At 42.4% G+C, this 72,089-nt stretch overlaps 2 protein-coding genes and 1 long non-coding RNA gene across 3 annotated transcripts in view; 2 read left to right on the plus strand and 1 right to left on the minus strand.

Moving 5' to 3' along the window:
• Positions 1-13,199: 13,199 nt before the first annotated feature.
• On the plus strand, positions 13,200-25,638 carry LOC118563722 (interferon-induced protein 44-like). Its single transcript, XM_036139227.1, has 7 exons — positions 13,200-13,367; positions 19,044-19,073; positions 19,376-19,393; positions 19,817-19,850; positions 24,232-24,433; positions 25,128-25,280; positions 25,453-25,638. Exons 2-7 carry the CDS (start codon positions 19,046-19,048, stop codon positions 25,636-25,638), a joined length of 621 nt encoding a protein of 206 aa, XP_035995120.1. The 5' UTR covers positions 13,200-13,367; positions 19,044-19,045.
• A 20,961-nt stretch (positions 25,639-46,599) lies between these two features.
• Positions 46,600-46,837, plus strand: LOC118563594. The gene is made up of 2 exons (XR_004931288.1): positions 46,600-46,685; positions 46,757-46,837. It is a non-coding gene; the product is annotated as an uncharacterized LOC118563594 (long non-coding RNA).
• A 12,002-nt stretch (positions 46,838-58,839) lies between these two features.
• Positions 58,840-72,089, minus strand: part of htr2aa (5-hydroxytryptamine (serotonin) receptor 2A, genome duplicate a) — a 116,715-nt gene continuing 103,465 nt past the window's right edge. The window contains exon 3 of the mRNA XM_012853070.3: positions 58,840-59,844. Coding sequence (XP_012708524.2) covers positions 58,982-59,844 — 863 coding nt within the window. The 3' untranslated portion in view covers positions 58,840-58,981. The remainder of the gene's footprint in view (positions 59,845-72,089) is intronic.

Here is a 72,089-nt window from a genome sequence, read left to right on the forward strand (position 1 = left end):
TTGAATCAGAGAATTACTGTAACAGGGAATTGCTTTTGGTTCAATAAAAGCAACAACTTGTGGAATAGTAACTGTTTGTATTCATTCCAATTCACAGTTGCATGGTCTTTCAGAATTAGAGTTACCTCCTTTCGGGTTAACATCTGACATTAAAACAGAGACATTATCATTGGATTGGTGATAAAGGAGTAACGGTAAACCCTAATTGCAGTTATAATTTGAGTTATCGACGCTGCTGGATAGATCTCATCGGTCAGGAACCGATCAGATCAGGCCTCCAGTTTCAGCATAAATGAGTCCATAACAGCTAATTAATAAATGCATTAGTGTTATAAATTATTACAAGCTTACAGCTGGTATCACCACCATTTGAGCCATATTTTGTTATAGCTACTATTTGAGTTTGAATGACCTATTATTACAAATTATAATACCAAATTATAATTAATAATAATAATTATATTCAAACAGCTTCTGGATCACGATACTTGAATTATTGCGATGCATCGCGATGCATTGTGATATTTTCACTAAACACTGTAAGAAATAAATACAGCCGTTTATGATCTGGATAGTGTCTTCAATTGATACATAACTGAAATAAACTGAATTCATACATAGCTGTATTTATTGAAACGACTTTTGGAGGTATTGCCATGAAAACAAATATTACTGTTACTGGACACAAATATTACTATTACTGGAGTAGACACACTGACAAAAAGTGCTTAGGATTTATAAAACTTAAAATAACAAAATAAGGATAATCAGTGCCGTTTACATGGCCTCAGTGTTCCTTTAAACCAATGAAGTTGTATTCCACTTGTTTTTGGCTGATGTTCTCCAGCCATTCATGCAATTTTATTTATAGACCAGTTTATTGTTATTGTTTTGATTTTTCGCACATGCGCACTTGTCTGATAGGCAAAAGGCGAACACAATGGCAGACGCAAACAAAGAAACTGACGAGTGCTCGACACATTTTTGACACAGACAGCGTCTCAGCAAAGAGGAAGACCCGCCATCGGTAGGTTAAAAAAAACAACATTGTTCACAAGGGATTATTTTGGTGTTTTTGTTAATATTAATTATTTTCACAGACTCATGCCAGAGGGTTTGCATACATTGTACATGTGCATATATTATTACGACACAAACGTTAACGTCTTGACTTAAGTATAGATCCTAATTTTTTATTTATATAATTATTTAAGTAGAACAATGACTAGGGCAAAATTAAGTTGTATTTCCCGGAGATGAAGTGTAGACTGGAAATTCTGTCATGTTGTGATGGCTCCCACAGTCAATTGGGATTGTCTGCCTGCATCCTTTTCATTAAAATTATCCATTTTTTCTTCTGTCTTCGTCCTTCGGTAAACGAAAGAAACGTACATCCGAAGATTTTGAATGTCTCTGTGTGCAACCGGGAGCACAACAAGTCATAGGCATTGTTTACATTCCAAAAATAAACTAACTAAAAGCACACTCGAATTCACCCGTTTTGTCAAGCTGCTAGAGAAAAACAGTACTGTTTTTGCCTACCAGCGGGACCCGGATGTAGCGCGGATGTAGCTCATGACGTCACGTGTGAACTGGTCTATTAATTTTTTAAATGAATTGCTCCACTTGTGAAAGTAAAATCTGTTGAGCTCTATTTGGCATTAAGACATCAATTCTTATTGCCACATTGCTAGACAGGACACTGGCAAAAAATAAAAATAATTTTTTTTTTAAATAACTAAAATTAATAATGGATACTTGCCGTCAAGAATCGATGCAGTAGACTGCAAAAATTAGAATCGCGATGCATCGTCATGACAATTATTTTGTACACCCCTAATATATATATATATATATATATATATATATATATATATATATATATATATATATATATATATATATATATATATATATATATATATATATATATATGTATGTTTTGGAGTTTATTAACCCCACAAGGGGTTTGAATAAGATTGAAAGAAACACCTTTAGGATACAATAAACTTCGCAAAATACAAGATACACGAGAAGAAATAGGGGACACCGCTGTTGTTCCCCCTGTTGCTTCATCGTTCTGAGCTCCTGCAACAGCAGAACGCCAGCGTCTCTCCAGTCCTTAAGCCTTCTCCCGCTCCTGCATTCATCGTTCACCCGCTCCATCCCGGTAACATACTCTGGTCCTTATCCTCCACTAACCATCTAACCTTCAATAAACTATCTAAAACGAACCTCCGTGTGTGGTGTTAGTCCGGGTTCATCGTGACAAAACATGACAGCACGGACTGGCCAAAAGATGAACCCAAGACCCACACGGAGCGGTCGTGCAGGAACCGGCCAGTTTAGGGGACTGGAGATTATCGAGCGGTTTAATCAGCTCTGGAATCAGAGGGAGACCGTGCCGATCTGGCCTGACGCATCGCAAGCATCTCGCCAGGGTTAGCCACCAGCACGGACCAAGCATGGAGGACGGTGAAGAAGGGGAAGTGGCGCGTCGTTCCTGGTTGAGGCCCCACATTTCTCCCACGAGGGTCAGTTACCGTCAGCAACTCCGCTACTCTTCACTTCCGTCCAATGCAGCCCAACAACCTTCACGCCGGCTCCGAGGTATCCGACCGCACCACCTCCTCCTGTCAATTGGCAGCCTCTCATCCACCAGTCTGCGGGGAAAGCAGGGGCGCACCAAAGAAATCCCAAGATGGTGCCCAGGCCCCTTCAGAGAACCCCGACCAGCCCGGGTGAAATTGATGAATGGGATGACCTTCCTCCATTAATTCCTCACCTTATCAAGGAGCCATCTCTAGCCAGAGCACCACACATAAAGGACTCCCAGCTATGGGACTTTTTCTATGGGGATAGGGACGACTTATTCCCCAGCTAGTCTGTCCTTGCTGGTATTGGCACACCACACGGTGTGCGTAAGTCTGCGTAGGTGTGGTGCACATTGGAGAGCCTGTCTCTGGAGTTCCTGCTCCTGCTGCACACGCCACGGACAGAGTCTGTGTGGGTGTGCACGTCCCTTCCCCGGCAACTTCAAAGGTTCCTGCTACGCACGCCATGGCCAAAGCCTGCGTGGGTGCGCACATCCCGGCGCCGGCCTTCGCTGACGCTTCGCTGGCCAATGAGAGCTCAGTCCCACCGCCCTCCAAGGTCCTGCTCCATTGGTTGTCGCTGAGGTTTCGGCTGCACACGCCACGGCCCAAGCCTGCGTGGGTGTGCACGTTCCTGCACAGCTGGCCGTCTCCAAGCTCCCTGCACAGCCGGCCGTCTCCAATATCCCAGCTCAGCCCGCTGAAAAATAGCCCAGCTCCACCGGCTGAAGACAGCTCAGCTCCGCCGGCCATCCAAGGTCCTGCTCCGCCGGCTGTCGCTGAGGTTCTGGCTGCACACACCCAAGTCTGCGTGGGTGTGCATGATCCGCCGCTGCTGACCATTGCTGCTGCTGCTGTCTCCACTGCAGCCCCCGCTGCCTCACCATCAGCAGCGGGGGCTGCTGTGGTTTGAAATTTGTCACAAGTGGTGGAGTGTTTCGATGGCCCAGGCACTTGGAACCAGGTTGGACTGAGGAGACGACATTGTGTGCCCACAGGAATTACCTGTTTTTGGGTTTGCTGGGGTTGCCAAAAGGTTACAATGAAATTTGCTTTCTGCATTTAACCCATCCCCTTGGGGAGCACTGGGCTGCCATGTGCGGCGCCCGGGGAGCAATCGGACGTTAAAGGTCTTGCTCAGGGACCCAGAGTGCCGGCAATGGGGATCGAACCAGGTACTTGCAACCTTCTCTGGGTGCAAGCGCGCTGCTCTAACCACTCGGCCACGACCCCCCAATACTCTGCATTTAACCCATCCCCATTGGGGAGCAGTGGGCTGCCACTGTAGGGCACCCGGGGAGCCCTACAGTGGCTCCCCGGGTTGAGGGTCTTGCTCAGGGACCCAGAGTGCAGGCAGTTGGGATCAAACCGGGTACTTGCATCCTACTCAGAGCGCAAGCGCGCTGTTCTAACCAGTAGGCCACCACTCCCCCACTACGGACACAGAGATGTGTTCATACAAAGAATTCCATTAATCCACAGATTAAAATGCTGATACTAAGGCTCAACAAATAATTAAAAGAGGGGCAAAACATAATACTGATCATTTACCAACGGGTGGTCAATATTTAAGAGGGTTTGAAGGAGCTACACAATTTCTTCATAATAAAAAATAGACAGTGATTGATGAAACAATGAAGGCAAATTCTAGAATGGGAATTTTTACTCTGCTGGGACAAGACACGGTGCAAACATATAATAAAGATTCATAGATCACTGGGTGATATAATTTAACAAACACAGATCCTAAATTTGGAAGAATTGTAGGAAAAGTAGTAATAATAATAATGGACAAAGGAAAATTTAAGAAAATCACTCTGAGTAATGCATGCTTAAAGTTTTTCAAGGTTAAACTAAACACATGAGAACCGAGAACAAGATACTTATTAAAGGGTTGAATTACATGGGGTTATAATTGTGCTTGGGTGTATTAGCCGGACGGATGGTGTTAAAGGCACTAGAGAAATCAAAGAAGATGATTCTCACAGTGCTCGCCGGCTTGTCCAGATGAGTGTAGATTCTGTTCTGCAGGAAGAACATGCTGTCCTCAACTCTCAAGCGGGGCTGGCAGGCAAACTGTAGTGGATCAGTGAAGGGCCTGACCATGGGCCTTAGCTGCTCCAGGACTAGCCTCTCAAAGGTCTTCATGATGTGGGACGTCAGTGCTACCGCTCTGTAGTCCTGAGGGCCACTAGGATGCGGCGTCTTTGGCACAGGAACGAGGCACGACGTTTTCCACAGCACGGGGATTCTCTGGAGGTGCATGCTCAGGCTGAAGACAAGGCTAAGTACTCCACACAGCTGGTAGGCACAAGCTTTGTGCACCCTGGGGAATACACCATCAGGGCCTGCAGCTTTGCCGGAGTGCAGTCTGGTTAGCTGTCTTCTCACCATGTCAGGAGTGAAGGACACTGTAGTGGTAACAGTAGGGGGAGGGGTGAGGACCTCAGGTTGTGGAGGACGTGAGTAGGGGAGGGGGGGTGGAGTCGGTGGATGTGGATTGAGGTGGTGAGGAGCAGACATGGGGTCTGTAAGGAGGAGGAGTGGGGGGAGATGGAGTGGTCATAGGGGGTTTTCAGCTGACGTCACGCTCACGTGACTACTCAGCGCGTCCGCCATATTGGGTGGCAGTCGTTTCGCACCGTTGACCTGCATTGTATGACGCCTTAGGCAGTATTGGAAGTGAACAATGGGGAAAACGTGTTTAATGGTTGGTTGCACGGCCCGTGGAGGTGGAGATCAACGCTCTTTCTATCGCCTACCAGCCGTAATAGTGAATCAGTGTGAAAAAACAAAACAGCTATCTGAACAACACCGTCACCTATGGCTGACACGGATATCCAGGTCCGATTTGGACGGTGTTAAGCTGGAATACGCCAGAGTCTGCGGTGCTCACTTTGTCACAGGTAATTAACTGTTAAGTATTTAAAACATGTAAGAAGAATATATTAATAATAGGGCTTGGGCGTTATGACTTATTACTTTCCGCGGCTGCCATGTTGACTGCCTCCGCCGCCTCTACTGCCTATGACTACCGCGTACTGTACTCCCTCTCTAAGCCGTGTTTTAATTTGATTGATTTCACCTTAACTTGATTTCAACCATGGTAAACCGTTGCTGTATTGTGGGCTGTAACAGCGCAACACATGATCTCCATGGGAAAAACATAGAAACAAATTAATTTTCCACCGCTTTCCTGCCTGGAGGCACAACCACGGAGAACAACTGTCAGAGATAACAAAGAGTCGTCGGCTCGCTTGGATCGCGGCTGTAAGTCGACCGAACATAACTTTCCACAGTATCCCGATGTCAATGAGAGTGTGTTCTAAACCTTTGAAACACATAGCAGCTAGTTAAAAGTACATTACATGCGTGAGTGGTTGTTAGCACTGACGGTTAGCATGTGCCAGAGCCCGTCTGAGCGCAGCTTACCTTTGTACGAGTTACTGTGTTCCCACTGTTAGCTGGCTTTATGATCTGCAGCTCCTACCGGCGCCAATACGGTAAATACAACTTAATTTTGCACTGGTCATTGTTCTGCCTAAATAATTAAAGCCGCGAGCGGCGTCGATCAGCCCTGCAGCCAAGTGCCTTCGCGCACCGCCGGCCGTCAGCCACCGCAGAAGCATGCGACACATTTGCGTCGGATTGTTTACATTTTTACCATCTTATTAAAACTCACCCGTCCACGTATGATGGCGATTTCCTTCATGTACATAACTTCTACATGTAACCCGGATAGTAATAATATAAGAGATGGCAAGGATAAGTTTGTTTATTATATCCTTTTATTTCAATTAACATTTCAAAGGTCATACAAAGTTATCAAATATGTTTGCATTGTTTAATATAAGTTCTGTATTTTGTGGTGAATTGCCAGTGAAAATTGTATTTTCCTACAGGAGTACGGTCAGTGAAGGTAGCACAGGGGAGGAGAAAAGAACCAGAGGAGAGGGCGGAAAAAAAGACAGGTGAGAGCAGAGGGTGGAGGAGGAAGCAATTGAGGAAATAGCCAAGGAGAAGCAGTTAGTGGAGATAAAAAGTGAGTAAGCTCAGAACTTGTCGACAGGAGAAGTTTTAATAAACAGCATGCAAGGTAGCAGGACCCTGTAGAGTTTCAACAAGAAGCTGTGGTGGGGTGTGCCTGTTTTTTCTTGGTTGCTGTACTTACCTGAGAGTAAGAGCGAAGCTAACCTAGCTGTTCGCTAACTTGGACTGCTGTAAGCTGGTGTTTCGCTGCTAAAGTGGAACAAAAGGGCTGCAGAGGACTGTTACCGGCTTGGATAACACAAGACGGACTCCAGATAGTCACTCTGAGTGCCCACGTCGCTCAGAGTACCTCTGGCACCGTGGGAACTGAGAACCAGGAGATGTGGAGCCCGTAGAGAGCACCTGGAATCCCAACTGCATCATTCCTGAGCTGCTGTTTCATCTGATCGCTTTGGAGGTCCATTTGGGCACAGGACACAGGTACTGAGTTGCTTTAATATTTTTGCTCTTTGAGTGAAGAGGATCGGGACTGTGGAGTTGGTGGGACTCTTCCATTTTTTTTGAGTAGCTGATCAGGCCTGCAACGTAGAGGTAGTTTCTGCCGGCATTAGGTTTAGGTGTACCATACTGATTATATGATTGGTGTTTACACTGTATGTGCATTCATTGATTCATGGTACGGGTGACAATATTATGTTTTTACTGTTTTGTTTGCATTTCCAAAAACCTGCCATCTTTTTATATTATTAATTGTGTCTAATTAAAGGAGGGTTACTATGGTCTATTTACAGGGTGTGTAGTGTAATTTACTTTAGTAGTGTTCAATGCTGCTTAATCCAAAAGGTTTAGAGATATTAAAACTAAATAGTAAGAGGGTATATGGAGATTTAAGAACCCAAACCTCACTTATCTATTATATACCTTAAGTGAGGGCTACATACATCTCGTACCCAACCAGATGTGAACTGGTTGTGAGCCTCTAGACCCTTGTAAGCTCTCATTTCCTCAAGAGTGTGCAGAGGGTTTTCACCGAACACCAGGTAATGCACTATGTCGCCGTGCTCTACATTTGGCCAATCATCTGGATTACGGCTAAACAAGGCACCGTGGAGGGCATAGGGGTCCATATGGTCGATCACGGAACATTTCCTCAGATATACGTCCTTATCTGGTCGCTCTAGCGTGCTGGCGTACTTATCCATTCGCGATACGATAATACGTGTACGACAACTAGAGATAAGGAAGTCTACCACCCAATATGGCGGACCGGAAGTTGGCCAGTGACGTCAGTGAAAACCCCCTATTGTAGGGAAGTCAGCAGCAGAGAGTTGTGGGGGATGGGCCGCAGTATCAAACCTATTCAAAAATAAGTTCAGTTCATTGGCCCGGTCCACGCGACCTTCCAACCCCATGCCAGTGGACTTCTGGAACCCTGTGATGGCTCTCATCCCACTCCACACATCTCTCATGTTGTTGGTCTGGAGTTTATACTCCAGCTTCCTCCTGCATTTGTCCTTAGCCTCTTTGATTTTACACTTGAGTACCCCCTTGCACTCTCCTCACCTCTTCACGGTTGCCATCTCTGAACGCCCTCTTCTTCTCATTCAGAATGGCCTTTATGTCCTTGGTGATCCATGGTTTATTGTTGGCGTAACAGGTGACAGTCCGAGCTGGAACATTGCAGTCCACACAGAAGTTGATGTAGTCCATGATGCACTCTGTGAGCCCATCGATGTCCTCTCTCTGAGGCTCACATAGTGTGGGCCAGTTAGTCACCTCAAAGCGGGCCTGCAGTGCCTCATACTTTAATGCCTTAGCTTCACATTAATACCAAAAGTTTGTATTAACCCTTTAAAGCAGTGGAAATGTACTTTATTTATATCAGGTATGTATTTTCATGTGGAAATTACTCCTAAACCCCTATGGGGTTAAGATGTTAAGACACATGTATTGCTAATAAAATTTCAATACAAAATGACACACTCAAAGCAAATCTCCGTTTCCACATGTATTCCTCAGTTGGCGATTCTCAGTTACATTCATGAAGCCTGCAGTGAGACGGAAAAAAATCTCAGAAACGTCTACAAAAGCAAACATTTAAAGAAGAAGGTGAGTTGTAGAAAAGTTAATTCCAGACAACAGGGAAAAAAAACATCTGATAAAGAACTAAATGCTTTTTCTAAAATATAGATGGGTGACTTCAGGTATGATTCTCGACGTCTGCAGCATGTCATCCACGCATCTCTCTCTGCCTGTTGCCTATCTGTTTATGTTGAATAAAAGCTAACTTTGTTAGACCATAGCGGCAACATTTTTTTTAATGTGCGTTAATCACGCGTTAAAACACACACACACACAACATTCCCTTATGCTTTTTTTCCCCCTACAGGGCTCTCTGGACTGTTTTTTTTTTACCCTCGGTGCTTTCTGTAGTTCCAAAAATGCTAGAAACTGCAGCAAAACAGACCCGTGTGTACTGTTGCCAAATCCGTTTATTTTATGCAACTTTGAGCTTCTTTTTCTAAAGTCACTTTTAAATTTTATCAGTGGCGGGTTGAGTTTTTTTGGGCTTGTTTCTGAAAGTAAAGTTGCTTATTTGGCCTCTAAAATAACTGACAATAAACAGGAGTTATAAAGAGACCATCTTGCACTACAGACACTGCAGTATAACCAGCTGAAACCGGTGCATTAACCGGTGATAACTGCTGAAAGTAGATCATGTGGTGTAGATCACCATTTTGAGCAGAGATTGGTTTTACACACCGATAACATTCCAGAATCCCAACCCATAAACCATAATTTAATGCTAATTAAATTGTTGTCTCTGTAAATGACAAACTAAGGCTGAATCACATTACCAAACAAGGTATCCTGGAGTTGTGTGCTACAGTTCTCTTTCAAGGGTATAAAGTTCCTGCCCAAGTTGCAAGACAAGTGTAAGATTCTGGAATGACCTGGAAATTTAACATCTTTTTCCAGGCTTTAACAAAACTGTGTATGAAATTAGATATACACAGCATGCAAAAATACACATATAAATTATTGTTGTTGGTGTGACAGCTCAGGATTATGTGTGTGAGAGAGAGTGAAAAAATTATCAATAAAACATGTGACTATTTAAATGTAAAATGTATTAATTTATATGTAAATGCTTAATACCATTTCTATCTTTGTTTAGGTGGCAAAAACATATTTTGGCATGAAATATTTATTTATCTACACGTTTGTTTATACATTGTGTAAACATCAGGGCATTATGATTTGTGATCTGTGATTTATTTTTCCCCCCGATCCACTGTATATATGTGGATGCGCTGTATATACTCTATGCACCTTTTCCTCCTTTGTGCACCTTCTGTTGATTATAGGAGCCAATGTGACATGTGCATTTCTCCATTGTGTGATCAATAAAGTTTTATCTTATCTTATTTCTTAGCCCGTTATTTTCAAGGGTTTATGACTTTTGGCAGCAGGATGTTATCACTCCAATTCTGAAAAGTGCTTGAAAAATAGAAATATTTTTTGTACAAGCATGTTTTTTACTAGTTTCATTTATTGCAAAATTGCATATTAAAATGACCAAATATGCTTTTACACTTTCAGAAATAAAAAGATAAAGTATGTGATTAATTTGCAATTAATCTCAAGTTAACTATTGAAATTATGCAATTGAACACAATTAAAATAAATACAACTACTGGTAGAAGAACGCAATATAGCAGAGCCTTCTACACTTTAAAAATGCATAAGAAAATAAATGCAATTCAGAAGGTATGAAAAATATAAATATCAATAAATAAACAATATATAAGACAACACATTTGTGGGTGAAGAAGTTGAAGTTAATGTTACGTCAACAGGTAATAAATGATTGAATGAATAGATGATTAAAGGTATATTATGCAACCGGGGTTGATTTTCCAGCGAGGCTCCCCCCAGAGGGCGAAAGTAAAAGTGCACTGTCATAAAGATGCTCAGCTGTTCTGGTTTCTCCGTCAAGCCAGGCGCGGTTGTTTTGAGCTTAGCAGACAGGCGAACGCAACGAAAAGTCGAAAAAACGGCAGTACAAACAATGACTCACATTGAAAGTATGAACATCAGGGTTTCCCGCAGCGCTATATTGGCGAGGCGGCCGCCGCGGTAGCGTCTCGCCAACATTAAAAAAATAAAATAAAATAAAATAAAATAATAATAATAATAATAATAATAATAATAATAATAATAAAACTCGATATGCTTGCATGTTTATTTGAGGTTAACACACGGTTCTTTGTTGTTGCTTTTGCGCGTGCATATAGTGAATGGCAGGGCAAAAACACATGGAGTTCACGCCGTAAAGCAAGACCGACTCTCGCGGTCTTGCACGAGACTTCTGAGCCTGTGGGTGCGGGCCGAGGGCTCTTGCAATTGCAAGTGCGGCATTTCCCCCAAAGACCACCAGGGCGGCCGAGAAAACCTTTGTTCGACCTGAAATGACTCATTTAATCATCCAAAACGGTATGGAACACATTAATTTACTGAAAAATGTTGCATAGTATGCCTTTAAAATGAATATTTCAGTATTAGCACAAACTCTGAAACTTTACACTAGCCGCAAAGCAGACATTGCAGAAATTGGATTTACTAGAAATCTTGAAGTGAGTAGAGGCACAAATAAGAAGCAAATAATTAAGATGCTGCTTAAATCTGCCACACCGGCAGGCATCAATAAGGCACCACAAAGGTTACAGGTCACATGCAGACACGAATAACCAAATAGTTCTCCTTTTAACCAGATGTTAAAATATCCTTATGAATGAATAAACATATTATTGGCTTTAATCAACTCTTTTCCTAGGGGTCTTTTAAGCCAGGATTATTTAAAGACTTTCCTTTTACCCACACTAATGAAAAGATATAAAGCCATTTAGATTTGTTGGACATTTTTGGATCTGGTCAGAATAGCAGAGTGACTGCTGGACGCAAGGTGATAAAAGAATAACAGTCTGAAGAATAAAATTGATGTGTGAGGGTTCACTCTGAAGAACATTAAAACTGCAATGGCACCCAACATTGGAACTCTTTCTATGGAGAGAACAGTTTAAACAGGACTATGCATGGGTGTTTTGCTTTACAGATGTTGGCTGGTGTTCAGGGAACCCAGCAAAAACACACTCTTAGACCCTAGAGAGAAGAACATTTAAATATGGTGATTCAGCATCATGCAACTTGGAGTAAATGGGATCAAAGGCAGGACACTTAACAAGACCTGAGGTGATGTCCGGTGCTCAAAACTCTTATAACAAATAATGCTTCATAATTCAGCCTGGTGAGAATACGCGGACGTGGTGTAACGTTCTGTTGTGGTTCAGGTTATTTTTTCAGTTTAGCCACTTTTCTGTCTTAGGATTTATTTCTGTCCTCCACTTCCCTATCCTGGTCCGCCCACAGCTCCTCCTAGTGGCTCTGCAGAATATGACCATCCGCCCAAGTCTCCAGAGAGGGGTTCTGGAGAGCCCGCCTCCGCCCAAGTCTCCAGAGGGGGTCCTGGAGGGTCCGCAACTCCCCAAGTCTCCTGAGGGGGTCCTGGAGGGTCTGCAGCTCCCCAAGTCTCCAGAGGGAGCCCTGGAGGGTCCGCCTCCGTTGGTCAGCAACAAGTCGACCCAGGAGGGTCAGCTGCCTTCTGGTGAGGAGGAGAACCTGGAGGGTCAGCCGCCATCCGGCGTGGACGTGTCGACCCAGGAGGGTCAGTCGCCGGTCCACGACGTCTCGACCCAGGTGGGTCCGCCCTCGCCCAAGCACCGAGGTTTGACCCAGGCGGGTCCGTCGCCGACTTGCGACGTGGGGACTCAGGTGGGTCTGCCGCTGGGAGGTCCGGCCCTGCTCCGTGGTGGTTGGATCCAGGAGGGTCTTGGTGGCTATCTCCCTTTTCAGGGCAGAGGAGGATTTAGAGGTCTTCGGGCTCCTCTTCGGATTGGTCGCCCCCTAGGGCCTAGTAGGGGGTCCAAGACATCCAGGTCCCGGAAGGATCCAAGAACCTACAGGCTCCCCCAGAGGCGCCTACCTCCATTCTCTCAACCTGACAGCCAGCTCTCGGAGTTCCTGTTCTGGCTGTCACTTCTAGAGACTGTCCAGAGACTTATTCTGAGACTTTTTGTCTCTAAAGGACTGGCATTTACAACAGCCTGCAGCCAGGCCTCATCCACAGCCATCAGCCAGGCCTCATCCACAGCCTGTAGCCAGGTCCTCTCCACAGTCGCCTGTAGCCAGGCCCTCTCCACAGTCGCCTGTAGCCAGGCCCTCTCCACAGTCGCCTGTAGCCAGGCCCTCTCCACAGTCGCCTGTAGCCAGGCCCTCTCTGCTTAGTCGCCTGGCCAGGCTCCTCCCCTAGCCTGTGGTCAGGCGCCCCCTGAAGCCTGTAGCCCGGGGCTTCCTGACGCAAAACTCCTGTCAAGTTTTTGTTTTGTCATCAGGGGGGGCCTGGACCGTCGAGGCCTTCGCCCTCGAAGGGCCCTGCTCTGTTGCCGGCCGCCGGACATCCTGACCCGCCCGGGCCGTTCCCCAGGACATCCGCCGGACATCCTGACCCGCCGGGGCCGTTCCCCGGGACGTCCGCCGGACATCCGGCCACTTTGACTATTTGGGATTCTGTTTAGTTTGGGTTTGCCCTTAGAGGGTTGTTTTCTGTTGTGGGACTTGTATTTTGGATATTGTTTCTCCTGTTCCGTTCGCCTATTTAAGCCCACTTTAGTTTTCTGTTTGTTGCCAGGACGTCTTGTGTTATCCTCACGTGCAATCTACTCGGTAAGAGCACTTCACCCTTGTCTGTTCTAGTTTAGCCTGCCTGTCAGTTTTGCCCGGTCAGTTTTCTACTCGCCTGTTTTTGGAGTTTGTTCTATTGCTTGGCTGAAGCCAGCTCTTTTTGCCTCCTGGATTTTTTGTTAATAAACCCCTTTTTAAGCATCAGCTCTGTGTCCGGCTAACATTTGGGTTCTTACTTTACAATTCATTACACGTGGCTGCTCCAAGGAGATGATTGTCGAGAGACATTTCATACAGGGTGTGGAGACAAGCTGCTGTGGCTTTAAAATGTTATGAACTTATCTCAAGTGGTGAAGCTTACTGATAAACAGAATCCAAAAGAGCATATCAAACCAATCAGGCAAACTAAAACATTTACTTGCATACTTTTTTTCACTACTGATATGAATTTATTGTAATGCCCTGACTAACAGAGAACCTGGAATACAAGATGCACTTAAAGGGTTTATTAAATAAAATAAAAAAACTCAGTGCAGAGAGGCAAATGTTCAGAAAAGAGCAGGAATGCTATCAGAGGACTGCTCACAGCTAGAGATGACAGGCTGAATTGGCTGAGGCAGGGATCTGGGGCCTCATTGATAAGAATAAACATATTATTGGCTTTAATCAACTCTTTTCTTAGGGGTCTTTTAAGCCAGGATTATTTAAAGATTTTCCTTTAAAGGATCTAAGAGTTTGTTCTTGCTGGGTTCCCTGAGCACCAGCCCATCCAGGTCATGTTTGTGAAACAAAGATGCCCAAAATGGAGCCTGAAACTTGTGTATGTCACTTTCCACACAAAAAGTTCTATAAACAAATTTAATAAAATAAAAGAAAATTGACAACTATGAACCATGCATACGCTCATTTTGGAGGCAGAGGACATTGACGACACAGATGGTAAAGTGGTGAATTGCAGCCAAACTGCGTAATGATTCCTCTCAAGCATTCAATTTCAATCCATAACAGACTTTAATCAGAGGTCAGCTTTATCATAAGCATTTACTGCAAAAAGGAAATGAAAGGTGAGCAAAATCTTCTTGAAATGTGTCTTTTCGTCATTGATTTGAGCAGGTAATGAGGATTTGACCCCTAAAATAGAAATTAGATTTACTGCACTTAAAATATGATTTAGATGAATTGTTCCTATTTTAAGTCAACTAATCTTATCCCATTGCCAGATATTATTTTTTACCTAGTCATATCAAGGACAAATACACTAATTCAAAAAGACTTTACTTACTTTTTGTTCCCTTTTTGTGGTGTTCAAAACAGCAGTGATATTCATGCTTGGGCAGGTGAAACGTAACTATACATTGTCATGATTTGTCTTTGGATGAACCCGGACAGAGCACGCACACACAGAGCTAAAATTGAGAGTTTATTGAAAGGTAGATGGATAATGACAGGTGAAACCAGAGAGGCAGGACTGGACTGGAGCAGAGGCGTAGATGTGTGCAGGAGCTGGCAAGCAGGACCAGAAGCACGGCAGAGTGAGTACTTGGAGGCCAGAGCAACAGCAAGTGAAGGCAGAGGGAGGCTTAAGTAGGGAGGCTGGCAGGTGAAGAGAGTCTGACTAATTAATGACCGACAGGTGTGACTGACTGCAGAGGGAGTGAAGGGAAAGCTGAGTGACAGGGGGAAGGAGGAGCTGAAAACTAACAGAAAATAAGGCCAAAAGTGCCCCTTTTTATAAACTGTGGTGAGACATCTGGTTTTGTCCTTGGAAACACGACTGTACCTTCAACTTAGGGAGGAGTTCCATCCTAGTATCTTCTCAAAACATTTCCCAGCAAAATGAAATACAAAGAGCTTGCACATAAATTAAACTCCACAGCTGCCACAGGGAAGTGAGTACCTTTTTTCTTCACCAATCCAACCCTGTAGATCATGAATGAAACCTTTTTTCTTATGTGATCTACAAAGAATATAAATTAAAAAAGGGGAAAAAGTAAAAACCCAACAACACAATAATCAAAGTGGGGGATCTATCATAATATAAACAATCAAGGATAAGTGAACACGGAATTGTACAGAAAATAAAACCATCAAATAAACTAGTATGACCGACAGTTAGCCAACGACCTGAACAACTTCTACTGTCGTTTCGACAGACAAAGGGACAGTCCTGCAACCACCACCCATGACACCACCCAACAGATCACCTCCACCTCAGTGAAAACTCTTTCCATTCACGAGAGAGACGTTAACAAACTATTCAGAAGACAGAACCCGAGGAAAGCCGCTGGACCAGACTCCGTGTCTCCATCCACCCTGAAGCACTGTGCTGACCAACTGTCTCCAGTGTTCACAGACATTTTTAACACCTCACTGGCAACATGTCACGTGCAAGCCTGCTTCAAATCCACCACTATCATCCCTGTTCCCAAGAAGCCAAGGACCACAGGACTTAATGACTTTAGACCCGTCGCTCTGACCTCTGTGGTTATGAAGTCCTTTCAGCGCCTGGTGCTTTCACACCTTAAAGAAATCACCGATCCCCTCCTGGACCCCCTACAGTTTGCCTACAGAGCCAACAGGTCTGCAGACGATGCTGTCAACCTGGCCCTTCACTACATCCTCCACCACCTGGGCACTGCAGGAACCTACGCCAGGATCCTGTTTGTGGATTTCAGCTCTGCCTTCAATACAATCATCCCAGCTCTGCTTCAGGAGAAGCTTTCCCAGCTGAATGTGCCCGACTCCACCTGCAGGTGGATCACAGACTTCCTGTCTGACAGGAAGCAGCACGTGAAGCTGGGAAAACATGACTCTGACTCACAGCTCATCAGCACTGGTTCCCCCCAGGGCTGTGTTCTTTCTTCTCTGCTCTTCTCCCTGTACACCAACAGCTGCACCTCCAGTCATCAGTCTGTCAAGCTCCTGAAGTTTGCAGACGACACCACTCTCATTGGACTTATCTCTGATGGTGACGAGTCCGCCTACAGGTGGGAGGCTGAACATCTGGTGACCTGGTGCAGGGAGAACAACCTGGAGCTCAACGCTGTAAAAACAGTGGAGATGGTTGTGGACTTCAGGAAGAACTCAGCCCCAGCTACCCCCATCACCCTCTGTGACTCCACCATTGACACTGTGGAGTCTTTCCGCTTCCTGGGAACTATCATCTCCCAGGACCTAAAGTGGGAGCTGAACATCAACTCCCTCACCAAGAAAGCCTAGCAGGGGATGTACTTCCTGCGGCAGCTGAAGAAATTCAACCTGCCAAGGACAATGATAGTGCAGTTCTACTCCTCCATCATTGAGTCCATCTTCACCTCCTCCATCACCATCTGGTACGCTGGTGCCACCGCTATGGACAAGGGCAGACTGCAGTGTGTCTTCAGGTCTGCAGAGAAGGTGATTGGCTGCAATCTTCCATCTCTCCAGGACCTGTACACCTCCAGGACTCTGAGGCGTGCAGGGAAGATTGTGGCTGATCCCTCGCACCCCAATCATGGACTATTTCAGACACTTCCCTCTGGCAGGAGGCTGCGGTCCATCAGGACCAGAACCTCACGCCACAAGAACAGTTTTTTCCCATCTGCTACCAGCCTGATGAACAAGGCCAAGATCTGCCTGTGACTCTGGACACTGTCTCTCTCCCCCATTCAGGACTTACAAGCTTCTGCGTTACATTAACGCACAGTCTACTGAATGTATATTATTTCTGTATATATATTGATTTTATTCAATTTTACTTTATTTTATTGTATTCTTATTTCTGTCTGCACCATTATCACCAAGTCAAATTCCTTGTTTGTGCAAACCTACTTGGCGATTAAACTTGATTCTGATTCTGATTCTAGTGTAACCTTCATGAGCGAGAAAAAACAGGGAACGATGGAGTGAGTCTGGAACAACGAGTCTAAAGCCTTGTAAAACAATCAGTCCAGTTCAAACTTTGTGATGTGTGCAAAAAAAACTGGGACTCAGGGAAGCAGAAGATGGAAGCCTACCTTAAGGAATCAGTGTGTGCAGTTCAGAGTTCAGGGCAGGAAATAGAAGCTGTAGCAAAATCATCACATGAAACAGCTGTCAGTGGGCCGGCAGATGGCATCGCTACAAACTCAGCTGCCAGAAAAGATAAAAGTTGTACGTGTAGCTGGGCAGGCCCCAGCAGGGAATAGAGGATGGAAATTAGCCTTTGCTATAATCCTGTATTTATTTATGTTTTGGTATTTCTGCAGACTTGTATATAGACTAGAAACACCGAGGCGGTCTACAAAAAGGGTCAAAGCCGACTCTTCTTCCTGAGGAGGCTGAGATCCTTTAACATCTGTGGGACGCTGTTGAGGGTGTTTTATGAGTCTGTTGTTGCCGGCACGCTCTTCTTTGCTGTCACATGCTGGGGCAGCGGGCTGTGGGCTGCCAACAACAACAGACTGAACAAAGTGATCAGGAGGGCGGGGGATGTTATGGGGGAGGAGCTGGACACTCTGACGACCGTGGCAGAGATGAGGATGCTGTCCAGGCTACAGTCCATCTTAGACAATGTCTCACACCCTCTCCATGACACACTGGGCAAGCAGAGGAGCTCCTTCAGCAGAAGGCTCCTCTTACCCAGAGGCTCCACAGAGCGCCACAGGAAATCATTCCTGCCTGTGGTCATCAATCTTTACAACGCCTCCCTCAGTGATTCAGACCCCCCCCCCCCGTGTAATTTATGTATTCTTTGCTCTGTTCTTGCACAAGTCACTATCACTTTACTTGGATCTATAGTTATTCATACAGTATGTATATATATATATATACATGTATATATATATTGACTTATATATGTATATATTTATATTACTTTGTGTGGAATGTTGTAAATATATATGTAAAAATGTGTGTATATCTGGAGCATGTAACACAAGTAATTTCCCTCTGGGATTATTAAAGTATGTCTGATTCTGATAGACTATGTAAATACATTGTCCCTTTTAAATAAATAAAATACTAAATGCACACAAGCTCTTCTTCTGTGTCAGAACAACATCTCTTAAACTACCCCTTCGACCTCAGAAAACTTTGGATATTTTTGTGACAATGTGTGAATTTATAATCTATACAAAACAGTTGTTCTCAAGCAAATGTATACATAAATATTCTATGTATGTAAGATAATCGGCCCGCCAAATGCCCTCCAACAGTTTACAAGCTTAGATTTCAAGTAGAGGAAATTTGAAGACAAAAATAGTTTGCTGAGTTAAACAGATATTTTTTCTGTTTAACCCTACAGGCTCCTTTTTTTTTTACGTTACTTGGAAATTAAATGTTAAAATAATGTGGATTAGTGCACTTTTTTGAGTGAAACTACTTTCTGTAAATGAGTGATCATCTTGTAAATCACATGGTCAATAAAAGTGAAAGTGAAAGGCAACCCTAACTCCAAGCTATAAAGCCTTCCACTCTTCCATTGATCAGCAGTACCAGCATCCTTCCTGCTGCAGCACCTTCGTTAATATTAGTAAGAGAGAAAGTACTACAGTAAATGGTTGAAGTATGGTTGAAGTATAGGCATTTTATGAGCGCGGAAAAAGTATTTTGGACAATTTAAATTGTTTCTCTGCTTTATTTCATTTCTTGAGTCATAACTGTTTAGTTGTTAATGTGAGAACAATTTAAAGAGGGAGAAAAAAGGAAATTGATTATTTTCTTCTCACTCTATATTTTGCATCTCACTTTCTGTCACAGTCATGGGAGGGAGCGGGTCTTCACAACCAGGTAAGTAAAATACTTTGTTATTTTGACTGAGATAAATGCATAGATTTGTTTACTGCAACATTTTAATATATGTACATACTAGTGCAGATTTTGAAGAAATGTCAATTTCCCATTCATGAAATTTATTTTGAATATATTTTTAAAACTATAAAGTGAAATCAGGTTTCATGATTGAACACTAGAATGAACACTATAATCTAATTGCTAGTTTATGGCTAAAAAGTACAACAATGGAAACTAGATTTGATTTCTACGTATTCAAATTTTTACTCATACTATTTTTTCTGTCTTGCTGTGTACAGCTCCTCAGCGTGCCCCAAGTAAGTTACAATTCTTCCATATTATCAATTCTAATGTTTTTGTCTCCACACTTTAGAATTAAACATGTTTTATGTACCACGACTGTCCCAATGTACTATAGATTTTGAAACATTTGTGTTTACAATTGTCTAACTTTAATATAGTATATAAAAGGTACAACATTTTAATATTCTGTTGACCTAAGTAATGTATCTTTGCCTGTGTTTAGCTCCACCACCCTCTCCGCGTTAGTACAATGCAATGTTATGTTTTCACACCAAAAAGTGGTTTTCTTGCATTAATAAAGGATTTAATTGATTTACTACTAATTCATTTGTTTATGATGCTCATGTATTTACCAAAATTTTAAAAAGCAAATTATTTTTGCTGTTGCAATACACAAGCATGTTTTTTAAGAGATTGTAATAAATTCTCCTTTACAGTTTTAAAAACTCCATGGAGAGACATATCTTGGGGGTGAGTAAAATGTGTATTCATACGCATTAAAAACTTTTGGCTACCATGAAAACCCCACTGTCACTGTAATTTGTATGGAATGCAGGTAACAGACGTGAACATATGACTCGCAGGTGTTGGTTTAAACCTTTAAAGGACTTAATATTGTTGAAGCTGTCTTGTTCGTTGATTCGTTGTGCAGGACTTAAAACAAAACTCAGCCAGGACACAGAATTTAGTTTCACCTTTGCGAAGGGAGAGCAGGTGCGCCAGCAGCATACTCTAACTCTCTTCTCCATTCAGGCTTGTTTTATTAATTTGAAAAAGGAGGATTTCACAGCAAATGACGCACACACCTTATCGGTTCTTACTTCCTAAAAACTATCTTCTACCATATATGGAGTTGTTCTCTCCTGCTGCATGTGAACTCGATGTGGCCTTGAGACTCTCTTCTGCCACTTTTGCTTGCAAACAGCGCATTTTACCCTAATCTATTCACATTCTATTCCTCTGAGAAACAGACATGGCCTTGAAGCATATAAAAGCTTGTTAAACCTTCATAGAAGTGTATAAAAACGGATCAATAGTTAATATATTCCACAATATATACAATAATAGGTGCACTTTCTGGCATGTTCAATTGCTCGAATTTGGACTTTAAATGCTTTAGCAGTGGCCGAAAAAACACGACTGCAAGGCTCCACCAAGTTAACCCAAAAACAGAAAGAAGAAATTCTGTCGTAAACCTCTGTTGACTCTTCACAAATTCCTGACAGAAAAGAGCGATCCATACAAAGATGGATCTAAATGTGTGCAAAAAACTGAAAGTTGTTCGCACACATTTATTGTGTCTAATCTTCATCTTTATGTACGCTATCTAATATTGAAACCAAGGAAGCTGTCAGGCTTAGTGCAGCTGCCCTGTAGGCCATAGTTGACAGAGGGAGAGAGTAGAGAGACAGAACATGGAATCAGCCTGACAGAAATTTAATTTTGCTCACCGTCACTTTTTAAATAGTTCAACTGTGTCCAGGAATACCACAGAAAACTTGATAAACATATTAGTTGAACGCCCCTTGTTTAAATTAGTGACAACAAACGCCGTTATATCACTTCACTCACGCTAATGTGGCCAAAATAATACTTAATTCATGGTAATTCGGTTGTCCCTTTTGTACCAGGAACTGTTGGATCTCTTTTCTGAGGGAGTACAAATCACTGCAGTGCAGACCCCCGACTGAGCCATCTTATGTCATTGTGATACACAACATCTCCATATTTGTCGTGAATGTTGAGGAGAAACTGCTGTAACTGGCAGTGGCACAGGGCTCTGGAGCGCATAAAATTAATTGCCTTTATCACGGGTTTCATTACGTGATCATATTTCAGATGTTTGGCACACAGAAGTTGTTGGTGAATAATACAGTGGAGTTTTATAGCGTTGCATCCCTCTTTCCTGACTTTTTTGCAGACTAGCGTTGATAGCCCACTTTGCTCACCAACCATGGCAGGTGCGCCGTCCGTAATAGGGTAGTTCATTGTTATTGTTTTGATGCGGGTTTTTAGCGCATGCGCGCCGGACTGGTAGGCAAAAGGCGAACACAATGGCGGACGCAAACAGAGAAACTCACGAGTTCTCCACGTATTTTTCTTCTTTAGATAATGTATCACAAGATCGTTTTAAGAGTAAGTTGATGGTTGATGGTATCAGATTGCCAGATCCACACAGCAAAAGCCTGAAGGGACGGAGCGAGTCTGTGAAATGCTGGCCAAGTGTTCCGTACTGCGACATATACAGCTGCCTTATAAACATGGCAGGCCAGTACAGACAAGAAAGCACGAAAGCCCCTGAAACCACTGGACGGCTACAATTATTTTATATCGGGAAAAAGGCTCTAGCAACGCCCGTGACGCCATGAGGGATTAAGCGGTCAGAAAACGGATGGATGTTCAGACATGTTTGCAACAGCAGAAAGCGCCGTCGGACACAGACCGCGTCTCAACAGAGAGGAAGACCTGCCCGGTAGGTTAAAAAAAAAAAAACATTGTTCACTACTGATTATTTTGGTGTTTTTGTCTTGTTAAAATGGGTGGAGGTGGAGGTGTCGGCGACATTGCAGCATAAACACAGAAGTACTAGCGCCCGTGAACGGGCGGAGGGGAGGTGGCGATTGCTACACGGGCCGGAGAAGCGGCAGCAGCCGCTGTCTGGAGCAGCAGAAAGCGGCTGCTGTCGCAGCCCGTGAACAGGCTCCGCCGCCGCTGTCTGGAGCAGCAGCCGCTTTCTGCTGCTCCAGACAGCGGCTGCTGCTGCCGCTTCTCCGGCCTGTGTAGCGATCGCCACATCCCCTCCGCCGCTATTTAAGTAGAACAATGACTAGAGCAGAATTAAGTTGTATTTACCGGAGATGAAGTGTAGACTGCAAATTCTGTCGTAGTATGATAGTTCCCCCAGTCCATTGGGAGTGTCTGCCTGCGCTCTTTTAATTGAAAATATCCATTTCTTTCTTCATCCTTCCTCCTTCGGTAAACAACAGAAACGTACATCCAACAATTTGGAATGCCTCTCTGTGCAACCGGGAGCACAAGTTGTAGGCATTGTTTAGATTCCAAAAATAAACGAACTAAAAGTACGCTCTAAATCACCCGTTTTGTCATGTAGTAGACGGAAACAGTACTGTTTTTGCCTACCCGCGGGACCTGGATGTAGCGCTGACGTCACATGTGAACTACCCTATAATCCCAGTGATTGTGTTCCATTGTAGTTTCATGTTAGTTATGGTGGAACAAACAGAAGCGAACAAATCTATTCCTCTCGTTTGGTCCTTAAAGCTCTGAAGGTCGAGAAGCTCTTCACTCACGTTTATTTCATTGTCCACTCCTCTCAAAAAAATCAGTGACTCAGCGGTGTCAGACGCATCTGTGCTTTTGTCGCAGGCTAATGACAAAAAGAAAAACTCCTCTCCTTTTGCCTCTGCTTCTTCAATCCTTTGTGCCACAGTGCTACGACCCAGGCTAACATTGGCAAAGTCGTGTTTTTTTCTCAGGACAAATTCTCTCCACCATTTGCATCACACAATCTTTAATAAATTCACCCTCAGTGAAAGGTTGCAGTGCTTGGCAATAAGCATTGCTACCTCGTAACTTGCCTTTGTAGAATTTTCTTTTGATTCACGGGCTCTTGTGAAAAACAAGCGGAATAAGCCAGAGCGGGGCCAGGGGCGGGGCAAATGCCCAGACCCTTTAATAAAACGGTTGGTGATGTAGCGTTTTACCCAGAGTGCATTTAATATTAATAAATATTGGTGATCCACTTGGAAATTTTCATCAAAAAGTTAAATATAAAATTGAAAATAAATGTAGAATGTTGAATAACATTTTATTCAGTATTTTACACCTACTACATCACTAAAATCAGTTGGTCTTTTACAGTTTAAAAAAAAAACAAAACATGACTGAGTCGTTACTGTGTAGCATTTATAAACAATTTTCCATCACATTACTTGAAAAGGCACTGTTGATTAACAATTTCCTTCTGGATAATTTTCACATAAACTAGTGCACTCTCACAAACACCCACAGGTGCTGGGTTCCAGGTATTAAGTGTTCACTTATATAGCCTGTAATTTATTTATTTATTTTCTTTCACTTTCTTTTCTCAGGTATCACTTTACACATGTCAGCTTAAATAATAATACATATGATTTAGCAATGGCATCAAGGTGTTGTTCTATTGTATCTGTTACACTATGTCTGTTGGTTGTGCTGTTCTTTTTACATCTCTCTTTCCATGTGATGAAGCAGACGGAAGACGTATCATTCTTTCCCTTTTATCTCTTCTTTCTTTCACCTCTTCTCTTTCTTTTTTTCTCTTCTTGTTCTTCCTTTACTCTCCTACTTTCCCATTGAAGTGTCCACATAATTTGAAATTCTCCCTGCAGGAATCACAATACAACTATTTACATGCATAAATCAAGCGGAGCACTACGGCGAATGCTGATTGCTCCACTTGTAAAAGCAAAATCTGTTGAGCTCTATTTGGCATTAGGACATCAATTCTTATTGCCACATTGCTAGACAGGACACTGGGGGGAAAAAAAGAAAATATTTTTGTAATATATTTGTTCTCATTATGGACTAATCTATTATTTACTCACAGTCGGGTTTATCAACTTCCATCATCTATCCATAAATAACACATACTTTAATAAATACATTTAACATTTACTTTGATAACTAAAATATTTTTTTAGCCATTAACATTAGCACTATTTGGAAAAAGTTGTAATTCAGGGTCTTACCAAGGACGCTTGCCAGATGGCCATTGAAGTACTGCCACATCTGTTTATTATGGAAAAAGCAATTTTATGAATTTACTAACTTAATCTTCCCATTTTAACAGAGACAACAGAGAAGCTCTTCATTACTTAAAGAAATTTCAGCCTCAAAATGAAGAGCTAAAGCATATCAGAGTTTTGTTCTACGGACCAGTCGGTGTGGGAAAGTCCAGCTTCATCAACTCTGTCAACAATGTCTTCCAACAGAGAATGACCCATCAAGCTTTGACCAGTACCAGAACCGCTGATCAAAGTTTCACCAAGAAGGTCAATATAAATTGTTTGGTTTTAAAAGTTTATTCATTTCTTTAGGGTTCCTGACTTTTTACTCAATCTCCATGTGGTTAGATAGTTAGCCAATACTTTGTGTTATAATAACAAATAAATGCAGTAACACATTCAACTTCTATCCACTAAATGCTTATGTGTGTTTAGAGCACAGATTCTCTGCTCGAGTTCCCAGTCAGTCATTCTGCTGCAACACTCGTTCAAATAATTTCAGTTCCTCCCCAGCATGACTTGATGCAGAAGCCTCTTATTCGCCTATTTAGTTAGGTCAGATACGGGGCAGCAGGGATAAACCCAAAAAGTGGAGGACAGGGTTTAAAAAAAAGTTGAAAGATTTTCAAACATCTTACATTTGTCCTCAACAATTTGGACTTGAATTATATTTCTTCTGTCATAATTGGTCTTATCAAATCTCATAAAAACTCCCAGAAACATAGAGGGAAATACACAACCATTTTCAGTGGTTACATATTTGTTATGAACTAATTCTCCAAGATTAGAGTAGCACATTGTTCAGAATTTTGCTTCAATAAAACAATTACGTTTAAAATTTTAAAAAATCATGTATTTTTAAGCAAGTTTGCAGCAAATCCAGCTGTTTAAAATATATTTTAGTAGCTAAATGTTTGCTGTTCATATAAATATCTTTTTTCTAACCTTATGTTTCTCTTAGTATGAAACCTATAAAATCCAGAAAGAAGACAGAGGAAACTTTTATCCCTTTGTGTTCAACGATATCATGGGTCTGGAGGATGGAGATGGAAGAGGAGTCAGAGCAGATGACCTTAAACTGGCCTTAATGGGACATGTGAAGGAGGGTTATAAGGTGCAAGTAGTATAATTTTTACATTTTAAATAATCTTTAACCGCCACCTAAAATGTGGGTTCTTATTGGCTTAAATATTAAAATTGTAAATATCTTGCTTTATAAAAAAAAATACATATATATAATTTTTTATATATATATAATTTAACTTAATATACGATTTTTCCTTCAGTTCCATCCTTTATCTTCCCTTTCTGCTTGTGATCCTTACTACAACTCCTCCCCATCCATCAGTGACAGGGTCCATGTTCTGGTTTGCTTTAATAATGCTAATGCATCAGAGACGAAGTCCTCTGTTTTACAGAAAATGAAGGAAATCAGAGAAGCAGCAAGTGATCTGGGTAAGAAACAAAAATAAACAATACAACTGATGTTCTGAAAAGTAATGTAACTGTAGAATAAAAGTTTTCTACATGTTTTTTTATTATTTTCATGTCATAAATGTTTCTACTTCTTAAATTTGTTCCTTTACAGCTTATTTCAATTCAATTCAATTTTATTTATATAGCGCCAATTCATGAAACATGTCATCTCGAGGCACTTTACAAAGTCAAAATCAATCATATTATACAGATTGGTCAAAAATGTCTTATATAAGGGAACCAGTTGATTGCTTCAAAGTCCTGACAAGCAGCATTCACTCCTGGAGAAGCGTAGAGCTACACAGAGAGTCGTCTGCATTGTCCATGGCTTTGCAGCAATCCCTCATACTGAGCAAGCATGAAGCGACAGTGGGAAGAAAAAACACCCATTAGCGAAAAGGAAAAACCTCCAGCAGAACCGGGCTCAGTATGAACTGTCATCTGCCTCGACCGACTGGGGGTTACAAAAGACAGAGCAGAAACACAACAAGACAGACAAAAAAAGCACAGAAGCACAGATTGATCCAGTAATCTGTTCTATATTAGATGGTAATAGCGGATGATCTGTCTTCCCTGGATGATGTCACAGTCAACAGAACGTCAGACCAGGTGTACCTACTATGAAGAAATAAGAGAGAGAGCAAAAAGTTAAAAGCTGAAATGACAACAGTCATTTCTATGCAATGCAATGCAAAACTGGAGAACAGTAGACTGGAGAACAGTAGAAATCAATAGAGTGAGAAAAATAGGGCCTGATGTCCTCCAGTAGCCTAAGCCTATAGCAGCATAACTATAGAGGTAACTCAGGATAACATGAGCCACTCTAACTATAAGCTTTGTCAAAAAGGAAAGTTTTAAGATTAGTCTTAAAAGTAGACAGGGTGTCTGCCTCACGGACCAAAACTGGGAGTTGGTTCCACATGAGAGGAGCCTGATAGCTAAATGATCTGCCTCCCATTCTACTTTTAGAGACTCTAGGAACCACCAGAAGACCTGCAGTCTGCTGGTGGTTCAACAAGATCCCTCTTGTTGATTTTCATCAGAACTCTTACTGCAGCATTTTGGATCAGCTGAAGACTTTGAACTGCATTTTGTGGACTTCCTGATAGTAAAGAATTACAATAGCACAACCTTGAAGTAACAAATGCATGGACTAGTTTTTCAGCATCACCCCTGGACAGAATGTTTCTAATTTTGGCGATATTCCTGAGGTGAAAAAAGGAAATTCTGGAAACCTGTTTAATATGGGATTTAAATGACATGTCTTGGTCGAAAACAACACCACAATTTTTTACTTTATTACCAGAGGCCAAGTTAATGCCATCCAGATTAAGTGATTGATTAAGAAGTTTATTTTTTGAGGACTCTGGTCTAAAGATTACAACCTCTGTCTTGTCAGAATTTAAGTGCAGGAAATTTAAAGTCATTCAGCTTTTGATGTTATCAAGACATGACTGCAGTTGAAGTAACTGATTGGATGCATCAGGATTTATGGATAAATATAGCTGAGTGTCATCAGCATAACAGTGGAAATTAATCCCATGCTGTCTGATAATTTTGCCAATCGGAAGCATATATATAGTAAAGGGAATTGGTCCAGGGACTGAACCCTGTGGTATTTCACAGGTGACCCTAGAGTTTGAGGAAGATTTATTATTAACATGAACAAACAGGAATCTGTCCGACAGATAAGATTTAAACCAGCCTAATGCTTTCCCCTTAATCCCTACAGTATGCTCAAGTCTTTGTAGGAGAATATTGTGATCAACTGTATCAAATGCAGCACTGAGATCTAACAGGACAAGTACAGACACAAGTCCATTATCTGAGGCCATGTGAATATCATTAGTGACCTTCACCAGAGCTGTTTCAGTGCTATGATGAGCTCTGAAGCCTGACTGAAACTCCTCAAGTAGGTCATTACTTTGTAAATGTTCACAAAGTTGATTAGCAACTACTTTCTCAAGAATTTTAGATAAGAAAAGAAGATTATATATAGGTCTGTAGTTTATTAACTCATCTTGATCAAGATAAGCTTTTTTAAGTAAAGGTTTAATAACAGCTACTTTAAAAACCTGTGGTACATATCCATTTACTAAGGGTAGATTAATCATGTCCAAAATAGGGCCACTGATCAAATGGAATATCTCCATAAACAACTTGGTTGGGATTGGGTCTAACATACAGGTAGAAGGTTTAGATGAAGCTAAAATTTTAGATAGCTCTGAAAGCTCTACTGCTTCTAAACAGTTCAAACACTGTGCACGTTCTAAAGATTCCTCCAATGCTGCCTCACTTACTGAGGACGAGGTAATCATGTTTGGGAGGATGCCAATTATTTTATTTTTAATGGCATTGATTTTATTTATGAAGAATCCCATAAAATTGTTACTACTAAGAGCTAAGGGAGTGGATGGATCAACAGAGCTGTGGCTCTGGGTAAGTTTGGCAACTGTACTAAAGAGAAATCTAGGATTATTTTTATTCTCTTCAATTAATGATGAAAAATGCTGCTCTAACTCTGCGAAGGGCCTTGTTATACAACAATAGGCTGTCCCTCCAGATTAAGTAGGATTCCTCTTGGTGTGTAGAGCGCCATGTTCTCTCCAATTTCCTAACATTGTGCTTCAAGGAACGCAGCTCTGACTTAAACCAGGGAGCCAGCTTCCTGTGAATAATCACCTTCTTTTTCAAGGGAGCTACATTGTCTAATGCAGAACGCAATGAGGAAGTCACACTGTTAGCAAAGGTATCGATTTGTGAATGGGAAGAAACAGCATTGCTGCCATCTACAGGGCATTTCTGCAATACTGAGGATATTAAAAAGGGGACAGACTCTTTAAGTTTTGATACAGCATTATCCGATAAAGATCTACTATAATGGAACCCTCTTTTGGGGGTGGAGAACTCAGTTAGATTAAACTGAAATGTTATTAAAAAATGATCAGACAGGACAGGGTTGTGAGAGAATACTGTTAATTCTTCACAATCAATGCCATATGTCAGCACAAGGTCTAAAGTATGGAGCCGAAAGTGCGTCGGTTTATGCACATTTTGAGCAAAACCAATGGAATCTAGGATAGTTTTAAAGGCTACTCTAAGGTTATCACATTCAGTGTCAACATGGATGTTAAAATCACCAACTATAATAACCTTGTCAGTATTTAACACCAAATCAGATAAGAAATCTGACAACTGATCCAAAAACTGAGAGTAAGGGCCTGGTGGACGGTACAAAACAACAAACAGAAGAGGTTTTATTGCTTTGCAGTTTGGATGAGGAAAACTGAGGGTTAAATGTTCAAAAGAACTGTAATTATTAATTAGCCTGGGACTAATTAATAAATCAGACTGAACGATAGTTGCCAATCCTCCTCCTCTTCCCACAGATCTGGGAATGTGGAAATTTGAATAACTGGAGGGAGTTGACTCATTTATACTAACGTATTCCTCTTGTAGCAAGGTTTCTGTGAGACAAACTTAATTAATCTGTTTATCAGAAATCAATTCATTAGTCTTTGGTGGGAGAGACCTTATATTTAATAGACCACATTTAATTGTTTTATTTTTTTGGTTCAAGGAGAGCCGTATTGATTTTTATTAGATTTTTGTGATCTGTTCCTTTTAGATCAGTTTTTGATCTGTTAAGTTTTGGCCGTGGGAAAAACACCGTATCAATAGGGTAATGGGTGGGTAACAGTACAGAAGCTGCAGAGAGGTGTGTTAAACTATGGCTCTGCTTCCTGGTCTGGACCCTGGGTTGTCAGCATTTAGGAGAACTAATAAATCCGGCCAGATTCCTAGAAAGAAGAGCTGCACCATCCAAAGTGAGATGGATGCCGTCTCTCCGGATCAGACCAGGTTTTCCCCAGAAAGTTTGCCAGTTATTAATGTAGCCCACGTCGATTTCAGGACACCACCTAGACAACCAGCGGTTGAATGATGACATGCAGCTAAACATGTCATCACTGGTCAGATCAGGCAGGGGACCAGAGAAAATTACGGAGTCCGACATTGTTTTAGCAAACTTACACACCGAAGCAACACCATTTTTAGTGACCTCCGATTGGTGTGACCGGGTGTCATTACCGCCATTACAATCTTACTGTATTTACGCTTATCCTTAGCCAGCAGTTTCAGGTAAGATTCTATGTCGCCCGTTCTGGCCCCTGGCAGGCATTTAACTATGGTCCCTGGTGTCTCTAGTGCCACATTTCTGACTATTGAGCACCCAATCACAAGGCTTGACTTCTCAGCGGGTGTGTCGCTGAGTGGGGAAAACTTGTTAGAAACGCAGACGAGTTGGTGGTGAACTGGGGGCTGAAATCTAGTGCTATGCTTCCTATGAACCGTCACCCAGCCGGCCTGGTTACCCGGCTGCTCGGGTACAGCTTCTGGAGGACCACTACATAAAGTTACTCTATGTGGCTCCGTGCTAGCAAAGGGGCGGCTATCAGCTGTTTTTTCCATAGCACGGAGCCAGGTCTCCAGTTCTGACACCTTCGCCTCCAAAGCTACAAAAACACTAGATTTGTTACATGTACAATTATCACTAAAGGAGGCAGAGGAATAACTAAACATCTGACACAGAGAGCAGGAGATAGGGGAAGATTTAGACAGAGACGGAGAAGCTGAAGTAATAGTAGGAGAAGAAGCCATTGTGGAGCTAAAGCTAGTTTAGGCTAAAGCTAGGCTAGCGCCCTTTTACCACGCCAAAAAAGCAAACCGTGTGAAACACGAGGAGTTCCCAAGCGCGATGTGCAGCTACAGAGAAGTTTTAAAAGTGCTTATGTGTTAAAAACAGATGTTACAGCAAAGATATTAAAGATAAAAGCGAGAGAGTCTGGAGCAAAAGACCGTCGCTCACACCGTGAAAACAGGAAGTGACACAATACGCCTTACCGCAAACAGGAAGTCAGGAAGTATTTGAGCATAGACATCATATACGTAGACGCCCCATTGTATCCTGCCGGCCGCTAGGCCGACGTGCCTACAGGGCGGCCATCTTGGGTCAGACCACAGATCAGACATCTGCTGTCAAAATGAATAGGAGGCAGCTCAGATCTCATTTTAATCATATGTTCACAATGATCGTGACCTTTCAGACAGATTACACATATTTATTCAGAACCAAAACTATTTAAACTGAAGTCAAACTGGATGAAAATTTACACGCACTTACATATTTTGCAGTTGCATATTAATTTAATATACACACAAAATATACACACATAAATCTCTCTCTGGAAGTTTGCTAACTTTCAATACAAAATCGAAATTATTTATTAAGTTAGACAACAATTTAATTCAATCAATTGGTCCCATGTAGCCCCTAAAGGGGTGACGTTTTCAGTCAGTTGATTTATCTGGAAATCGGGTGAGAATTCACCGGATTCAGAGTGTCTGAAAACATAAAGTACATTTTCCTGAATTGACGCGTATTCTGTCTGACTGCAGCTTGGTCTGACCTAAGATGGCCGCTCTGTCGGCACGCCTCTCAACTGAGGACGCGGCGTCTACGTATTCATGTCTGTGGTATTTGAGAAGCATTAATTTAATGTACTTGTAAAAACCCCTTAAGCCCACCCATACTGGTACAGGTACGAACAGAGCCACTTCCATTTTATCACGCTATAAAATTAGGTCAGAAATGTTTTAAATACATTAAAGCATCCTCCTTGGAAATATTTATGGGGAAAAAGCTGAATAAGTCCCTAATTGTTTTAACAAATTAGGGACAAATTACCCCACCTACCCACCACACACACACATACACAAATTTCGAATCTGAGCCCATTGTCCTCCATCTCCCGCCACCACTTTTTTCAAGCACTACTACTGTTTAATTCATTATTTATATTGGGTAACGTGTTTGTCTGAGCCGTCTCTAAAAACGCATTATAAGTGACAGTTGGGAAGTGTGCTGCTGAGCAGTTCTTCACAGTGTGTGTGTGTGTGCCCGAAATCTGGGTGTAGTGATGGACTCAGACCTGAACCTCCAAAAGCATCTAAAGACAATTACAAGGTTGGCTTTCTATCACCTGAGGAACATTTCTAGGATTAAAAGACTAATGTCTCAGCAGGATCTAGAAAAACTAATCTATGCGTTTAGATTTAGTGGAATTGATTACTGCAACGGTGTTTTTACAGGTCTGCCTAAAAAGTGGAACAGACAGCTGCAGCTGATCCAGAACGCTGCTGCCCGTGTCCTCACTAAGACTAATAAAGTAGAGCACATCACCCCAATTCTAAAGTCCTTACACTGGCTCCCTGTATCTCAGAGAATACTTTAAAATACTTCTGTTAGTCTATGAATCCCTGAATGGCAAAGTATAAACCCTCCAGACCACTCAGGTCTTCTGGCTCCAGCCTACTCTGCATACCTAGAACCAAAACTAAACAAGGAGAAGCAGCATTTAGTTCCTATGCTCCGATTATCTGGAACAAACTTCCAGAAAACTGTAAAAGTGCGGAAAGCGTGAGTTCTTTTAAATCAAGATTAAAAACACATCTGTTTAAAATTGCCTTTGACTGTTCTAGGTAAACTGTTTTACTGTTTTTATGTTCTTTTTTGTTTCTACATTCTATCCCTACTTGCTTTTATTCTATTTTCTATCTACATTTTATTCCTACTTGCTTTTATTTTGCTATATTTTAATCATGTAAAGTTTGTATTGTCTTTGTACTGAATTGTGCTATATAAATAAATTTGCCTTGCCTTGTGTGTGTTAGGATTCTGTGCATGGTTCTTTGTGTGAGTGAGAGTTCCTGTTTTTAGAGAAGATCTCTGCTGGTGAGCTCCTGCCAGCTCTGGGTTCGGCACACCTGGAGCAAATCCCCTGATCAGGCTGACTGGGGTTTAAAAGAGGCAGCAGGATCTTCACTCCTCGCCGGATGATTACAGATGATGGTATTTCCAGCCAGCTCTAGTGAAATTAATATAGTTGACAGTATTGTGCTTTGGTTTTTCTGCTCTAGCTCTCAAGGCTATTTTGTCCCTGTGTTTCCAGACCTTTTGGATGATCCTTCACCATTGGCAATTTGGTTTGAAGACTTGTGTGCTGTCTGAAGATCCTCAGTCAACTAACTTGCCTGCTCGCTCTCCAGTGTGTCGCTCTCACCTCAGGAAAACAACTTAACAGGAACTCCTTCTGGACTCTGAACCCTAACACCCTTCCCTGCCCTCACCTGCCTCTGAAGAGTAAGTCACTCCTCCTGTGATTTAGACTCCTGCCTTTCTGACCGAAAAGTAACTCATCTCTCTTCCCTGTAGAGCACCTCACAGTGGACTCAGCTGCCAAGCTGACCTCAGTGGACTTTGAACTAATTTTTGTTGTAAATAAACCCTTTTTCACTATTCTGTGTTCTGAGTGATTCTGCATGTGGGTCAGGAAACTGCCTCAAATCATGACAGAATCATCCGGCCGTCTGACCCAGCAGGATCACTTCCAGGACCCGGTTTTGAACAGAGCATAATCCAACGGCATGACAACCTACTACAAACCCTAGTTGCGCAACAAGGAAAGGCTGACCAAAGGATGGATTATCTCACAGAGGTATGTCAAGAGCTTCTTAAAAGGATTGCTCCTGTGGATCATTCTCCTCCAACTACTGCACCCACCATTCCTGAGCAAACTGAGTCTACATCCCCACACTTTCGGCTAGCTTCGTCTCCCACCCCTGAGCCCTATTCAGGTGAGATAGGGAAGTGTGGTGGGTTCTTGTTGCAGTGTTCTCTTGTGTTCGGCCGATCCCCTCATTCTTTCCTTAACGACCGAGATAAAGTCTCATTTATAGTAGGATTACTGAAGGGAAGAGCCCTCCAATGGGCAGAGGCTAGGTTTGGGGGTGACCTACAACTTCAGATTTCATTTGATACATTTATCTCAGAGTTTAGACATTTGGCTACACCGAATCCAGCTCAGACATCACCCGTAAGATTTGGAACCTTAAACAAGGTAAAAAGCCAGTAGCTGACTTTGCTATTGAGTTCCGTACTCTAGCAGCCTCTTCTGCTTGGAACTCAGAAGCTCTAAAAGGGGCATTTTTGCAAGCCCTGGATGAGAAATTAAAGGATGAGATAGCATATAGAGATGAACCAGAGACTCTAGAAGACTTAATTTCCTTAGCCATCCGAATTGATAATAGAATTCGCGAGAGAAACCGAGGGCAACAACTAAGACACTCACCCATCTTCCCTACTCACTCTCTAGATTCTCCCGGGAGGTTAGGGCCTGTGGAATTGGGCGCAGAGGAACCCATGCAGATTGGTCGTACTCGGCTGTCTCCAGAGGAGAGACAACGCCGCATGAGATCAGGAGCCTGTCTGTATTGTGGCGAGGATGGCCATTTCATCGCCTCCTGCCCTAAACAGTTAAAAGGGAGGGCCTGCCGGTAAGGAAGGGTCCGGTGGGCAGCCCTAGAGAAAGCAAGCCCTTCTGCATGACGTTACCCTGTTCTCTTTTAGTAAACCAACCATTTCCTTCCTTTGCCCTCATTGATTCGGGTTGTGAACAAAGCCTCATTGATAAGGATTTGGCTGAACAATTGCTAATCCCAGTTACCCGTCTCTCTGACCCACTCCATGTTTCAGCCCTTGATGGCAGCCCCCTTCATATCATTACGCATAGGACTGAACCAGTAAAGTTTCTAGTGTCAGGGAACCATACTGAAGAAATCGTGTTCTATCTGTTTGCTTCACCTCAATCACCCATAGTTTTGGGCTACTCTTGGCTAATCCTTCATAATCCTCGCATAGACTGGAGGAACAACAGAGTGGAGGAATGGAGCAATCGCTGCCTGTCAAATTGTCTGCAGGCAGCGGTCACACACCCTTCCTGCTTGGAGATTGAGGAGGCCCCGAGTGATCTGTCTAAGGTTCCTCCTGATAACATGATCTCCATATGGTTTTCAGCAAATCTAAAGCCCTCTCTCTTCCACCTCATCGCCCATATGACTGTGCCATAGACCTTCTCCCTGGAGCTCCACTTTCATCAAGCAGATTGTACAACTTATCAAAACCAGAGAGGGAGAGCATGGAGAAGTATATTAGTGAGTCTTTGGCTGCTGGAATCATTCGTACTTCAACCTCTCCTGTAGGTGCTGGATTCTTCTTTGTTGGGAAGAAGGATGGAACACTTAGGCCCTGCATTGACTACAGAGGTCTAAACCAGATCACAGTTAAAAACAAGTATCCACTGCCACTTCTCTCTGCAGCCTTTGAACCAGTCCAAGGTGCCCATTTTTTCACGAAACTCGATCTCCGAAACGCTTATCACCTGGTCCGTATTCGGGAGGGAGACGAATGGAAAACTGCATTTAAAACACCTCTGGGCCACTTTGAGTACTTGGTGATGCCTTTTGGACTCACTAATGCCCCTGCAGTTTTTCAGTCACTTATCAATGATGTACTCCGAGATTTTTTGAACCGGTTTGTTTTTGTGTACCTCGATGACATTCTCATTTTTTCCAGAACCCTTGCAGAACACAAGTCTCATGTCTGACAAGTCCTACAGAGACTTTTGGAAAACAAACTTTTTGTAAAAGCAGAGAAGTGTGAATTTCACGTCTCATCTATCACCTTCTTAGGACACATCCTCGAGAGCGGGCAGGTGAAGACAGACCCTGAGAAGGTTCAGGCAGTCCTCAACTGGCCCTCCCCGTCAACTCGGAAGGAGCTTCAACGGTTTTTGGGATTTGCGAATTTCTACCGGAGATTCATCAAAAACTACAGTCAGACGGCTCTACCACTCACCAGTCTCACCTCCTCCAAGAAGACCTTTATCTGGTCATCTGATTCCGAAAGGGCGTTCTGTGAACTGAAAAGGAGGTTTGCCAGCGCTCCAATTTTGACACAACCAGATCCTACCAAGCAATTTGTCCTGGAGGTTGATGCCTCAGATTCGGGGGTAGGTGCAGTTCTCTCCCAGATATCTTCCAGTGATGACAAACTTCACCCCTGTGCATTCTTTTCTCGTCGTTTATCCCAGGCTGAACACAACTATGACATCGGAGATCGGGAACTCCTTGCCATTAAGATGGCTTTTGAGGAATGGCGTCATTGGTTAGAGGGAGCAGAACATCCCGTCATAGTGTGGACTGATCACAAAAACCTATCCTACCTTCAAGAAGCAAAACGCCTAAACCCCAGACAATTTCGTTGGTCACTGTTCTTTTCTCGTTTTAATTTTATTATTTCTTATCGGCCTGGCTCCAAAAACACAAAGCCAGATGCTTTGTCTAGACAGTTCTCCAGTGATCAGGAGGCCCCTGTCTCCACCATTATTCCTTCCTCGTGCATTGTTGGGGCCCTTAATTGGGATATAAGGGACCAGGTACTGGAAGCCCAACAATTGGAACCATATCCTGACAAAGGCCCTCCTAATCGGTTGTTTGTCCCCACTTCAATTAGGTCCCGCCTCATCCATTGGGCCCACACGGCAAAGTTCGCCTGTCATCCGGGGGTTAGCCGGACTGTTGCTCTCGTCAGGCGACGTTTCTGGTGGCCATCATTATACAAGGACATTAAGAGCTATGTCGCAGCCTGTTCAGTGTGTGCCTGTAGCAAATCCCGTCACCAACCCCCCAGTGGTTTTCTTAAACCTCTGCCCATTCCCAAGCGACCTTGGTCACATATTGCGTTAGAAAAACGGTCAATTATGGTGAGAATGGTAGTGAAACCCCTAGAGGGAGGCAAACCAGTAACAAAATCTAAGGCCTGCCACCTCATCCCTCTTCGCAAGCTCCCTTCATCATTTGAGACCGGTCAGCTGTTAACCAGACATGTTTTTCGTCTCCATGGCATCCCCTGTGAAATCTTATCAGACAGAGGTCCTCAGTTTGTCTCTCGGGTCTGGGAGGCGTTCTGCAGATCCTTGGGGGCGAAGGCAGTACTCAGTTCCGGTTTTCACCCACAAACTAATGGGCAAACAGAACGGATGAATCAGGAGCTTGAGGCATCCCTCCGTTGTCTGTTCATCCAACCCCTCCTCCTGGAGTACTCAGTTGTCATGGGTGGAATATGCACATAACTGCCACACTTCTTCAGCTACAGCTTTATCTCCATTCGAGTCTTCTCTGGGATACCAACCCCCACTGTTCCCTTCAGATGAGCAGAACATCTCAGTCACATCTGTTCAGCACCACCTTCGACGCTGCAAAAGAATTTGGAATCAGACTATTGCCGCCCTTAATCGCTCAGTAGAGGCAAACCGACGGTGGGCTGATCGCAGAAGGGCTCCTGCACCCAAGTACTCACCTGGTCAAAAGGTTTGGCTCTCAACACGTGACATTAAACTAAAGGCTTCTAGCCGCAAGCTTTCTCCCAGATTCATTGGCCCGTTTGAGATTTCATCTGTTCTCAGTCCTGTCTCTGTTCGCCTTAAGCTCCCTGATAGCTTAAAGATTCATCCTGTGTTTCACGTTTCTCTGATCAAACCAGTGTTGTCCAGTCCATTTTGCCCTTCTTCCAGCCCCCCTCCGCCCACCCGGACCATCGATGGCCACCCGGCCTACACGGTGAAGAGGCTTTTGGATGTCCGACGCCGGGGTAGGGGCTTCCAGTACCTGGTTGATTGGGAGGGATACGGCCCAGAGGAACGGTCTTGGGTTCGCCGTTCTTTTATCTTGGACCCTAATCTCATTCGAGACTTTCAGGCTTCTCGGCCGTCTACCTCTTCTGGACCGCCAGGAGGCAGTCCTTGAGGGGGGGGGGTAATGTTAGGATTCTGTGCATGGTTCTTTGTGTGAGTGAGAGTTCCTGTTTTTAGAGAAGATCCCTGCTGGTGAGCTCCTGCCAGCTCTGGGTTCGGCACACCTGGAGCAAATCCCCTGATCAGGCTGACTGGGGTTTAAAAGAGGCAGCAGGATCTTCACTCCTCGCCGGATGATTACAGATGATGGTATTTCCAGCCAGCTCTAGTGAAATTAATATAGTTGACAGTATTGTGCTTTGGTTTTTCTGCTCTAGCTCTCAAGCATAGCTCTCAACTCTCACGCATTGACCGTGTGACACACACATTTCATCAATTGCACACGCTCACACGCATTACTTTGAAAATATCAATCTTACAACGAAAATCTCACTCTTGAAACGCACGCGTACGGACGATTCGCGTCATGGCGGAACCAATTTGCGGTACAATGGTTTCCGCACATCCAGTAGTAGAGGTAACACAGCTGCAAGGACCGCCGCCGCGCAAACCAGTTTCCCTCATCCAAAGTGAAACAGTTGTACGGTCCGTGTTGTGTGCAAATTAAATGGTAAGTCGTCATGTGTTATTACAAACTGTAAAATGAAAGTAAAGTCCGTGTAAAATAGTGACCGTCTTCAATCGACCGACAGCACCACCCCCCCCCCCCCCCGTTGTACAGTGTTGAATCGAACATCATCACTCTCAACAGTCGTCAAAAGTTGAGAGGTATGCTCTCAAGGCTATTTTGTCCCTCTGTTTCCAGACCTTTTGGATGATCCTTCAACATTGGCAATTTGGTTTGAAGACTTGTGTGCTGTCTGAAGATCCTCAGTCAACTAACTTGCCTGCTCGCTCTCCAGTGTGTCGCTCTCACCTCAGGAAAACAACTTAACAGGAACTCCTTCTGGACTCTGAACCCTAACACCCTTCCCTGCCCTCACCTGCCTCTGAAGAGTAAGTCACTCCTCCTGTGATTTAGACTACTGCCTTTCTGACCGAAAAGTAACTCATCTCTCTTCCCTGTAGAGCACCTCACAGTGGACTCAGCTGCCAAGCTGACCTCAGTGGACTTTGAACTAATTTTTGTTGTAAATAAACCCTTTTTCACTATTCTGTGTTCTGAGTGATTCTGCATGTGGGTCAGGAAACTGCCTCAAATCATGACTGTGTGTGTGTGTGTGTGTGTGTGTGAGCATGTTTTGCAAACCAGCCAGATCCAGCAAGAGGCAGAAAACTTTAAACAATAGATACTGTTAGCTAAGTGATGACTTGTTAATACATGCCAGTATATTATGTTAAGCTAGTTGACAAGAATACTATTGTGTTACATCCATTGCTGTTCAGTTCAAATTGTGCTCACTAAGGCTTTCCTCATATTTAACCTAAGCTTGACTTTAGTGTCCCAGATGAGACAGTGTCCCTGCAGAGGACAGACGTTGTCATTTGACAGTTGGTGTCTCAAAGAGAATTATATGTCTCTTTATTGCTCTCTGCCATCTTTGAATCTTGTTTGGTAGCCCAAAAAAGGGCTTCCCCATAATGCATTGCACAATCGAAAATCAGTAAGTCCCTTATTGTTTTTTAAATTCCAAACATCTCATGTTCAGTATTTTCTTATGGCACCTTACGATCTGGCTACGTGCCCTGTAGTTGCCTTGAGGGTCATTGTGTCAACTCAACCAGAGTTTGGCAACTAAAACTAAAGAACTCATTCCCTGGTGCTGTACTGTGGCTGTTGATGATTATGTGGTTCTTTAGCCACAAAGGAAAAGTGCAATTGAAAGCAAGATGATGATAAACTACTCAATGGGCTTCTGAAAAATATGTCCTCCTCGCTTCTGGGGTGATGGTTACTTCCTTGCAGTCCTTGTTTGCCTTTTTTATGTACTATTTTTCTGTTTTTCCATCATTATAATGGTACAGAATAATAAATTTACAGCTTTAGAAGCTTTGCAAAAAGTTATGAGGAAAAAGAACAAAATCCAACCCCTTTTCTCTCCATTTTTTGACATGATGCTGTGAACAATGGTACATTTGGGTAAATCTTATTACCAAATGCTTTGTCATGTGCAAAAGGAGTCATACAAAGGAACTAATCAGTTTTATTTGACCAGATTTCCTTTCATGAATTGAAAAAATAAAACTGTTATTTTTATGGCAACCTTTGTTCAATTTTGCCAAAATTGCGGATACAACTCGGAAATCTGCTCACTAAAATATATGTTTCAGCTGATTCAGTCCATAGTCGCTGCAGTTATTGTCAAGATGTGGATACAGAAAGTCTGAGGCGTTTCCTATTCTTTCAAACCTGCTATCATTGTGTTTTGCAGAATTTACTGTATTTGAGCGAGGCTTAACTAATTGGATTTGTTTCTTTTTTGATCACCCATAAATGAGACAGTGACATTTGCACTAGTGATTCCACTTCAAAAGTATTCTTTAATGCATTAGATCACACAAATACCAAAAGTTTGTATAAACCCTTTAAGGCAGTGGAACTGTACTTTATTAATATTAGGTATGTAATTTAATGTGGAAAGAGGTTACAACACATGTATTGCTAATAAAATTTCAATACAAAATGAGACATTCAAAGCAAACCTCTGTTTCCACAGGTATTCCTCAGGTGGCGATTCTCACCCACATTGATGAAGCCTGTGGTGAAACGGAAAAAAACCTGAGAAACGTCTACAAGAGCAAACATTTAAAGAAGAAGGTGAGTTTTAGAAAGGTTAATTCTAGACAAGAGGAAAAAATAAAAAACATCTGATTCAGAATCAAATGCTTTTTCTAAAATATAGATGGGTGACTTCAGCTCCAGCCTGGGGATTCCAATGAACTGCATTCTCCCTGTGAAGAACTATAGTTCTGAAATTCAGATGAATCAGGATGTTGACACTCTAATCCTGAGTGCGCTGAAACTAATCATTGACTTCGGAGACGTCTACGCTGCAAAATTTAAAGCCATAGAACAGTGTGTTTAGATATACATAGCAATCACAGCAGCATGATTAGTTATTCATATTATTAGAATGAAGGGAATATACTGGTAGAGTGCCCCATATATGGAGCCTATTAGCCCTGATACAGCTGCATGTGATTTGTAAAGCCAGGTATGATTCTCAACGTCTGCAGCATGTCATCCATGCATCTCTCTCTGCCTGTTGCCTATATGTTTATGTTGAATAAAAGCTAACTTTGTTAGACCATACCGGCAACATTTTTTTGATGTGCTTTAATCACGCGTTAAAACACACACACACCATACCCTAATGCTTTTTTTTCCCCTACAGGGCTCTCTGGACTGTTTTTTTTTTTTGCCCCCAGTGTTTTCTGTAGTTCCAAAAATGCTAGAAACTGCAGCAAAACAGACCCGTGTGTACTGTTGCCAAATCTGTTTATTTTATGCAAGTTTGAGCTTCTTTTTCTAAAGTCACTTTTAAATTTTATCAGTGGCGGGTTGCATTTTTTTTTTGGGCTTGTTTCTGAAAGTGAAGTCGCTTATTTGGGCTCTAGAAAAGGGTGCCGATAAACAGGAGTTATAAAGAGAGCAGCTTGCATTACAGACACTGCAGTATAACCAGCTGAAATATCCCTCCTCCTCAAATCGCGTTGGAGCACATCCTCCTCTAGACTGACAAAGGACCCGACGGGAGTGAAGGCAGAGGGAACAACTCTGCTCCTGTTTTCTGCAGGTAACAGTTGCAATAACTGGTGATAACTACTGAAAGTAGATCATGTGGTGTAGATCACCATTTTGAGCAGAGATTGGTTTTACACACCGATAACATTCCAGAATCCCAACCCATAAACCATAATTTAATGCTTATTAAATTGTTGTCTCTGTAAATGACAAACTAAGGCTGAATCACATTACCAAACAAGGTATCCTGGAGTTGTGTGCTACAGTTCTCTTTCAAGGGTATAAAATTCCTGCCCAAGTTGCAAGACAAGTTTAAGATCTGGAATGATCTGAAAATTTAAAACCTTTTTCCAAGCTTTAAAAAAAAACTGTGTATGAATGTAAATACAAACAGCATGCAAAAATACACATAGAAATTATTGTTTTTGGTGTGACAGCTCAGGATTATATGTCTGTGTGTGAGAGAGAACAAAATTAACAATAAAACGTGTGACTATTTAAATGTAAAATGTATCGTTTGTGCACCTTCTGTTGATTATAAGACCCAATGTGACATGTGCATTTCTCCATTGTGAGATCAATAAAGATTTATCTTATCTTTTTTCTTAGCCCGTTATTGGCAAGGGTTTATGACTTTTGGCACCAGGATGTTATCACTCCAATTCTGAAAAGTGCTTGAAAAATAGAAATATTTTTTGTACAAGCATGTTTTTTACTAGTGTCATTTATTGCAAAATTGCATTTCAATCTGAAAAACTCACTCGGAAAGAAGAGACAATTAGAAGAATTTATACAATATTTTAAGACTTTGGCGCTCAGACCTCGGCAGGAAACATTCACGCTGAATTATACTTCAATATGCATAAGCAGGTGTATGAGAATAGGAATGATCCCCCAGACCTGAAACTGGTGGTGGAGTGGAGATAGAAAAAGTTTGTTCAGTCCATATGATGATCTGTTTGAGCTAGATGTCCAATTTCATAAACACAGGTTTGCATGATTGTCCATGATGAGCAAGCTTGAAGCGACTGTGGAGAGGAAAAACTCCCTTTTGGGAAGAAACCTCTGGCAGAACCAGGCTCAACATGGCGGTCTTCTGCCGGACCGATTTAGAAATGACAGAGAATTCTGAATAGTCCAGGAGGAATTACACTCTAATAGGAACAAGGTTGTAGGAGCACATAGGAAAGCCAGATGGAGCTGCTATGATGGTGGAGAAGGGGATGGAGGTGGGTTGAATCCAGTCATCAGAGTCCAGATCAGACATCGCACAGCGACTGCTTGCTTGCTGGGTAGAAGTTGAGCTGGATTTGAAGTTCTTTTAAGACGAATCCAGGACACTGATTGGCTTCGAGGAGGAGCAGTTCAAAGCTGATTGGCTTGCGTCAGAGGCGAATGAGTCCCTGATTGATGGAGGTAAGCAATGAGTTTCTTCAGACTGAATTTCTGCTTTAGCTCCATATTAAAATGACCAAATAGGCTTTTACACTTTCAGAAATAAAAAACTAAAATATGTGATTATTTTGCAATCAATCTTGTTAACTATTAAAATTATGCGATTAATCGCGATTAGAAATTTTTATCGTTTGCAACCCTAGTATAAATACAACTACTGGTAGAAGGAACGAAATATAGCAGAGTCATCTACACTGTAAAAAATGCTTAAGAAGAATAAATGCAAATCAGAAGGTATGAGAAATATAAGAATCAACAAATAATCAATAAATAAGACAACAAATTTGTGGGTGAAGAGGTTGAAGATGAAGTCATTTATTACCTTTTACGTCAACAGGTAATAAATGATTGAATGAGTAGATGATTAAAATGAATATTTCAGTGTCAGCACAAACTATGAAATTTACACTAGCTGCAAAGCAGACATTGCAGAAATTGGATTTACTACAAATCTTGAAGTGAGTAGAGGCACAAATAAGAAGCAAATAATTAAGATGCTGCTTAAATCTGCCACACCGGCAGGCGTCAGTGAAGCACCACAACGGTTACAGGCTTGAATGGATAAAACTGCAAAATTAGCATAATGACTCATTATATTGACTAACAACGGTAACATGAGAGTTAAAATGACAGCAAAAACTAGAATAGAAATACAGGAGGAGATTGAATTACACGCAGTCACATGCAAGGTTTCATGGGATTTAATATCCCTCTGCTCAGACACGAATAACCAAATAGTTCTCCTTTTAACCAGATGTTAAAATATCCTTATGAAAGAAGAAACATATTATTGACTTTAATCAACTCTTTGCCTAGGGGTCTTTTAAACCAGGATTATTTAAAGAGTTTCCTCTTACCCACACTAATGAAAAGATATAAGGCCATTCAGGCCATTAGTGACTCCTGGGCGCAAAGTGATAATAAAAGAGTTACAGCTTGAAGAAGAAATTGATGTGTGACGGTTCACTCTGAGGAACATTAAAACTGCAATGGCACCCAACATTGGAACTCTTTCTATGGAGAGAACAGTTTAAACAGGACTATGCATTGGTGTTTTACTTTACAGATGTTGGACTTGGCCTGCACGGTTTCACAAACATGACCTGGATGGGCTGGTGTTCAGGGAACCCAGCAAGAACAAACTCTTAGACCCTAGAGAGAAGAACATTTAAATATGGTGATTCAGCATCATGCAACTTGGAGTAAATGGGATCAAAGGCAGGACACACAGGACCTGAGGTGATGTCCTGTGCTCACAACTCCGCTTCAGAATTCAGCCTGGTGGGAAGACGCAGAAGTGGCTGGTTTTAGAAGTGCTCATAAATGCAGAACAAGACAGAATCTACAATAGGAACACCCAGCAGGGCACAACGTTCTATAGATGAATTTGGCAGTCCCATCAACTCAGTTCATTGACCTGTCTGGCTATAGACAAGCTATGAAAGAGTCAGTGAGTCATCTAATTGATGTAGCTGCTTAGTGCTTGACATTTTGTCATGGCACAATGGCCAACATTCAGAATGAATCAGCCCAGTTGGGGGAAACACTCAGCTGCTCCATTGCTGAGCAGGTGAATATGTGGGTCCAACTCCTAGTTGCTGATTTGTTTTCATGCAGCCTTAGCTCTCTCACGGCAAAGTTTCACTGCAGAGCAAAGCATTATAAATTGAAGTCAACACAAGCAGTTCTTTAGTCTGGTACAGTAAAATATATCAAGGTGAATGTGGTTTCTGTCAGCAACTCAGAAGTTGACGTTTGTGAAAATTTTGCAGAATTCTAAAGTATGGTGCAAAAAAGTCATAGCCAACAAAAAATAAAAATAAAGGTTTACTACAAGCATTGTAACACTATGCAACGATGTAATCTGTAGATATTGCCTGAAAAATTTCCCATAAACACGGCAAGTCTGTCAATTGCAAGCTGCTTTGTTGCCTTGAATGTTTTATTGAGACCATATGGGAAGATTGTTCTGTGGTCTCCTTTTAGTTTATATATTAGAAAAGGGCTAAAGTAGTGCAATTGTTTTGATGTCTAGTGTGTGATCAAGCAATGATTGAGAGACTAAAATACAAAGTTTTTAAAAGAGTAAAGTATGAAATAATTTAAAAAATGAGTTTTTAATACAAGAAATGCAGTTTTTAAGTCAGAAGGAGGTAAAACAGCCACCAGGCGGTGCTGTAATACCTTCCTCACCCCTCATCCACACAAGGTTTAGGAATGTAAATTAACAAAAATGATTTAGCAGTATCTTGACTGTTTAGTGTTAGAGCTCTACATCCAGATTAAGTGTTGCAATTTGGTGCATTATGAATTAAGCTGTCAGTCTTATGTTGAAAACATGTATACATTAATCAGTCATTAGGTACCCTATTTTGGCTTTTTTTTCTCTTTTTTTCTTATTTATTCTTACATAAAACGGGATTACGTAGACATATGCAGTCTGTTACTCAGTTTCCACTGCTGAGTTTAAGAATGTGTACCTTATTCTCACATTTGGAAAAGGGTTTGCGTTTGAAGATGCAAATGTATTTTGGATGGCCTGGCTGTTCTTGCACAGCTGTCTGTTTAAAGGCATAGCTGAGACTTTCTGAAGTGAAGCTCTGTTAGGGTATAACCTTCATTGGGTCGTATCCGACATGCCCTCTTTTTGGAATAGTAGAAAAGCATTGGAAGCTGACTTAGCAATGTACCAATGTGAACACCATCAGCAGTAGAATGCAATCAAGAGTGACAATATCTCATAATAATGAACCCTGGAATTATCCCCCTTACTTCTCTCCTGCTTCACCATCACCCCAAATAACCTTATAATGTAACTCTTTAAGTCGCTTTAAATAAAATAATTTGCTATAAATGTTTTGCTTTAAATATGATTTCACAAAATAATACATTTTAAAACCCGCACTGAAGAAAATAGATAAATATCAGAAGCCCACACCTCACTTAACTCTGCTATGATCAGGTTTTATTATTCTACCTTATGAAGGAGACAAGGCAAAAATTAGTCCATGGAGAGTGGCGCTAAAAAAAACAATAAAAACAGTCTCTCACATTTGCCAATTTATATTTTGATGAAAGATAATGTGAAAATATTCTATGGACTCATGAGAGAGACGTGTAACTTTGGAAAGTATGCATCTCTCAAAAAACTAACACATCAGAATTGGTTAAATAACAACATACAATGTTAAACATGGTGATGGTAGTGTTATGGTGTCGGGCTGCTGTGCTGCATCAGGATCATGACTGCTTGCTGTATTTGATGAATGCATAAGTTATACTTTCTATCTGAAAATCCTGAAGGAGAATTTCCAGCCAACTGTTTGCCACCATAAGTTTAAGCACACCTGAGTTTTGTACCAGGAAAGTGATCCAAAGCCCACCAGTAGGTTCAATTTTGAATGGCCAGGAAAAAAAGGATTTGGAGTGACTTATTTTTATTTATCAATTTAATTGAGATTATGTGGCATGACAATCATCAGGCTGTTTATGGTCGAAAATCATCCAATTTGGCTGAATTAACACAAAACTGTGAAGAGATGTGGGCTAAAAGTATTTCACAGCACTGTAAAATAGTCATTTCTGGTTATTCCTTTTCACAAAACGATCAGGTTGGTTTGGAAAGCATATTCTCCTTGATATATGACACATTCATAAAGGAATTTTGTATTTACTCTGGTTATTTCTGTATAATAATAAAATGTCTGTAACGTTTCTGGCACTGGAGCTGCTAATTGCAATCAGAGCACCTGCGATGTCTCCGCCTCTACCTGCTTATAAGCTCTGCGCAGTGCAGTCTCCAGTGACCGGAACGTCTCGAGCCTTACGGTGAGAACTTCCAGCCATCTTCCTGAGAATCTGTCTGCCTGTCTGCCTGTCTGCCTGTCGACCTGTTTTGCCCTTGTTTTTTGAGCCAGCCTGAGCCCTTTTGGATTTGTCTGCCTGCCTGAGTCCTGTTCGTCAGCCTCAGAGATTTGGACTGCCCTCCTGTGTTTCGGACCCTGCCAGCCTGTGAGTTACGGAGATTGCTTGCCCCTTTTTGTCTGTTGTGCTTCTGGATTTGGATTTGGATTGGATCTGGACCTGGACCCGTTCTTTGGATTCTCCCTTGGATACCTCTGCTGGATAAAACGGATCTCCCCCCTGCCCAAGACCCGGACTGGACCTGGATAAAGAACTGGATAACCCCTTCACGGACTCTGCTGCTTCCTGGAAACCAGACACTGCTGAACCAGCCGTCCTCGTGCCCCAGGTTAGTGACGCAGCTCCGAGTAATATTCCCTCTGTGCCCCGCTGGTCACTAACCCACCACTCTGCCTTCAGGAACCGCCAGAGGCTGTGTGCTGCCGCACAAACCAGGGGGGTCCGCGCCGCCACCATCTTTAATAAACTGTTAAAGTTTTACTCACTCGTTTTCGGGTATTCCTTGGGTCCATCCATAATCATTACAATGTCTGTAACATTAAGTGTGACAAAAAATAATCAAATAGAAGACATCTTTAAACAGGTGAATACTTTTTTAAGCACTGTATTGGCCCAATTTGTCTCAGTGTTTTGTTAAGTAAAGTTAAAATTATAAGTTAGAAAATTATAATTTTCACAACAGACAGTGCTGGGTTTCTTTGCTCTATTTCAAAATATTGTTTGTTCTACTTCTGTTTTATAAAACTCTTTGTGGCACTTTTCAGTCTTAAGTGTTCTTTCAGTATTGATCAGTGTCTTGTAAAAAAAAAATTGAACAATGCAGATGTACTGTACAGTATATAAGTGAAGCTGCTCTGTGAGTTTAAAGAAAGATTGTCATGAATCGGAGCAGAGGACCCAGAATTCAACTAGACCAGCAGAGGTTCGGTAAAATAATATTTATTAACAAAGTCCAAAAACCAAAAAGGGCAGAGAAACAAACAGTCCAGTTGGGCAGGCAAGGCAGGAACAGACAGAAACAGGGTGGCTCAGATCTCTGGGGAACAAGGGGTCAAAAATCCAAAAGCAAACCAATAAACAAACTTGCAGGAGGAGACTCACCCATACTCAAACAGACGACCTGGCACTGATGTCTGGTCTCAACAGTTTATATGGAGGATGAAGCAGGTGAAACCGGTCAGAGATGATTGCAGCAGGGGTGGAGTCAGGCAGGTGTGCAGAGTAAGTAATTAGACCAGACATCAGTGCAGAGGCTCAAAACAAGAAATAAATCAGAAACCAAACCTAAACTAAGAAGCTAACAGGACAAGACAAAACTCAAAGCAGCCAGAAAACCTAAGACAGGGGACTAAAATAACTAACATAACCAGAACAGAACCCAGAACATTACAGAGCCCCTCCCTCAAGGGCGGATTCCAGACGCCCTTTAACGTCTACAGGAGTCAAAAGAAAAACAAGTCAGATTGGGCGGGTGGAGGGGGCTACTGGCTGGAGGGCCAGAGTCAGAAAAAGACAACCAAAAACAAAGGTCCAAAACAAAAAACAACCCTCAAAGGGCGAATCCCAATAATACAGTCCCAAAACAGTCAAAGCGGCTGCATCTCCGGCGGACGTCCCGAAGGGCGGCCCCGGTTGGTCAGGGCGCCCGGCGGTCGTCTCGGCGGAAGGCTCAGGCGAGACAGGGTCTCCGGCCGTCGTCCTGGAGGACGGTCCCGGCGGGTCAGGACGTCCGGCGGTCGTCCCGAAGGACGGCCCAGGCGAGACAGTGTCTCCGGCGGTCGTCCCGGCGGACGGCCGAGGACTTCAGGAGGCTGTCGGCGGACCAGGAACCTCAGAGCCCGACGCCTGGAGAGGGAGAAAACAGAAACCGGCACCGGACCAAAGGCTGGGGACGGCGCTGCACTACAGGCTACAGGGGGCGCCTGACTACAGGCGACTAAAGGCTGGACCTGGCTACAGGCGACTAAGGCGGCCTGGCTACAGGAAGGCTGGGCCTGGCTACAGGCGACTAAAGGCTGGGCCTGGCTACAGGCGACTAAAGGCTGGGCCTGGCTACAGGCGACTAAAGGCTGGGCCTGGCTACAGGCGACTAAAGGCTGGGCCTGGCTACAGGCGACTAAAGGCTGGGCCTGGCTACAGGCGACTAAAGGCTGGGCCTGGCTACAGGCGACTAAAGGCTGGGCCTGGCTACAGGCGACTAAAGGCAGGGCCTGGCTACAGGCGACTAAAGGCAGGGCCTGGCTACAGGCTTCGGGCAGGGCCTCGCTACAGGCTTCGGGCAGGGCCTCGCTACAGGCTTCGGGCAACAGTGCTTTGAAGCTACGAGGAGCTAGCACTGGAGACAGTGCGCTAAAGCTACGAGGAGCTGGCACTGGAGACAGTGCGCTAAAGCTACGAGGAGCTGGCACTGGAGACAGTGCGCTAAAGCTACGAGGAGCTGGCACTGGAGACAGTGCCTTAAAGCTACGAGGAGCTGGCACTGGAGACAGTGCCTTAAAGCTACGAGGAGCTGGCACTGGAGACAGTGCCTTAAAGCTACGTGGAGCTGGCACTGGAGACAGTGCCTTAAAGTTACGTGGAGCTGGCACTGGAGACAGTGCCTTAAAGCTACGTGGAGCTGGCACTGGAGACAGTGCCTTAAAGCTACGAGGAGCTGGCGCTGGAGACAGTGCGCTAAAGCTACGAGGAGCTGGCACTGGAGACAGTGCCTTAAAGCTACGTGGAGCTGGCACTGGAGACAGTGCCTTAAAGCTACGTGGAGCTGGCACTGGAGACAGTGCCTTAAAGCTACGTGGAGCTGGCACTGGAGACAGTGCCTTAAAGCTACGTGGAGCTGGCACTGGAGACAGTGCCTTAAAGCTACGTGGAGCTGGCACTGGAGACAGTGCCTTAAAGCTACGAGGAGCTAGCACTGGAGACAGTGCCTTAAAGCTACGTGGAGCTGGCACTGGAGACAGTGCGCTAAAGCTACGTGGAGCTGGCACTGGAGACAGTGCGCTAAAGCTACGTGGAGCCGGCACTGAAGACTGAGTCCTTAAGCTGCGGGGAGCCGGCACTGGAGACTGAGTCCTTAAGCTGCGGGGAGCCGGCACTGGAGACTGAGTCCTTAAGCTGCGGGGAGCCGGCACTGGAGACTGAGTCCTTAAGCTGTGGGGAGCCGGCACTGGAGACTGAGTCCTTAAGCTGCGTGGAGCCGGCACCGGAGGCTCTGCTTTGGAGCTGTGGGGAGCCGACACTGGAGTTGAGATTGAGGGCTGGTCCTCCCGGACCCCCTCTCGGGGCTTGAGCGGAGGCGGGTCCTCCCGGACCCCCTCTCGGGGCTTGAGCGGAGGCGGGTCCTCCCAGACCCCCTCTCGGGGCTTGAGCGGAGGCGGGTCCTCCCAGACCCCCTCTCGGGGCTTGAGCAGAAGCAGACCCTCCAGTGCCCCATCGGCGCCCGCTGTCGGCGGACCCTCCTGGGCCCCCACGTCGCCCGCTGGCGGTAACCCCTCAGGGACAGGAGCTGAGGCTTCAGCCAGACCAACCGCTCGCCGGCGTTTGCGCCGGCGGGGCGGCTGCGGCAGAGCGCTCCTCCCTTGGAAGTGGCGTCTGGGACCAACACCAGGGGGACAAAACGCCAGCCTGGAACCCTCAAATGAGGCCCACTGCAGATTAGCTCTGTAGGGGACAGAGCTCCAGGGCCGCAGCATGCTCATCATAGAAGGAAAAAAAAAGTCAGGGAAAAAACAACAAAAAAGTGAACGTGCTGGTCTGGCGATGGGTCCTGTGTTGGCCAGGTCGTTCTGTCATGAATCGGAGCAGAGGACCCAGAATTCAACTAGACCAGCAGAGGTTCGGTAAAATAATATTTATTAACAAAGTCCAAAAACCAAAAAGGGCAGAGAAACAAACAGTCCAGTTGGGCAGGCAAGGCAGGAACAGACAGAAACAGGGTGGCTCAGATCTCTGGGGAACAAGGGGTCAAAAATCCAAAAGCAAACCAATAAACAAACTTGCAGGAGGAGACTCACCCATACTCAAACAGACGACCTGGCACTGATGTCTGGTCTCAACAGTTTATATGGAGGATGAAGCAGGTGAAACCGGTCAGAGATGATTGCAGCAGGGGTGGAGTCAGGCAGGTGTGCAGAGTAAGTAATTAGACCAGACATCAGTGCAGAGGCTCAAAACAAGAAATAAATCAGAAACCAAACCTAAACTAAGAAGCTAACAGGACAAGACAAAACTCAAAGCAGCCAGAAAACCTAAGACAGGGGACTAAAATAACTAACATAACCAGAACAGAACCCAGAACATTACAAAGATGAAACAAGCTGCGTGATGATCAATGAACCTACAGGGCCTTAAAGCTGGGGCAGAGATAAAGCATGATCCTACTTAGATCTCCAAGGGGAAAAGGAAGCAAGTGTAGGATCAACAGCCAATAAGTGACTTTTGTGATCTCATCTCCTGCCAAAACAGCCTTTGTTTTATTTTGATATCTGTTCTTCCTACTACATTGCACACTTAATACCGTTGCCTTATGAAATCCATTGGCAGAGCTCCTTAAAGTCAATATTTAACCTGAAGGAGCTTCTGATAAACATGCAACTCTGAATATTGTATAAGTTTCCTTTTTATCTACAAACTGAAACAAAACTTTCTAAATGTTTGAGCTATTATTTTTAAATAATCAAGAATATTGTCATTATGAGTTACCATAATGAGATTTGGTAACACCAGAATTAGAATGCACATGGATTACAGATAACACGCACAACAAGACATAATCTTTTTAAACATTTTTTAGATACCTGTAATTAGGTATTTAAACCTGTAAAACTAATGGCCGCTACACACTCCACAAAAAACAAGACATTTGCTGTTGCTTTTGCAGTGAATTATTTCCTTTTATTCTCCTAGCCCTGTCGTTGCAGGTCTCCCTGCATGTTGTCAACTCAACACCTGTCCAACAACTGTAATGTGATTGGACAGTGTTACATAGGCGTGTTTAGGTTGGATAAGTGGAAATGTATCACACAGCACAGTCCCGCTGTTCAAAGCTGGTCGTTTAAGCGGTTGAACATGCCACTTACTTGGGACATTTACTCTATAAACTATCCAAGCGGGGCAGTCCCGCCCTCGTAGCACATCCTCAATGTTCGCAGTCTTTACAAATAGCGGCAGACCACACTGGTGAGCTATCGTGTGTCTGCGTCTCAGCTTTCAGCTCTCTGTGTGCTCGGTTCTCTGTTCCCCCCTCCCCAGGTCTGACGTGACGTGAGGTGGACTTCTGCAGCAAAGTGTCTTGTGCGCTACATATAGACAGAGGCAAAACAAACTTTTTTTTGTGTTCTTCCCACCCCAACTACGAGAAAAAACTATTTGTTGCTGTGGATTATTTAGTGGCCTTAAGCCTATAGCAGCATAACTACAGAGATAGCTCAGGATAATCTAAGCCACTCCAACTATAAACTTTGCCAAAAAGGAACGTTATAAGCCTTTTCTTAAAAGTAGACAGGGTGTCTGCCTCACGGACCAAACTGGGAGTTGCTTTCACAGGAGAGGAGCCTGATAACTGAAAGATCTGCCTCCCATTCTACTTTTAGTGACTCTAGAAACCACCAGTAAACCTGCAGTCTGAGAGCGAAGTGCTCTGTTAGGAACATATGGAGCAATCAGGTCTCTGATGTATGATGGGGCTTAGTTATCGAGTGACGCCCATTGAGAATTAGGGGCTGCAACATGTCTGTAAAACTGCTGGATATACCGGCATCTAGTGCCAGATATGTTTAACAGTTTTTGTAACAGTGCTGTGACCTAAAGAAAGTATAAAATCATATTTGCAGGATTTTAGCATAACGTGAACATTTCAAACTCCACTTGTAGAAAGGTCTCTACGTTGGTTTAAAAGAACAATATTTATTTATAAATTATTACAAACATATCATCTTTTCTGTCCTCCACATTACCTTCTCAGGGACAGATGTTATTTTGGAGAGAAAAAAAAGAATTTTATAAATATTTGAACTTACATTTTTTTAAAGGCCCTCTAATTATATTACATTCACTGTTGTCTTGTTTTTAAATCTTGACAGTCATTTAAAATTTGTACTGTGTCATACTTTCTGAAATTACACTCTGTGTGCTTTTGAATGCACACATGCTCTTGGCTAGTTCTATTTTAAAAAGAAGACAGATGGACTGGGCTGTTCCTGACTGTTTTATAAAGATAGATTGGATGGTTGGACAGTTCTTGCTCAGGGCAAAATAGATTATCTAAATATGACACCCTCTCTTTCCTCCTAAATTAAGGGTTCCAGCATAATGTGTGTAATGTTCTAAATTTAGGTTTCTCTGAAAGAAAATCTTTACAATCGAATCAAAGAGTAGAAGGATTATACTGTTGGAAATCTCTGCAGTAGGGTCTGTCCTGGACTTCCAATAGAATTTATAAAGAACATAACCCATCTTATTCACAATTCACAATATCAGGCGTATGTTGTTTCAGCTTTCTCTCAGCATCTTTTACTTCTACTTAGCTGTCTAGAAAAGCCAACATTAAGATCATAGTGGTTTTTGCTCTTGGGGATTCTGGGGATCCTGATAGAGCAGTGCTAGATCCTTGGCTTCCTGGATCACGCCTTTCCCCTCCCGATGCAAAATACAGCCTAAATCCTAACATGCTTTGGGAAGACTTACCACAGGAGAGAATACAACTGGATGGAAATCGGCCATTCATCGGCCAGGAAATATTTGGTCACAGAAACCGTGTTCCCTCCTAATCCTCCCATTTCCAAGGTCCTCCAGCCATGCCATTGCATCCACTGAGCAGAATTATACATGGCTGTATTTGACTGTTTACAGCAATTAAAGCAATTGCCTCACACCTTGTCACAATAATCTATTAAACTGTGGTACAGGTCACCCTAGTGATCATCAGGGAGAAGAAAGTAATTGTAGAAAACTCAGATAAAATGTTGTGCAGATTTGATTTAAGATTTAAGTTAGCTTATGGGTATTTTTCAAAAGAAAATATTCTTATGTATGTGTTACCAGTGCAAGCATAAATAAAACTGTGGTTTTGAAATCTTATGATAAAGTCGACCTATGAGTAATGTCCTTTATGGAGTAAAATTGAGTATCAGAGGCTTATTTCACAAAGCTGAATCTGGAAATCCAGGATAAGCGACAAAGCCAGGCTTGAACTATAGCGTGATCAACGCGTCTTGCTTTGTCTGTTTCACACAGCCCAGTTCAGCCTCAGAAAACGCAGCTAAGTCAAACCAGGTGTAAGTAATCCAGCAAAAATGCTCGTCCCCGCCTGTCGACAAAAGACCATGAGGTCAGTCCCAGACTCACTGATGCTACAGTGGATGAGTTGTGTGTGCCGATCTTGAAACCAAACAAGCAGCAACTTTTGATGGAGCCTTATGAGGAACTGAAGTCCATCAGACTCAAGACAGGAAACACTGGGGCTATTAAAAATTAAAACAGATTTGTTTGGCACTACTTAAATTGCAAAAAAAAAAAAAAAGTTTAACCTCTTTCTCTAATCTATCCGATTTTGACTCTAGAGGGCACTGTTTTGCTGACCCATTACTTCTGAAGCAGTAGAGCAGTAAAAAGGGATTAACGTTTTTTTTTTTTTTTTTAGCAGACAGCTTTTGCAAAGCACCATTAGCCTCATATATGTTTTTCATAGTGGCATTAATTATTAACACAAATATTTGCATTTAAATGTTTTTTTCAGAAGGAGTCAGTAAAATAGTGCCCCTTAAAGTCACAGAATTTCATGGAAAATGGCGTAACGCCGGACTTTATTGACAACATCTTTGCTTCTTCATCAACACATGCAATCTATTTAAGGCATTTGTGTCAAACTCAGAACAACATCAGCCTTCAAAACACAATTTCACAGTAGTAATGCCTGCGTGGATAGTAATAAAGTTAATATATGTTTATTATTATTATTATGTTAATTATTATCATTATAATTTTAAAATAATAATAGTACTTGACTGAATACCAATGTGTATCAGTGGTATTTTAATGCAGGCTGATAAAAACAGAAAAATACGAAAATAAGGAAACAGAATCATAGACAGAACTGATTGGTTTCTGATCAGTGTGACCACTGACTGAACAGAAAAGGCACCAGAATTAACTAAGGCTGGTCTGGAGCAGGCTAGTTGTAGAGAATAAATTACCTTGGGAATTTATGTGTTAGTGCTTTTGTGAAATCGAATCCAGGCTTAATTCAGCCAGGATATCTGGAAAATCCCAGCTTAATCCTTTATCTTGGTTTTGTGAAATAGTCCTCAGAGAGGAATCATTATGCAGTTTTGCTGCAATTAATCACTTCACCATCTGTGTTCCCAATTCCTGTGTCCAAATTGAGTGTACGCATGGGTCAGAGTTGCCATGTCCTCATGGCTCTTTTACATACAGGCTCTTTTTCCTACCTGCTTTTTTACTGTTTGCACTATTCGGATAGCACTTATCATGACGACCGCTGATGCACTCCCGCTTTGGCTAGAGAGTTCTTACCAATTAGAGCTTTCCAAAGGCAGTCCTTGACTGTATGCTCAGTCATTTGATTCAATTGTGTAGGGTAAGGGACATGTCTAAAAGTTGCAGGACACCAGCTCTTGAGGTTGTAGATATGGTATGACTCTTTTTTTTTTGCTAAAAGAAGAAAAGAAGAGGAAGAAAAGTATATGGTATGACTCATAAAAACATTATATAGACATAATAGACATCATAGTTTTACCAAGATTTATTAAAAAGAGTTTAAAAATTGGTGGGAAATGAATGCCAGAATCCTATAAACTCTCTCGCTCCACAGTGATCTCTAATTCCTTTTGCCCACATGGTTTTTCTCAGTGAGTAGGTTCATATTGATTTTAAAATGGGGAATATTTGGGCATCTATAAACACAAATTTCTCTAGAGTTGGGAAATTAAACCAAAATGAGCAAATCTTCAGCGAAGGTTCCACAGATTTAAATAGATCTTGGCATATTTGATATTAAGTAATTAATGAATAGTTAAATTCATCTTGAAGAATGGAAATTACATTAGGTTTAAAGGTTGTTCCTGTTTATTTGTTGTTTTTTTTCTCTTTAACCTTTTCTCCCATTAACCCTTGTTCAAAGAGGGAGCTGGTTACAAATGTGCAAACACACAGGTTGTTTAAAGAATGAGAAACTCACAAATTTCTCCCACTTATCCTCTTTACTTTAACTTAAAAAGAAAAAGCCAAAAATGTCACCTTTAAACATCAATAGCTGACATACAAAAGAAATGTGATTGCCACCATTAAACACTTGAATCCAAAATAAATGAATAAGAAAATACATTTATTCCAAACCAAACTTACATTGTGGCTCCAGAACTACATCAGTAGAGGGTTTGACAACCGTCACATCAATTTAACGGCAACACAAAGAGTGCATATGAACACAATGGACCTAGCTTTCTCTTAACCCTAAACTTTGTTTGTGAGTCACGAGCTAGGGTGGTAATAGAAATGGCTCTCATTTGTTTGTAGCGTCTTACAAAATCCTTCACACTCTGGAACTTTTTCAGATTTTGTTGCATTAGAATAGAAACTTTTTTGGGATTTTATTTGATGAACCAACGTATAATCATGCAACATTTTGCAAGTGGTAGGAAAATAATACACAATGTTTAATTGCTAATAAAAGAAAATCTGAACTGGGGGGTGTGCATATGTAATAAGATACACCTAAATACAATCCAGTGATAGTAATTGCCTTCAGAAATAACCTAACTTTCATCTGTGCATGATTTAATATCCGTGTGAATCCAGCTGTTCTGGGAAGGCCTCAAAGGTTTGGTAGAGAACATTAGTTAAACGTATAGTGGACAATCTTTTCTCAGCTTTGAATTCTGAGGGGATCATCTAATCTGTTATCCCACGAGCCAATCCTTGTGATGTGCTCACGTAATGCCGGTGTGCACATTCCTTGTTAGTTTCTACTTGCTGGATGCTCATTGCGCACTTCGAGTGTTTATGTATCCAATTAGCTTCAGGTTCGGCCATTCAATGTAGCTCTTCTGCTCTCACTTTGAAAATTGGCTGAGAGTTACAAGAAGCAAACAAGTTTATGAGAAGAAGAGGAAGGCCTCAGAAGAAAGAAACAACACCACAGTGTGTTTGGTAGATTATTTTACACAATCCCCCTGAGGAGAACAGATAACATGGTCTTGCACATGCACAGTTATTCAAAAAGGGATTTGGGAGTTGCTTACAAAAATTTCCAGAAGAATCGTCCACTATACCCTTAACAAAGAACATCATCAAAAACCAAGGGACACAGCAGAACGACTGGGGAGATTATAAAACAATATCCTAATTTCAACATTGTACAGAGCACTGTTCACGCTATCACTCAAAAAGAGAGTGTAAGAGATTACAAACCTAGTACTTGTCTGTCCACATAATTAGGCCGGGCAAGAAGAACATTTATTATATATATTTTTTTTTATTATATATATATATATATATATATATATATATATATATATATATATACACACAATTTGAAAACCATGGATCATTTATCCCACAGAATCATACATTACATTGTGCTGGTCTGTCACATGATTTCCAAATAAAACACATCAAAGATGGTGAAGATGCTGGTAGCTAACATACCCTGTGTGTTCATTCTTTGAGATGAAGAAACTGTTTTAAAAATATGAGGTTGAACTTTTCCCAAGTATTAAAGGAATAGCACAGAATGTTGAAATTTGGAACATCAGTAATAGTGCCTTTAACATTATTAGGAGCAATTTGTAAAATGTGTTACTGTTTCTTCAGCCAAATACCACCCCCATTAATATACTAAATGACACTGGCAGTTGGTTGTTTATCTCAATCTGCCACACTAGTATGTCCCTCTGTTTTTCCAGATCTTGTAATTGTTAAGACATTATTGCAACATATTGGCAGGTTTGGCATCCTTTGCCCACCTAACTTTAAAGAAGAAGGAAATTGCTCAGCATATAAAGCATCCACAATCCTGATAACTGCATATTGTAAAAATGGAGATAATAAACAAATATAAATTTGTCCCCACAATTAGGTTAAAATTGAGCTGTTTTAAATAACAACGTTTAAAAAAAATCAGCTAACAGGGTCTGACTAGCTGTCAGCCTTCCACATCTATGAGGATTTATTCACCTTTGCCCAAATGCAATGTAATAATTATGTCTTCTACGTTAGGAAACTATAACTTAAAAAACTTTTCAGCAAAGCATAGCTTAGTCTTTAAAATCTGAAAAAAAATATATAGATTTTAGCCACCCCTCCCTGGCTGCCTTCTCACTGCTGTGCCTATAAAGACCTTTTTTTTTTTTTTTGAGAAGGCTGTCTTTTACAAGTGGGCAAGTAACCACAAGAATTTTAGAAATGACTGTTTTGTGTATTGGTTAGATGTTCTGTCAGTCCCTGGTTGGTTTCACATTGTGGACTTCAGAATAAACCTTCAATTTATTCTGAAGGATTACTTTTGCATTATCATCCTTCACCTTCATTGCTATTATGGCATTCTGAAAATTTTAGCAAATACAAAAATATTGTATTGAAAGAACACAGTTCTGCTTTTACTCCCAAAAGATGATGCACAATGTGCAGCTTTCACCTGAACAACACATTTTGCATTAATGAGTCACGTTATTCAGTCTGTCACATCAGTACCACGTTCACAAATTTTCATACAAAGGTTTAAACATGTGGATACCACCTATCAAAACACTGGACACCATGTGTAATGACTGAAACAACTGTGAAAATGTCCACCCATCGTTTAGTAAGAACACAAAATGAGCTCTGACTTTCACAAAGGATACATCTACATTTAAATCCATTACTTCCTGCTATTATAATCTCATTTTGCAGTCTTCATATTGGCAATACAATGCAACAATCATTTTCAGTCTTGAAAATATAATCTTTTTCATACAGAGTTCCAAAAGAACAGAGGCAGAAAGTTTTTTTTGGCAGCTTAATCTGACCTTTGTGAGTGTTTGGAGTCGAGGTGTGCCAAGTTTTCCCTGTCTGACACCTTCTCTCCGTGAAGTGGGAGCAAATCCCGTATAATCCCCTCTGATCCACCCAAAGGTACAGTTTGATGGAAGGTAGGATGCCAGAAAGCTGGCAGAGTGAATGAGCAACTGGGTTTACAGCATGTGAGTGCCAGAAGGAAATGAAGTTATGCAAAAATACCATTATTTTACAAAATGTGGTGTCTTTCATTGTGGCCAGGTGAATAAAGGCGTATTTCTTCCTTTACACGGAAGAATGCCATTAAAGACCAGCTAGATTTCAAAATTAAATTTTAAATCTCTAAATCAACCACTCAACTGGTGAGGGATACGTTTTTCTCAGTTCCTCAAAGTGTTTTAAAATGGTCAAATCTTAGATGATTCTGGAACATACTAAGAACATTTTGAGAATGCAATAATTTATTTTTCTTCATATTAGGTATGACCTCATGACCTCAAGCCTTCACACTTTGGTTGAGATGGTACAGTGAGTGTCCCTACCAATTGAAAGAGATTAATTGCAGGATTTCTTTAATCCAAAACATCTATACCATCTTTAACTAGAGTTTTCTTACACACTGCTCTCATCTTTGTCTCTTTGGCTTTTGCCCTGTTTGCACTTCTCTTTTTCCTTCCCAGGCAAGACGAAATCCCTTGATTCCTTCTCACATCGTATTGTTCCGTTGTGTAACTTCCCCATGTCATCCAGGGGTAACTGAGTGGAGTTGAAGGCCATAGGTGGAATGGTGTTCACCAGTATGAGTTGAAGAGGTTTTTTTTCTGGCTGATACTGGCAGCGAATGTAGCGCATGAAAGCTGAGCGGTATGTTTTGTTAAAAAGTGTGTAGACAAGTGGGTTGACAGCCGAAGACAAGTATCCGACCCAGACAAAAATGTTTAGCAGACCCTCCATGACCTCTGGATGGCATATATTGCGATGGCACACAACCATCAGTACATTTGTGATAAAAAACGGGCACCACATGACCACAAAGAGGAAAAAAACAACTCCCAGCACCTTTGATGCCTTCTGCTCATTGCTGATAGACTGCATAGTGCGCCGGCCAAACATCGAATTGGAGATGCTCCCACGTGCACCACCGAGGCCGCCAGTGCTTCCTCTTCCTCCAACCTCTCGGCTTATTGAGCGTCTGAAGAGTTTCTCAGAGGATACAGAACTTTGAGGAAAGAAGCTCAGTGTGAATGTTGTGCTCCATTTGGGCCGGGGAACAAGCTGGTCCAAGCAGAGTGTGGCTTCATTCTGTAGCGCACTGATGGTCAGGAAGTAGGTGACAATCATGATGGTTAGTGGAACAAAAAAGGCAATGAAGGAACCCACCAGTACAAAGTTGTCATCTGTTAACAGGCAGTTCCCATTTTTGAAAACTTTGGAATGGTCTCTGAGTCCCAGTACAGGAATCGGCATTGAAATCCCTGCAGACAGGAAGGAAGGAGATGTCAGAAAAAATACTACATAGCCTTGCAAAGTATCCACACCCCATTTTCACGTCAAACTCCAATGGAGTTTATTGAAGTAACTCAGCTGACAGGCCAGGAAAGAAGTTCTGCCTTGGTTGGGTGATGGTGGAAAACAATATCCCAAACTTTTAAAATCTTAGACTTAGACAGATTTTATTGTCATTCAACTACACATTCATAGTGTACATTGGAGCAAAATTCTATGTGTAAGACAACGTGATTATTACCACATATCAGCAGGATGTATGGCAACAATGAACAGACCATATGATGATGCAGACTGTACAGATGGTTTGGATTGATTTGTCAAATGAAAATAAGAAGAGCAGGCCACAAATGCAAACCCGCCTTTACATTGAAGTCCAACTAAACTAACTTGTATGGGAGGGAGCGCATTAATTAGAGAAGTAGCTGAGAGGCATTTAATTTGGAGGTGCTGCAGAGATCTCCTGTTTAGGTGGGAGAATCAATGATTTCCCAATGTGGGATGTCAAGGCAGCTTGGCACAAGCCATGCAGGGTATAAAGCTAACACGTGAATTAACAAACCTTCGCCTGTCATGATATTGTGTCGATGTGGACCCAAGGTATAACAAAAGTGAGGCAGAGCCATCATGATGGAAAGGAAATTTGATTATGAAAGAAGAGAACCTACAAAAATAGCAGCCAAGAAGAAAGCAACAGGTGTACAAGGTGTACAAGGCCACACCAGATGCACCTACTATGAAGAGAAAAAAAGACAAAGACAACATTAAGTTAAAAGTTAAAATAACAACAAATAATGCAAAATTGGAGAACAGTTGGAGTACTCAGCAGATTGAGAGAAATATATATTGATCTCCTCCAGAAGCCTAAGCCTATAGCAGCAAAACTACAGAGATAGCTATGGATAACCTAAACCACTCTAACTATAAGCTTTGTCGAAAAGGAAAGTTTTGTTAATTTAACGCAATCCAGATTAAAGGAGCAATAAGTAAGAAATTTACTGCAAAATCAACCAAAATCATTCTCACTTGTCACCCAGGATGGAAATAACATCCCCTATAAACAATCAGTCCTCTCCATCAACAATGTCAGAGGCACATTTTTGGCCTGTCAAACCAAGAGGTAAGGTACAGAACTACTTTGGTGCAGTGTATAGCCTGTTTGGTTCCTGAGCCAATCACATGAAAGTTCCCAGGGTTCCCAAAACAGAGCGCAATATTTGCTATTTTATCTTGGCAAATGAGCAGCAGCCAGCAAACATGGAAGCCAGTAAGAGAAGTGAACCAGAAATAGAAGAGAATACAACATCATTTACCTGTCCTGTGTAAGTAAAAATTCAGTGGGGATTCAAACCAGCAACAGACCATTGAGAAATGGCTGTTCTCCAAGAAGGTGTTGTGTATGTGTTGTTCCGATTTGCAACAGTAGGTGTCAATATTACATATTGCTCCTTTTGGTGATTGATTAAGAAGTTTGTTTTTTCAGAACTCGGGTTCAAAGATTAAAATGTTAATTTTTCTTCTTTTAAATTCTGAGAAAACTGTAGTGATCCAGGTTTTGATGTCATCAAAACATGCCTGCAGTCTAAGTAACTGATTAGATTCCTCAGCATTTATGGATAAATATAGCATCATCAACATGACAGTGGAAAATAATCCCATGCAGTTGATAATTTTGACAATTGGAAGCATATATATATAGTAAAGAGAATTGGTCCATGGACTGAACCCTGCAGTACTCCACAAGTGACCCTGGAGTTTAAAGAAGATTTATTGTTGTTATGAACGAACTGGAATCTGAAAGAAAAATAAGATTTAAACCAGCCAAATGCTTTTCCTTTAATCTTTACAATATGTTCAAGCCTTTGTAGGAGAATACTGTGATCAACTGTATCAAATGCAGCACTGAGATCCAACAGGACAAGTACCAATGCAGTCCCTTATTTGAGGGCATGATAATATCATTAGTGACTTTCACCAGAGCTGTTTCAGTGCAATGATAAGCTCTGAAGCCTGACTGAATAGATTACGGTAGGCATGGTAATCAATGGGGGCATTAATCAATAGGAATACTTCCTTAAACTGACAGTGTGTAACTAATATGGCTTTTAATTATCAAAAAACAACTATTGCTTTTATAAATGTATATTCTGGCAAAATCTAACAACATCACATCAATAATGAAAACGTTTTCATAACTTAGAATTAGTCATTTATAGATACATATGTGTTGTGAACCCACTTAGAGGCGACATATGGCATCGCTATTTCTGATTACAGCAGTCGAAAGGGGACACACTTGTCAGCCATACGTGTTTCCCCTATATGTCTGAACGTGCACAGTCATGGAGGAGTATAAAACAAGCAAACACAACCACAATAGAGTATTCTATTTGCTGTTTTCTGTTGAGATGGAGGACCATCCATATTCTTTGTCCAGTGAGACTCCTTCGCTTTTATCTTTAATCTCTTGGCTGTAACATCTATTTCTAACACATAAGCACTTTTAAACATTCTGTGTTGCTGCACTTCATGTTTGGGAACTCCTCATGTTTCACACGGTTTGCTTTTCTCGGCGTGGTAAAAGGGCGCTAGCCTAGCTTTAGCCTAACCTAGCTTTAGCCTCACAATGGCGTTCTCCCCTATCTGTCCCTCAGCTTCTCTGTCTCTGTCCAAGTCTCCCCCTATCTTCTGCTCTCTTCGTCAGATGTTTAGTTATTCCTCTGCCTCCTTTAGAGATAATGGTACATGTAATAAATGTAGTGTTTTTGTAGCTTTGGAGGCGAGGGTGTCAGAATTGGAGACCCGGCTCCGTGCTGTTGAAAAACCAGCTGATAGCCGTCCTCACACATTGACACCATCCGAAAGTAGTGCCCAGCAGAAACTTTACTTCATGCATCAATAATACTTTCCTGTACATACTGCTCCTGTTCTTACCTTTCTCCTCTGATTAATGTATTTTCTATTACTTGTCTGCCTGTTTTTTGTTTATTACACGATGTGTGTGTTGGTATTCAAAGTCAAATTTTTTGTTTGTACCTTCAAACTTGATGAATAAAGTTGATTTTGATTGTGATTCCTCCCAAAGCAAACATAGAAGAATGGAGTGTATTTAGTTGCCCTGGTGCTGGTGAAATCCATCTCCTGAGCTATTGCATTATTAGGTTTCCTATACCGGAATTCATGCATTGACAGCTTGCTTTTACCCCTTATTGCGATAAACCTAATGAAAAATTCCCAGGCCAAAAGGTTTTGGATGATGGTGACGTTAGCAAAACATAAACTGAGCAATTGCATCCTGGTGGGAAAAGGTAAGGGATACAATAGGAGTAAGAGTTGTAAATGAGGGAGGGCAATAATTTGGCAGTTCTATGGCTCCAGTGGTTCCACACTGGGAACAGGAGGGTCAAAACATGGTTAGCGTTCATTATGTTTTGATGCTAAAATGGAAAAACAATATTCTGCAGCTTTATCAACCAAATATTTAACTGTCTAAGACTGAATAGAGCATATTCAAAGTCTACAGAAAGTAACAACTGACACTAAAATAATAATTTATTTGCAATTTAGAATGACAGCAGAATGTCTGTATTGGGGGATGACTCAGAGTGAGTGGGAGGACAGCTTGTCATTTTTCCACTTAAAAGGATCAACCTTCAAGCAATTATTGTATAAAAAGGTTCAGTAATTTGTTTGGGTTCTGAAAACCTCACATCCTTTATCAGATTGGAATTGTGTACCTTTGTTAGACCTAACACCTTTCCGTATGATATGTATGTTTGCAATCATTTTAGCCCTCAGTCTGTTGTTCCCTTAATAAGTTCTTTGCCATTATTATACTGTTTCCTTGGAGTAGTTTTAACCTCTTCTTATCCTTTTTCAGCTAGGTTGTTTCTGTAATCACTGTGTTTTTGTCAATGTCTGGCTCATTGTTTTATCCAAAACTGAAGGGAAATGTAGACCAAATATCAAGGGAAACCATTTAAAATTCTTTAGTATATATAGTTGATATATGCATTATATTCATTTGCAGTCATCACATATACATTTTTGCAACATTACAATATTTAGACTGTTTGGATGCAACATAAGACGCTTATATCAAATTTCAATTGCCATGCACCCAACTCCATGGCAATAATGTTAGATGGACTTCCCATGCCCTAAATTCCCACATGAGGTATAGTTTAGCTAAACGCTATGCTTAGAAATTATTGTGGGATGATGGTAATAAAATATATGAAAGAAAAACAAAATTCATCAATGATTTTTATCCAAAAATAATATTGTAATCTATTCCACTTGCCCTTAGGTTTAAGTGCGTGTGTGTGCATGTTTGTTTGTCCTATATGTTCCCTGCCTCTCACCCATTGACTGTTGGAGATAGGCACCAGCACCACCGCAATGCTGCACATATAAATGGGTAGACAATGGATGGATGGATGGATGGAATATTGCAATCACATGTTTTTATACTGTTGTACAGTGTATGTGATGTGACCTCTACCTAAGTCAATCTACCACTTACTTTTTTGGACAAATTAAAAAATTCTGTGGCAATTCAGAGATTTAGAGATATGTTTCACATATTGCATAAGCACCACTGCTTAAGAATTTATGAACATATTATGCAAGTGTTACTTAAACTCATTTAGTGCTAAGAAGATGCTCTGTCTACACCAAAGATTTACTCACTGTGAGTTGCTAAATGCTTGGAATGGCAGGCATGATTGCTAAATTAATCAGAATATAATAATACCCCCCCAACAATTGTTTCACAACATTTGGGCACTCACACTGTGTTTTAGATGTCTCAGCCTTAAATGTATTTCTTTGGGCCAGACTCTGTCTCTCCATCCACCCTGAAGCACTGTGCTGATCAGCTGTTTCCAGTGTTCACAGACACCTTACTGGCAACATGTCACGTGCCTGCTTCAAATCCTCCATCATTATCCCTGTTCCCAAGAAACCAAGGACCACAGGACTTAATGACTTTAGACCCGTCGCTCTGACCTCTGTGGTTATGAAGTCCTTTCAGCGCCTGGTGCTTTCACACCTTAAAGAAATCACCGATCCCCTCCTGGACCCCCTACAGTTTGCCTACAGAGCCAACAGGTCTGCAGACGATGCTGTCAACCTGGCCCTTCACTACATCCTCCACCACCTGGGCACTGCAGGAACCTACGCCAGGATCCTGTTTGTGGATTTCAGCTCTGCCTTCAATACAATCATCCCAGCTCTGCTTCAGGAGAAGCTTTCCCAGCTGAATGTGCCCGACTCCACCTGCAGGTGGATCACAGACTTCCTGTCTGACAGGAAGCAGCACGTGAAGCTGGGAAAACATGACTCTGACTCACAGCTCATCAGCACTGGTTCCCCCCAGGGCTGTGTTCTTTCTCCTCTGCTCTTCTCCCTGCACACCAACAGCTGCACCTCCAGTCATCAGTCTGTCAAGCTCCTGAAGTTTGCAGACGACACCGCTCTCATTGGACTCATCTCTGATGGTGACGAGTCCGCCTACAGGTGGGAGGCTGACCATCTGGTGACCTGGTGCAGGGAGAACAACCTGGAGCGCAACGCTGTAAAAACAGTGGAGATGGTTGTGGACTTCAGGAAGAACTCAGCCCCAGCTACCCCCATCACCCTCTGTCACTCCACAATTGACACTGTGGAGTCTTTCCGCTTCCTGGGAACTATCATCTCCCAGGACCTAAAGTGGGAGCTGAACATCAACTCCCTCACCAAGAAAACCCAGCAGAGGATGTACTTCCTGCGGCAGCTGAAGAAATTCAACCTGCCAAGGACAATGATGGTGCACTTCTACTCCTCCATCATTGAGTCCATCCTCACCTCCTCCATCACCATCTGGTACGCTGGTGCCACCGCTAAGGACAAGAGCAGACTGCAGCGTGTCATCCGGTCTGCAGAGAAGGTGATTGGCTGCAATCTTCCATCTCTCCAGGACCTGTACACCTCCAGGACTCTGAGGTGTGCAGGGAAGATTGTGGCTGATCCCTCGCATCCCAGTCACAGACTATCACACACACCTGCCTAGAGGGGCACTGTAGGCTGTCTCTAGCTTATGACTGACACCAGGCCAGAGAAGGTTTAACCTGAGTGCAGAAACAAGCTTTAAGGGTGGGCAGATCAACAGTTTTGTTTTGGTAAAAGCAGCATTTTCCGAATTAGCAGTGTAACATTTTGTCCGGAAATAAGAAATTCTGCTCTTAGTATTTGAAGGAAAATAGCAATGGAAAGATGCTGACTATTTCGGTACAGGCAGCAATATAATGAGTACCCTTTTTTGTCATGATCTCGGCACTGTTGTCTGGTCTAATTTCTCATGTCACACACCTGTTTAGCTCAGCCCATTCCTCATCACCTCAGATCTGTTTCACCTGCTCCCATTAGTTTATAACCAACTTCTAGACCAGGTTTCAGTGCCAGATTATTTCGAGCCATTGGTGAGACTTATTCCAGTGTTATTTCTTCTGATTACCTGATCCTGACCTGTCTGCCTCTCGACTTCTGACCCTGTCTGTTCCAGTCAGATTCTGATTGCCTGACCTGTCTTTCAACTTCTGCCTGACCTGACTACCCGCCTGATCTCTGGCCGTTGTGTACCGACCGGATCCGTTTCCTGACTACCGAGCCTGCCTGCTCTCGTTCAGTCTGTCTGCTGATCGTCTACCGAACCTGGAACTGTAAACAAAATATTGTTTTGTTTACAGTGAGTCACTTGTGTAACTGCTAAGACTGCTTGAGACAGACCGTATCTGTCAGACTTGGAGATGATGACTTATATTATCTGTTCTGAAACCGGAAACGCTGAGTATGACAGAGTTAGGTAGAACTACTCAAGAGTAGCAGCTTTCTACTCAGGCTAGATCAGCCGTTTTTTCTGAAACGAGGCTCAGAACAAAGAAGCACAGCGCAACCATAAAGGCGTCTGCCCAACCCATCAATCAGTGGTGCGCTCCGATCAGCACCTGGCGCTCACAGAGCGGGGCCGTGGTACACCATGTCACCAGAGTTGCAAAATGGTAAAAAAAAATAACTTGGTTTATTAATATTTTGTTTACAGTTCCGCTTGGATTTTATTTACTGCACAGCATAGCTTTTCTGTGCCCGTTGAATCCAGATGCTGGGGAATGCGCACACGCACAGTTTAAAGGGAATAATCATAGACATTATATACGTAGACCCTAATGGACGCGGCCGCTAGGCAGACGTGCCTACAGGGTGGCCATCTTGGGTCAGACCACAGATCAGACAGCTGCTGCCAGAATGAATAGGAGGCAGCTCAGATTTTATTTTGATCAGATGTTCACAATGCTTGTGACCTTTCAGTTAGATTACACATATTTATTCAGAACCAAAACTATTTAAACTGAAGTCAAACCAGATGAGATATATACACGCAGTTACATATTTTGCAGTAACATATTAATATAATAAACACACAAATTATACACACATCTCTCTCTCTCTCTCTCTCTCTCTCTCTCTCTCTCTATATATATATATATATATATATATATATATATATATATATATATATATATATATATATATATATATATATATATAAAAAATCAGGATGAAAATCCGTGCCTCCAAATCCGAGACCATGGTCTTGAACCGGAAAAGGGTAGAGTGCCTCCTCCGGGTTGGGGAGGATGTGCTGCCCCTAGTGGAGGAGATCAAGTATCTTGGGGTCTTGTTCACGAATGAGGGGAAGATGGAGCGGGAGATCGACAGGCGGATTGGTGCAGCGTCTGCTGTGAAGCGGGCGCTGTACCGATCCGTTGTGGTGAAGAGAGAGCTGAGCCACAAGGCGAAGCTCTCGATTTACCGGTCGATCTACGTTCCTACCCTCATCTATGGTCACGAGCTTTGGGTCGTGACCGAAAGAACGAGATCCCGGATACAAGCGGCTGAAATGAGTTTTCTCCGTAGTGTGTCTGGGCTCTCCCTTAGAGATAGGGTGAGGAGCTCAGTCATCCGGGGAGGACTCAGAGTAGAGCCACTGCTCCTCCACGTCGAGAGGAGCCAGTTGAGGTGGCTCGGGCGTCTGGTCAGGATGCCTCCTGGACGCCTCCCTGGTGAGGTGTTCCGGGCATGTCCCACCGGGAGGAGGCCCAGGGGAAGACCCAGGAAACGCTGGAGGGACTATGTCTCCCGGCTGGCCTGGGAACACCTTGGGATTCCCCCGGAGGAGCTGGCCCAAGTGGCTGGGAAGAGGGACGTCTGGGCCTTCCTACTGAAGCTGCTACCCCCGTGACCCGACCCCGGATAAGCGGAAGAAGACGGACGGACGGATATATATATATATCTATATATATATATATATATATATATGTGTGTGTGTATTTTTCTAAATTCCTCAGCATTAGATCGTTTTACTAAAAAGAACCTATGATCAATATTAGTGTTCCTTAATACTCATGAATTACCAAGGGAGAGTAGAATAACACAAAATCTAGGATAAGAAGTCCAAGAAACCTGGTGCCGAAGGCTCTAGCGGGAAAGGGGTTTTGAAAGAAGAAAGGAAATGTGTCTTTACCAGGTTTGCCAATATAATTAGCAGCATTTGATTGAATAGTAATTCCATCTTGACTAGGAACAGGACAAAAAAAGTAACATAACTAAAACTACAACTATTTTTTTTCTAACTTAAATTAAATTGTCTTTTTTTTCCTTGGTTGTCAGAGTTTTGCAACTGGAAACATTTAAAGTAAATCCTACCTCTAGGATATTTGCAAGCTGGTGCATATGAAGAATTAAATAGTGATAATTTTCACCAGCAGAATTGTAGTGGAATACAAGATATTTTAGCTGAAGCAATGATCCTTTTACAACCCTGTCCAAATAGTTGATTGCTTGAACTGTAGGTGGTGTATGGGTTCACAGTATGCTTATATTCACTGTAGTAAAGTGTGGTAATATTTTAGCTGCATATTTTCCTTTGCTGGTTTTCATGTGACTTTTATACAAGCCCGTGGGTTTTGGAAGTTATTAGATGATCTATCAAAAGGAGTGTTTACATTTTATACTTCAACAACAAAAGTTTTACAGAATACATATAATAAGCCAAGTCATATTTCTGTACAGAGACAGAAATGTTTATACAGCCCTGTGCCATATTTCTGATGTAAAATCACACTATATTAATAGTTTCTAACTTTTATCCATACATAATTTGAAATGTATTTTTTACAGTTAAACTGAAAAAACAAAACATTGTCTTAGAAAGACTCAAGCACTTTTTGATTCAGTTTCAGCATTCAGTCTTCCTTGGGGAGGAGTCATTCAGCATCCAACATTGTGAGATGATGAAATTTACAAACTACATGGCACAGACTCCTGGATAGGTGTTGAAACGTTTTCAGAAAAACTGAGCACAAGTCCGCTTCCTTCCGATTTAAGGCTTTTTGCTGTTGCGATGACCCTGATTACTGAGAACTTGCACAGGCATACATGCCATACGCTCTCAAAATCTCCCATGTTCTCCCTTATATTCACCCGCACCCGGCCACTCATGAGCATGAGTTTATTCACTACTCATGGGTGAATACTGTTTCTGTTCATGCCATGCGTTGTTCTGTAGCCCATATTTGCATGGAAGTTTTTCTTTTTTTTTAAATACATTTCTCAACTTACCATGCCTACCTGTTTGTTCTTAGGTCCATACCACGAGCCATTCCTGACAGTTTTCATTCATCGGCACCAGGACCCAGCGATCCATGGACCTTTTTTTCCCCCCCTGGTGTCAGAAGAACTTAAGCTGCTCTACAGGTTTCTTCAAGCCACCATCGCCATAAAAATGGTTTAAGACTGGCGATCCCTATTCCAGGGATAGGTTTGCTTAGGCTCCGCTCCTCTCCTCTCCAGCGTGCTGTTGCAGCTGTGAAGCCCACCTCATCAGCTCATCGCAGACGGCACCGACATAGGGGGGGGTCATCTTCAAACTCTCTCACCACAGCAGAGTCTGCACTCCCACATCAGCTGCAGTGGTGTCTCATAGCTCCACAAATACACCACACAAGCCATTGTCATCCCAATAACATCTGCTCACCTTGGCCACGCCTGATGAGCTGGAGAAACAATTACGAGTTTATGCTCAGCAGATCAAGTTATAAGGAAGATCTGTTCATCTCCATTCCTTGATTGATTTTGTGAAATTAAAGGAGCTAGAGCAGAATAATGAGGCAGCAGTGAGGGCATACTACTGCCACCCACCACCATCTTCATCTTCACCATGCCACCACAGTGCTACTGTGGAGCATGCTCCTATTACACTGGGGGTCCAGAGGACGCCTTTGCCCAAGCCTTTGGGGACCCTGAGCTCTCATCTCTTAGGGTCTGCATGGCGCCTCAGTGTTTCTTCTCAGCACCTCACCTTATGCCACTATAGGTCTGCTTGACACCTCTTCTCATGTTAATGAGGGTCCGGCTGAGACAGCGTCGTCAGACTAAACTCTAAACCTGCATGAGACCATCTCCAACAGGTCCCCCTGAATTCTGGATTTTGTTTTCTCTTCTAGCCCTCCTTCTTAGGCTCCCTTCGTGTGCCCTGTTCAGTTTTTTTTTCTGTTTTGTCCTATTTGTTGTAGCTTCACACACACACACACACACACACACACACACACACACACACACACACACACACACACATCTTCAAAGTTTAGGGATGTTGTGTAAATGAAATAATGCTCAAACACTCCTTTTTTCATTTCAGGGTGTGAGCAAACTTATAGTGTATGTCAGGGTTCTCTGCTCCACAGGTGGGTTCTAGTTTGCTGGGGGGCGTGGCCCACACCTGCGGCTCGTTTGGAGCGCTGTTCACTGGCGTCTTAAGGAAGGCACAGACAGATGGAAGACACCAGAGCCTTACCCAGTCGTGGTACGACGTGGCCTTTGACCTGATCCTGAAAACCTGAACCTGTCAGTCTTTTGTATCTTTTGAATCTAATAATTTTGGATCTCCTGCTTTTTCGTAGTTTGTGTTTTGGATTACTCACCCGCCTTGACGTCCTGCTCGACGAACCAGCGTTAAAAAAATCCCCTTGGCTCAGATATTGCTCTGGCATTTCACTCTTACTCCCTTGGTGTTGCCGGGCTCGAGGTTCCCTTCCCTGGATTCTGCTGGTTCCTTCTGATCTCTGGTCAAACCGTCTGTCTCCCCGCCTGTCGTGGCTCGCTCCGGATCCCTCGCCGACGTACCATCAGTCCGCCCTCCAGCTGCTAACCACCCGTTACCCTCGTGAGCACTCGGCCTCAGAGTTTCCCTCACTATCCCTCCCCGGTTAGGTTCGCTCAACTAAATCGTAAGCGGCTCGGCATCTGGGGATTTTATCCCTGGTTGTTCTCCTTTTAACACCTCTCTTCTTTCTTCCCGCTGTTCCTCCGGCACTGACGTTCAGACCTCGACAGATCTCATTATATCGTATCGATCCCTGTAACCTAAACCCTTTAATAAACATCTTAAACTGCGTTCTGTCTTCCGTATTGTATCTGCATGTGGGCAAAACATATAAAAACCATGACGGTGCAGGGCTAAATACTTTTGCAGGCCACTGAAGACATATGTTATCAAATGAAGCTCAGATTGGTAGTACAAGTATAGTGTCTTACATTTCACTAGCTCTAGAACTGTCTTTTTTTTTTTTTTTTTGCTGTCGAAGGTGGGTTTTTTTTTCAGTGTGGATATAATTAGATATGAGATGATTCAAACAGAGGAAATCCAGCGTTCAGCTCTCCCAAATGCTCAGCTGCTGACAAAGTGAGTGTCAAGGCCGTGATGCCTCTGAAAATGTTAGGCCTGAAGGAACATTCCGTTTCGCCTAAAGGTACACGTCCTCTGTGACAGCTCGTACTTGCCATCAAGTGAGTCAAATGCTTCAAGTTGCTGACAGCGGGTACATTTTTCTGGTTCATGTTCATTAACTGGTATCACTTCAAAATCATGTGGTTTTCTTCACACACCACTTTTCAAAGAATTGTACTGCAATATTAAAGTTTTTGTCGATATTTTTACACTTGGATTGTGATTGAGGACTGAGAAAGAGACAGCTAGTTTTTATCTCCAGTCCTTGAGGACATAATAAAAGTTGCAGGATATTGGCCATTGAGGATTTGAGATTGAGACCGCTATCCTAGACAGATTGAAAATGTATAAACAAGCTGCTTTTTTATGAACACAAAATCTAGATGG

The sequence above is a fragment of the Fundulus heteroclitus genome, chromosome 7 (genome assembly GCF_011125445.2).
Source record: "Fundulus heteroclitus isolate FHET01 chromosome 7, MU-UCD_Fhet_4.1, whole genome shotgun sequence".
NCBI lineage: Eukaryota > Metazoa > Chordata > Actinopteri > Cyprinodontiformes > Fundulidae > Fundulus > Fundulus heteroclitus.

Coding starts and splice junctions, on each gene's coding strand:
- LOC118563722 (XM_036139227.1), top strand. CDS start 19,046: ATGGGAGGGAGCGGGTCTTCACAACCAG. Junction 24,434..25,127: donor ATCAAAGTTTCACCAAGAAG/GTCAATATAAAT, acceptor TGTTTCTCTTAG/TATGAAACCTATAAAATCCA. Junction 25,281..25,452: donor ATGTGAAGGAGGGTTATAAG/GTGCAAGTAGTA, acceptor TTTTTCCTTCAG/TTCCATCCTTTATCTTCCCT.